At 34.1% G+C, this 72089-nt stretch overlaps 2 protein-coding genes and 1 non-coding gene across 4 annotated transcripts; 2 read left to right on the top strand and 1 right to left on the bottom strand.

Annotated features, from left to right (window-relative positions):
- Nucleotides 1-40794: 40794 nt before the first annotated feature.
- Trnaq-cug lies at nt 40795-40866 on the bottom strand. The gene has a single exon. It is a non-coding gene; the product is annotated as a tRNA-Gln (tRNA).
- A 2401-nt stretch (nt 40867-43267) lies between these two features.
- Nucleotides 43268-49556, top strand: LOC115446863 (juvenile hormone esterase). Of its 2 annotated transcripts, XM_037443440.1 has the most exons (4): nt 43268-43713; nt 43752-43975; nt 46730-48003; nt 49365-49556. In XM_037443440.1, the coding sequence occupies exons 2-4, from the start codon at nt 43796-43798 to the stop codon at nt 49549-49551; spliced, it is 1641 nt and encodes a 546-aa protein (XP_037299337.1). In that variant the 5' UTR covers nt 43268-43713; nt 43752-43795; the 3' UTR covers nt 49552-49556. The 2 variants fall into 2 exon arrangements, with proteins under 2 accessions (XP_037299337.1, XP_030029533.1); XM_030173673.2 differs by having other exon boundaries at nt 43268-43975.
- Nucleotides 49557-50192: 636 nt separating this feature from the next.
- Nucleotides 50193-57725, top strand: LOC115446864 (esterase FE4). Its single transcript, XM_030173675.2, has 3 exons — nt 50193-50464; nt 51853-53126; nt 54052-57725. Exons 1-3 carry the CDS (start codon nt 50294-50296, stop codon nt 54233-54235), a joined length of 1629 nt encoding a protein of 542 aa, XP_030029535.1. The 5' UTR covers nt 50193-50293; the 3' UTR covers nt 54236-57725.
- Nucleotides 57726-72089: the final 14364 nt, after the last annotated feature.

The raw sequence follows: 72089 nt of genomic DNA, 5'->3' as shown, positions 1-72089 counted from the left end.
AAATCTCTATTATGTGGCAAAAAAAAATACGAAATTTCTCCAGGCATACTCTGATCGCACTTATATCCAACCGGAGCTTTAAAACGTCGTGTCCAGAGCTCTAGATTAACGGAGCTTTTGTGTGATTTTCAAAGTAATTTAGGTCTTTTTAGAAGTCTGTGTGACATTAGCCTCGGACTAGTTCTACGTGACTCGTCTAAAAGCTTAAACACATTGCCAGTAGATGTCGTTATTCCTTTAATTTTGTGAAAGTACATACATACATAGTATCACGTCCCTATCCCATAGAGGTAGGCAGAGAGTATAGACTGCCACTTTGCACGATTCTAGCATACTTCTCTCGCTTCCTTCACCTTCATCAATCTTTCTATGCATTCCCGCTGGTTCAGGATACTTTTGACCTGGCCTTTACTAAAAATGTCAGGTATCCGACATTCGAAGGTTCGCTGCGGTCGATCCTTATCGCCAATTGCCATCCACATTCGCCAATGAAACTATAGTGGTAGTTAATTATAAGTACCTTGACGGGTAATTCGTTATTAATATGGTATTTAGGCTTTAAATAGTTCCTATAAAAAAACGTTCGCCTTAGGTCAAAAATAATATAACCGAACATTATGAGACAATGTCGAATGCAGTGCTTTGGAATTCCTGTTCGAGTGACGTAATAATTTATGAATGGTCTTCATGTGTTATTAAAAGATGAGCAAATTTCTTAACTTCAATGAATGAAAAGTGCAAAAGATTAATGTTAAGAAATGCAATAAGTGTTTAACAAAGGTGGTGATTACGTACCTCCAAACGATTTACTAAGTTATAGTTATATTACGTTCCGTAACTAACGTTCGTTTAAAAGTTTATTTATAATTTTTCAATTTCTACAACCAACAAAAAGCTCAATAACGACTTGTACAATGAGACTGAAATGCAAGGAAAATAAAAGGCTGTTTGAACCAATTTCTATGTAGCTCTAACAAGTTTTGAAAGTTCGCAAAAGCGCTCCAGTTAATAAAATGCAAGTTTACATAAGTTTGTGTTGAAACATCTTCTAAAATAAGAAATGAAAACTATTTGTAAATTGTGCTTTAAACAAGTTATTTATATTTTATGAGTAATGATTTTTTATATTTAGGCACAATTTAGACAATGAAATGAAACTTACGGATCCAATACATATATATGTACATCATTCCGTCACATGACCATGAATGCTGCAAAGTCTTCGAAACGTCGGGAGAAAACTAAAATATGAAAACCGCGATAAAATCCGAAAATAATTTTATTTCAATGTCCAAAATTTGCGTAAATATGAGAAATCATTATGCAATACTTTTATTCCAGACATGATTACACTATTGCCGCTATTTGTTAGGCGTTATCTTTGAAGTGCGACTATTTGTGTACATTAGTATTGGTATAATGTAGAGCCGGCTCAGCCCGGTTCGGATTAGCGAGCCGAAGGTTCCGTATTGCGACATACTGATTTAAACTCTTGTCACATTTAAATTGGGTTAAATATTTGTTATTTTACTAGTTTACGGTGCATTATATATTTTTTGAGATGGAACAAATATAAAACTATAATATCTACAATATCTAGGCCTTAAATCGCTTTTCACTCTTTTACAGGTTTGGGATTTGAAACCATAACCTCATAATTAACAATCCTGATGGGTCGTTACGAGGTAATAGTAGATTATTAATATCCGTTTCACATTATTTTAGTATGGAACCCTAAAAAGAGCAGTGTGCTTTTGTGTTTGATGTACCGCTCTGTGTGTTTAGGACTTCAATCACCGCCATATCGAAGTATTTTGAAGTTATGCCGCATGCAAATAAAATGTGACAGAAATTCGATACCCCAAAAATTTTTAACGCCTGAATGTTTGCGATCTGAAATGAATTAAATTCAAACATTATTTATGGAAAAAGAACGAAACGCCATCTGTTTGCGGCTGAGACAACTCAGCTTAAAACTAGAGTTTCCACACAATGCAACCTCTTCAGATCGTTTGATTAAATTAATTTTTTACTATAATATTCATCTTGGGCATCAAAATGGGCTCATGACTTTTGAAGGTTTAGCAGATATAAAATAAGTGTTTGCCGATATTATTTTACTCCAAAACTTGATAAAATACGAACACATCAGTCAAAAGAACGAAACTACAATTTTGGTATTTATTTTACACTAAAATTCAATTTATTTAACACTGCCATCTATCAGCTATTTTCCGGACTTAGAATCCAAACTCACATGTAATAAAGGCTTACTTCTGTATGTCGTCAACCCATATAGCATCGGAATGTTTGCCGGCAAACATGACAGCTACATGACATTACGGTGTGTCACGGGAATATAACCTTATATACTACATAATAAGGTTATTTGTTTTGATGATGTTTTTAGCACTGTCTATACAAACTTATCCACCACCATAACTATCAGGCTCCTAAGAATTAACTTTAGACCTTAGAAAACTTTAATCCCAAATACAAACTTTAAATTTAGAAAAGTTAAAAATCTTTTAAAACACTGCCATCTTTTGATGATGTTCTTAACTAAATAACAGGGTAGCTACCATCAACGCTTTTTCGGCTTAAATCCTCAATAGTACTGCTTTCTTTCCTTTAGATGTCCTGATTTTTATAAAAAAGCTAGTAATTTTTATAAACGAAATATTAATGATTCACCTGATGGTTAGGGATTATCATTAGCAATGAACAGGACAGAATAATGTCTTAAAATAAAGAATTTAGGCAACACAATGACTGTAACTGAGGCATAGGTACATATTGTTAGAAGTAAATTTTTAAAATTATAGGCTTTGCTCGCAACTCCGCCCAAGTGAAGGCCCTTTCTCGTAATACTAATAAATCTTCTCAAACCATCGCAATCAAAGTAAGATTAAAAAATATTTGTTTAAATAAATTATCTCCATAATAATTTGCAATCAGTGACTACATACCTTCCGGCAGCCCAATAATTCTATAACTATTAAAAACTGAGGCTTCAATTTTTTTTAATACCGACTTGAAGGACAAATCCTTGGCACATTTAAGGTATTTTCACAGATCAAAGCCTATTCGTCACGTTGCGCTATCACGTTGCAAACTCCTTTGTCATAAAATCCCGCGTAAACACGTAATACGGACAAATAAATCTTTTTCTTTGACGCACGTTCGCGTGTTTGATTCTCTGTAAAGATGGCGAAGATAACGATATATTTTGAGTATGCGTAAAGTAGTAATGCTAATTTATTTGGGTATTGCGGAACTGCTGAACAGATTTCAATGCCAGTTTTACTGTTTCAAGAGAAATTTAGTAAACTTGTATCTCACTAATATGATAAGAGAATATGTTTGTAATAAACTCAGGATATTTTATGTTTGCTAGAGATAAACGCAAAAATCACGGATCGGATTTAAATATAATTTGGCACACGGATAGACCATATTCACAATTTATTCAATACAGGCTTGCGTAGTAATGAAATAGAAGAAAATACCTCGCAAATACATTATGATTAGCAAAAACTTTGTTCTACTTTTTTAAGGTTTAATTTTTATTATTTATTTATATATCCTGAATTAACATGTAGAGTACTTTTCATCCTGCTAATTCACTGCCAGGGGATATACTTGAACACTGAACTGTAGTACTGAACTTTTTTAAGTAGATGGCGTTAGCATCGTATACATGACGCTATGGATCGTTCCAGTGATTTAGAGATTTTTGTAGCGGGAAAGGGTTTTTACACCGAAACCGCGGCAAGACCTTATAGGATATACAATATACAGAGCATTATTATTATATTAATACTCGTACTAAAGTATCCGGTGGATTAAAATGTTTTCAATGAAATAAAGTGTAATGAAAATATGTCGGCAATGCAAACAATGACAGTTAAAGAAAAAACAACACCAAATTTAGTCTATTGGAAGTAACAAAGATCTCTTTCTATTTCTATATATACATAGCCACTACCCAATGAAACTCCTAAATGTAACTACCTCAATCAAAAATCTATAAAATGTACTTTCCAAAAACACTATTCAATATATTATTAAATCCCTTTAAATATTTTTCATTTTCGAAAGTACAATGTTCAAAGTAATGAACATAACATTCTTTCATCCATTTGACATGCGAAGAATAAATCAGCAGCACGCGGATCACGTTTCAGCCTCCAGGGGAGAGGGTGTTTGGCCGTTTGAATTAAATTTTCACATGGCTTTAGAAAATGCAGAGATGTAAGCGTGTTGAGAAGGCGTCGCGTGTCCGCATTCTAGTAGTCTTGGCTTACTCGGTATTTGTAGAGAATATAGCAAATAAGTTATGAAGGATAACAGTGGTGGAGTAGGTATTCAATTGCAATACTGTTTAAAAAAAATTGAAGACGCGAGAATGTTATAACCGCCTTTATTTTGTAACCAATATGGCTCGTATTGTTGTATCAGATTTTTTTAACGAACGTTCCTGCCTCACTTCAAACCAGTGTATTCAATCCTGCGAATCGAACTCGATGCTTACCAGTCTACCTATATAGGCTACTACCAGACCAAGGAAGCGACACACAGGGGAAAGTCCTATCACCTGGTATATATAATTTTATTAAATTATTGAATTTTCTGATAAAAAAGTTCCCCTACAGCTGAATTACCTAATTAATACCAATACACAAGTACCAGTTACAATAACGTGCAACCCTCAGCATATATAACCTAGGGGCCAGGGGAACGTTGGAATAATATTCCCTCTATTATAAAGCACCACTTGGTGTGCTTGAGTGACTTTCGACTCATACGTTTAGTGGGAAAATAAAAATCTTGGTGGGATGTCGAGTTCGGGAGCTTTGATTACTTTTGAATGTGAAGTTTATTTCTTTGATGTGTTTTTGTGTTTTGGTTTGATTTTTTAAGGTTTCGTGGTGTTATGATGAGTCGATTGAGTTGTAAAACCGATTCCCATTTCGAAATAAATATTTCAATATCTTACAATGACAATTTTGCGGCGTCACAAACCAATGCGACTAATTAGTTAATCATTTTTTTACTCTACTTATTTTATACTAGGCGTTGCTTGGGGCTTCATCCGTGTTTAAAGTCTGTCGCATTACAACAATGCCTAAATCTTTATAACGATCTATACTATTATCTGTGCGTAGTACGAGCCTAGTGTCATACATTAGAAAATGAGATTTAAAAATTACTTACTTCCTATGGAAAAACAATTCAAGATAAACAAGTTGAATCCCGAAAATGAGTTATTCATGTCCCAAATTTCATATAAACCCATTCAGCTGTTTCTGAATTTACTTGCAACGAACATCCAATCCTTTATACATTAACATTTACAATATTAGTTAAACGTGAGATAAGTCTAGCTTTAAATGGAATTCCTTGTGAAATGCCTTCGCAAGAGACCTGTCTGGGATTTTGGTTAAAATAAATTAAAAAAACTAGTACAATGAATATGTTTTAGCAAAAATAATTTAAAACTCACTTCCACGGCTCGGTAACTTGGCGAAAGTTTTAGATTTATGAGAGCCATTTGCTAAATTTGTTGCTTGTAGCTTTGATTGTTTACGCGGCTAGATGGACAGTTGTGAGTGAAGAAGCAAAATAGAGTGGATAACAGTTAGCAGCTAATAAGTTAACCATGTTTAAAAACGTTCCATAGCATTCTAATTACCAATTTTCGCTTTTGATTATTGATAGAGATGTGATGTGTGATGTGAATGTAACAAGTATTTGTCAAACTATTTAAATTCGGATTTAACGAGCGAACTTATTGCTTTAAGGAGTACTATTTCTGACTTCTCGCAATCATCAGTGTAATTACTGGGTAACGTTAGGCATCTAATCTCACAGACGAGAGCGATAGGTCAGTATTTCAAAGTTGGTACTGCTACTGCTTATAACTAAGTATGAAGTGTGTAACTTTATTGCCGCTACAAACAAAAAAGCGGTATCTAGACGCGATACAAAAGTTTGCAGATTTCAATTCTTGAACGTCGAGCGGTAATGAAGATGAGCGAAGTTCGTGTCAAACAATATTTCATAAGTAAATTCAGCGAACTATCTTTCACATGAAATGAATTTTACACACTAAACTAGGTCGTAGATAATTTATTCAGAGTGTAAGTACTGCTTTGTATGTTATGCAGGAGTATGAATGTAGACTGCACCCCAAGTACCAATAATAAAGAATTGCTCCAAGTTTTCGTATCGGGTAAGTTAACGTCAAATTTTTTCCTTGTACTGGTTTGACAATACTATGTGTCAAAAACAGATCCGCACTGCCATTTCCCACACATTTTGAGATTATTTTTTCAATTTTCACGATGTCGTATTTTAGTTCCAAATACGCTCACGGGACGTTGTTCAACCTTCTACACAAAAATTCGCTTAAACGAAACCATAACGTAATAATTCGTGCTAAGGGTACTGTTCAATCATTATCATCATCATCTCCCACATAAAGTCCACTGCTGAAAATAGGCCTCCTGTTAAGACACCCAGGTATATTGTTTATAATATTACAAAGCTCCGGCTTTTTATTATTGTACGACGTGGCAATGACCACTGTATGGGTAACCCAGTGACTTCGATTTGTGGAAAAAATATTCCACAAGTAATATCCCAACTAAAATAAATAGAAAAAAAACTCTTTTTTCGACTTTCAATCCTATACAAATAGAGCCGGTCGAAATCGTTTGAATAATTAAATTTGAATGTGTACTCAAGAAAAATTGATAGCGATCCGACCAATCCGAATATTGGACACGTGAACCGAATGTTAAACGAGAATCAGTATTATATTTTACTATCGTATACTGTTCATATTTATTTGAGTGTGTATTGATTTATGGGAGATTGGTATGTGTGTATCCACGCTGAAGTTTTGCAATTTATGTCGGTGTGTTACAAAATAACATCCAAACCAAAGTTCTCACTAGTTTCAGAAACAACACACATTACTCTCATAATTTTTTTTTCATGCTTTTTAAATTTATAGCTTGTCAATTAGATATAATAAAACATAGTTTATTATCATGGAGTTATTGGAATTACATTACTATTAAGCGAATTACTATTTATATGATGTCTAATTTAATAGAAAAGAAATAGCCGTATAATCATGAAGCTACAAATCGTGTAGAAGTTGTAATTATGTCCTTTATTAGGGTCAAACTAAATTTAAGGGTCAAAAGTGGGCAGAAATGTTTGTTTACAGTTCTCGAAGACGCTAGTAGAATTCACTATACCATTTTATCTAATATATTATACAGTCAACAGTTGATATCAATATGGCCACGTAATATCCCTTGTGTAGATTTTTTATTACCTTACGATATTCATAGTTATGTACGACTACCCCATAAAAAGTACATAAAGATACAAATAAAATATATATACGGGCGTCGCGTAAACAGCTGGAAATATGGCGCGAATAACAAGGAGTTTACGAGGCTGTTTATGTTAGTCTTCCTCGCTGATAAACGATTCAAAGTCATTGACATAATTTTTTACAAAAGAAACAGCTTCGTCACCTCTGCGTGATCACTGCCTAACAGCGCGAATACCACGGGAAATAGATATACTAAAACAAACACAATTATTAAAATACAGAAGATATAAAAGATCCGGTAGAAGAGTTGTTTATACTATTTTCAAACAAACACAGATCATACGTCCATCAACTAACCTTTGAAACTGAAAAGGTTAAACAAACATTGCACGTTTAATTCAGTTCGAAATCACAATCGAATTAAATGGAAGTCTGGAGCGAACGTTAACCGGTGGGGTTGAGAGAGCCCTTCAGCTGGAGTGGTGGGACGCGCCTGCCCCACTCCCGTTTTAAATTTCGCATGTACATTTTTTTTAATTAACGGTAGAAAATTCAAGTGTCATGAGGCAAAGGTATGAAAGGTATGCTGCTGATATGTTGTGGCTGACAACCGTAAATGTGGTAAATAGGCTGGAGTTTTATGTACGACGAGTCTGATGTCTGGTATACGTCCAGTGTGAGAAGCATAATTATAACGACAAAGAACAGAAGGTCTTCATTGATTTTGAACCACACTACATAACTACAGTAATCCATTCTAAAAGAAATTGAGCGGAAAACAATACAACTTAAAAGGTTGATATTTTTAGATGATAATATTGGTAAACCAATGCTTCGGCATGACGATCATGGTGCAATTCCACGCAATGCTTTTCAATTCAGAGTTCAGACGTTGTTCTATTTTATATGGGCGATTTTGATGCTAACTACCAGGAGGGCAGCTTGCTCGACTCGTTATTGTCATAAATTGTCTCATTAAACATACACGTATGCATGCTAAGTATTTTGCATTACGAGTGTGCGAAGCATTTCCAAACTTCTCTTATCTAGAAGCTATACAGTCTGGTCACGTAAAAACAGTTAGAAACAGCACAACTTCGGAAGTCGCCGAGCGCAACAACTACGGGCATTAGTTTTGCTTTGAATATTAAAATGTCTGCCGAAGTCTCGCCACGCTTTGACGTTCAAAATGTTTCGCTTGATTGGACTTTACCGAGTTATTTTCGGGTTTATTTGTGATTGATTTTTTTGATCCTTTCATTATGATAATATGTTTATCGGAAATTGTGAGATAGAGGGCTGTCGCATCTTTAGTGTTACTGTAGTATATTATGATCTATGGACTGGTGAATCCTGGAGTTGGATAGTTAAGGCAGCATTATATGTATCGTGATTTGTCAGGAACGGAATGCCTCACAATGGATGACACTAATGTGCATCAATACAGGTCATAATCATACAAGGCGCAGGCCGTAAAACTATGCCAAATATTTTCTACTAATGTGTCCTCTGGCGACCCCACTTTGGAGGGGAATAACCTGACTGGTGGAAAAAGATAAAACAGCATGCCCTGCATTTGGAAATTCAACAAAACCCAAATCAAAATCACAGCAATTACTCCGTCTAAACGTATCACAGTCGTTGGCAATAAATTCATTAAAACCACTGTTACGATATTAGCCCAGTAAAGTTTCACAAAGCTGCGCTATTTGCAGCGGCGAGCAAAATGTAAAGTTCGGAGGCACAGTGTCACACGGCGAAATTTATTCGGGTCGTTAGCACCGGTTAATGTATGTTGTTGCCTTCGGGATTACCGATTTATGATTAGTGAAAAATGGATGTGCTAGAAAAACGCACTATTTCGAACGAACGAGCGGAATTTTTGGAAAAATGGTGGAGTAACAGCTGTACATATTACTTAATCTTAAAGGTTTGGGTCTGTAAAGTTAGTACCAACTTAAATTACACATTTTGAAAATTTCCCATAAACAAAACTTTGGATTGTCAGTGAAATATTTAACAAAAATACAAATGGTAACGAAATATTAGAGGGAACGTCTGCCGTCTCAGATCTAGCGCTGTAACAATAAAAACTTTCCTCACTCCTCACCCACTCAATTTAGAAGCATCCTTTGCGGTACTTTCGTGATTTTTTGCTGTTTTGTAAGATATTTAAACCTATTACTTAGAATGGTTTTTAAAGAAGCCAGCATTACTAGAGTGGTATCTCTAACTGAAAACCGCCACGAGTTCTTAAATTATAATTAGCTGATGCATTTTAAATAGAGTTATAGAAAGCCTTAATTCTCATCCCCAATTTCTTTCATTATCTTTAAATATCGACAATGCGCTCTTCCTTCTCATGTGTTGTAGTCATAATATATTCCAAACCATACACTGGTCCTCACATTAAATTGCTAACAAAAACAAGCCTAGATATACAAACAGATTCGCAAACAAGAAACTTTACTAGTAAAAGAAGTACAAACACAGCAAATTGTTTTGATTATTATTATGAAAATTCGAAAACACGGCGAATAATTGACGCGGGCGTACATTGAAATGAGAGTTGAAACGAGATAAAACCTTACGTTTTCAGAATCGCACCAAACAGCGGGGGCCGAGATAACTTCTGCCCTGTTAAATAAAGAAGACAGTTATATTGAAAGTGGGGCCGTTTGCCTTCTGTAATTTTCTCGGGATACCCTTAAATTGTGGTGCTAGAGACAAAAAATAGCGATTGTAATCAATTATGGGAGAGGAGACCTACCCTTCTTTGAAGGGACATGCTGAATAACTACAGTATTTTATAGATACTTTTCTAATTTAGTATAGGTCGCATGATATGTGATTAATTGGCTCAGTAATCGGTATTGTTTTGTTTTTTTTTGGTGCAATATGCTGCGTCCCAATAATATAAATCAGCAAGCTTTTGGTTATTTGTTTGGTGTCCGATGACGCTGAAACAGTAAAAACGTACAAATTCAGTATCAAGATAAATTTGGGCGCCGGCCAATGCATACTTTTATTCTGCCATTAGTTTTAAACGTTACGAACGGATATGTAATTCTTGCGTAGTATTTTTTTTAACATGTTTGGTCATGTTTGTTAGCCTGGCAAAGGCCGGCTTATAAAAACACACCAGACTTTCTGTGAGCGCTTTAGATGCTCATCATCATCATCATCATCATCATCAGCCCTGTATTATATACTGTCCCACTGTTGGGCACGGGCCTCCTCTACTACTGAGAGGGATTAGGCCTTAGTCCACCACGCTGGCCTAGAGTGGATTAATAGACTTCACACACCTTTGAAATTCCTAAAGAAAAATTCTCACGTATGCCAGGTTTCCTCACGATGTTTTCCTTCACCGTTAAAGCGAGCGATAGATAATTCACAAAGAAGATACACATATTTTTTTAGAAAAGTCAGAGGTGTGTGCCCTTGGGATTTGAACCTGCGGACATTCGTCTCGGCAGTTCGTTCCACAACCAATTTCCAACTAGGCTATCGCCGCTTTTTAGGCTATCGCTTTTGAGACGCTCGCCACCCTTGAAAATTAGGTGACCAGACTGAGGGCAACCCATTAATGGATAACGAACCTTGGCTCAGGACGGTCACTGGAAGAGTATGAGACATCAATGATTATGGATGCGCGTAGTCGTAGCGAACTAACATTCTAACCATTACCGAACGACGTAGTATTGCAATACGATTTAAGCATGGCCAACTGTGAAACACGATTCAAACTACAAAAGGATGCAAGTATGATATATTTAGTAAGAGCCATAGTTCCCTGATTAAGAATTATATAAAACATATCAATATATTGTTACATTAGTTTAGATATTTTGATAGAGTTAGAATTACCTCCTACGAAGGTGACTGTGGTAATAACGGTAAAAAAATCACTCTAGATATTTTTTGTAACATATTATTGAAATATTGAAAATATAAACATTTCAAATTCACACAACATAAATGCTATTTTATGAATAATAGCGTGTTCCAAGCAACGGCAAAGGAACAACACCGCCATTGCTTGTGTCTTAAGTCGTTGTCCAAAGGAGATAGAGACATTTTTCGCTTCGCCACAAAGTTAAAAACTCGTTATTTGCGCGCGAAAAAGTTAAGGAAGCCGCCATTGTGTCTCGCGTCGAATTTATCGCGGCCATCTCGCCGTCACCACAAAGCTTTGTGATTATTTCTTCACAATAGAGAGATATTTTTAATTAGAAAGTGTATTTTGTGTCGAAAAATATGTTACGGGAATAATATTACGGCTTTGAAAATAATCTTTGCTGTTGATTTGGTTTTATGAAGATTTATACTATTGATGGAAGATATATAGAAATACGACTTGTCTACAATATTTGATCCTGTATAAGGAATATGAAGAAGCAATTATTAGTCATGCTTCAGCCTCGGCGGTGACCATACGCAATTTTGTAATCTGAACTGTCTACGAATAAGAATTTATTTTCAAAGAACAGTCACACCAGTGCGACTCGCTTCACAAAATACCGCCGGATATGAGAACAATAAAAAAATCTTGTTAGTAATGTACATAAAAAAACGAAAAAAATAAACTAGAAACCCCGATATGAGTCACTTTATTCCCTGAAATAAAACACAGAGAAACATATGCGAGGAACTAAGGCGTGGAAGGAATAGCACACGCTGAAAAATCTTAACCGAACTTTACACATCAATATTGTGTATCTCGCTCTCGCGTATGTAATAAGAGAAGGAGGGATATTAGTTTTTGAACGGTGAGCTCACGTGACGACGGAATCCGATAAAACGAAAGGGTTGAGCCAGATACGGATATTTTGGTAGTCAATGTTTTCTATTCTATTGAATAACAAGATATCCTAAGTGCTTGTCTAAACATAAACGCATTCTAATAAACAATATTTACACCAAATATCTATGTTAAGTATGAATAACAATAATTGACGGTATAAATAAAAGCAAAACGATAAAAAAAATATATACACTACGTCGTTTAGCGATACACCGAAAACAAGCTGTATTTTTATAACAAATACGCTAAATAAAGTGACCCATATTCGATAACAAAAATGTTTGTAGTTTTTAGTCGTGTATTTTCGCGACAGGCATTAGCATAGCAATTAGTCAGCTATTTAGCAACAGAACATAATGTAAGGTCCACCAAGATTACCGTTTTCAGTTCAACAATATTGTAATAAGGTGATATTCGTTATAATATTATTTGGTTCAAATTCTGGCCCGCCTAGTATTGAACATAAGACTTAATCGAGGTCATAAACTAATTATGTTGTCACTAGCATAACAAGATTAGGCAACACGCATTGAAATAAATGATCCAAAAGATTTAATACATTATCAAATAATTTTCCCCCAAATCCACCCAATATCCGCCAATTATCGGATATCCAACGCCATCCCTATTCGGCATTTGAACCCCTAGATTTATTTTATGGAGAGTGCGCAACGTTCTTTTTGCAATAGACGCCAGAAGGTGCGTTCCAACCCTTCATATTTACGATTAAGTCGTGATCAGAAATATAAAACACCTATGCCTGTTTTTTTCGTTTGCACGATACTGTTACGCCGAGTAGACATGTTACGTGCTGGCTGATTTTAAATGTTTCTACCATTTTACTGTATTGGGTATATTTTTGACTTTATATGAATTTGTAATCGTTTTTCTTGCTTGCAATATTTTAAAGGTGAATGATGAGTGTGATATTTAAGATTTGATGACTCGTGGCTGATGCAGCATCAAGTTCTTTTTAATTTAAATTTCTATTGTTACTATAGTCTGGGATCGGATACAAATCTGATATCTTTTTATAAACATTATTGTCCAATATCATTGGAAGCTAACTAACTTCTCCAGCATTCAACCTTCGGGCTTATCCAAACTACCCTAACTAAACGAATTTATTATATTATCTATCTAAAATTTGTGAGTATATTATGTTTGTCTAAATTAGGTAAAGTACTGCACTGTACATTGGACATGCTAAAGACCCAGATGCGTGAGATGAATCATATTATTTGTTTTACTTATTTTCATTCTTTAATGTATATAATATTTCCCAAAATTAAATAGTATTTCATTTTACCTCTACTCTTCCGAATACTCGATTACATTTCCACTTTATTCCAATTAATACGTCGAATTCTTTCAAATGATGCCAATTTTGCAAACATATTTTATCCGTGTCCATTTAAAATGTAGAAATAACCGATGTGCTTTCAGATCACGATCCGATGTGAAATGTGGGGCGAACGGTATGATTTCGCCTCGCCACTGTTGCATGGACTTTGTGGAAATATTGATGAGCTTCATTTGATTTAGCATATAAATTTGGCGAAATAACATTGAATATTTAAGGTTTAAAATTGGATACTTTTTAGGAGTTAATTAGTCTCTCGTCTGTTTGAAAGAATCGATTAAAGATTCCTGTATTTAAGAAGGAATGGTGTGAATTGGTTAAAGGATCTATGAGTTTTACGACAAATTAATCAAATTATAATAAATATTTTTAATTGCTACAAATATTTCATTTTGAAGGTGCCGGGCGAAGTGCATTGCAGTGACATCATTCAAATTCGCCTTATGCTATAAAAACGAGTCGTTGAATACGCGTAAATTAAGATCCTGAAGACTCTATTAGACGCGGCAAAAGAAATACACTCAATACCAAAACATAATCTAGAGAAGTAAACAAGAAAAGTTAATATTTAACTTGGAATGCAGCAATAACAGCACATCGTATTTATTTCTTTAAACTCAAATGTTCAAAAATTTTCTACCATTTTTCTAACTTTTGCAGGTAGTGTTTAACTTTGTTCATCTGCCTTAATGCAAATGAACGGTAATGTGAAGAATACAACTGTATGTACAAACAGACAATGTAATAGCTAATTTAAAAGAGCTCGCTGCTTATTCTGTTAATACACGAATATATTATCTATTCAGCAGAGTTTTTTTTAGGAAATCCTGCTGCTGATGAAGGGAGTTTGATAGGATTAATACCACTGCAATTAACCAGGTTAGAGTACTTCAACTGCCTCGTAGAAAACTGATGTGGAATGGTACCTTTCCAGGACTATAGGTTTTAAATTTTGATTAAACCTAACACCAAATTGTTTTCCACCATTTGGCACTAGAATTGGACGCGCTGTTGATTTTGAATATTCTCATGTAATACTATAAATTGTATAGCTTTTTGAGCACTACCTACCGTTAGTAAACAGAAAATTGTGTGAAGTGGCATAATAGTAATCGTATTTGCTACTAAGTTTTATACAGCCTACGTCTAACATCAAAGTTCCAACAAATTTACAGCATTCACTTTCAAAAGTCATGAGTTAAAGATTTTAACATTACCTCGTACATAAACAAAAATTATGATCTAAGAAGCATGGACCATAGAAAAGAATAAACGTCAAAGAGCAAGAGATAACAATACCGAAATACTAGTGAGGAACTCTCCACACAAGCCCCACGAGGATACAAATAACGCAATAACCGGTGAACAAACCTGTGCGGCAATTAGCCGAGTGTTACGCCCAATTAAGTGGCTGTTACAAATTAAGAAATGCGAGAACGGCAGTTCGCTGCTAACGGATTTTGTAAACAGGGGTAACGAAGTGACTTGGCCGGTGGATAGTCTGCGAAACGTTTGGATACGGTAGATGTTTTTGTGTGATATTCGGATTATTGGATTAGGTACTAATCTTATAAGATTTTATAAATCTTCAATTTATTTTATAGTAAAAGGTCAGGGAAGTAGGAATGCGGAAATTTGATGATAAATTCTTGAAATTAAATAATGTTAAGGTAGTTGTAAGTTATGGCCTAAGTTTGAAGAGGATAAATGAGAACTAGACTAGGTAAAGTAGTCCGATTTTTGCTACTGCAAAAAATTCAATGTAATGTTATTTCATTATAGCTCTTGAGAGACAGTGGTACGGATTCAGCTGGAGTAATGCTGCTATGGTATCAAAACAAATAATATTAATTTCCCAAATAATATAAAATTACCGTCTCCAAGCCAATAAACTTCCATCATGGTTGATGTACGTCGCGTCCCTGATTACTGCGACACCTGACGAACTGCATCCGAATGTTCGTCCGGATTGTTGCCGAATATTACATCGCTGCTGAAAACTTACTACAGTCAGACTGAAAGGTATAGGTGTTTGTTTACTGTATACTTGTAATGTTTTTTATCCATGTTGTATTTTTGTGGTAGCAAAATAAGCATCAAAATTCCATTAATTACTTATAACTTCTAAAATGACATTCCGATGGTTGAATATCGCTTGATATAAATTAACCCGAATGCATAGCTAACACCGGTGAAAGAAAACGAACGTGGTAAAAAACCTACCATAGTAGCTAGTTCTAACAATCACATTGTTAAATTGCCTGAAAAATATCTAGTAAACATTTGCATAATTCTATCATAGCGTTTGCCAACTTGTGTTTTAATTCAAGAGAACATACTATGAAAAGCAATATCAGTGCTGTGAAAGAGCTACAAAATATTTCAACGTTTAAAACAAATGAAGTTATACAAACAGTAACACGAACAATTTCGCAAACAGAAACATCAACGTGTTAATTTTTAACTTTAGAATATTCCTTACAATTGAACAGCATTAGGAATGCCGACATTTCTTCGTTTCTGAGAGCAGCGGGTTTTATTTCACGTGCCCCTACATTCTGAATATTTTAGTCAGTACGTGCGCCTCGAACGACTGCGACTTTGCGAATTTACCGCGCACCTCCTAATAAATGGAGAGCGGGGCCGCGTGAATATCTGAGTGAGCTTGTAAAAATGCTTGCTTTAATTCCAGTTTTGAGGATTGAAAAGACACGTGATGCGCATGAGTTGACTGCAAGTAATGTGATAGACTCGTACGGGTTGTAAAAAGATGATTTTGGAAACGTATTATATTTGATTTCAGAAGTTAATAAGAAACAACTTCCGATGTTTGCAACGAGAAACAAAGATATTTAGCGTGAAAATATAATTCAGATTTTATAATTTTTAATTTAAACTATTAATACATTTTGTAATTAATACGCCTTTTATTTCAAACACGCTTTTTATAATACAGTTGAAACACAAGTGGACGGAGGCACTGTATGTAAGTACCACACTACAAATAATAGCAACCACCTAGAACTTGGAATTACGATTGTTTATGTTTTAAATTTTGTCGGAACTGTAGCGTTTCTTGAGCAAAATGGATTCTCTTTGTATGATTTCTGTGCAGGATATGCATATATTACCTCTACTCGAGAAGTAACTGCTTAGGGATAAGTCTTATAATCTGGTAACACATACAATGCTAAATCTTTCTGAGTGTGACCCACTTTCTGATATTTTTAGTTAAATTAAATCTATTGGTGGGTAGGTTAACTCTTACAATTTACTAGTATAATGCGTCTACATGCTGAGAATGTTGTGTGCAACATGAATATGTTAGCTCGACCGAACTAATTTTATCAGTAAGATACAGCTTCTTTTTAATCCATGTTGTCCACACGAATATTAATAAGATATAGCTTATTTGTTCTTGTATGAGCTGCTTTACAAGAGAAAATATTTTAAATTAAAAAGAATTACAACATAAAACTACACCAATTGCAGTAACATACTAGGTTATGGATTATTTCATAGTAGGTTTCCCACGGCTTTACTATAAAATAAATAAAATAAAATACTTTATTTATCACGTAGGCGAACAAAGTTGCACTTATGATACGTCAAAACAAAGAATAAGAATAATTATTATTTCTAAACAACTATTAAAATCACTTATATAACTATGGAGATTTTAAATTAGGGATAAAGTTTATACAAAAGACTAGGTACAAACCGAAGTAACCAGCTCGGGCTGGCAAGTAGGGGAAATAGAAGGGTAACGCGTCGCGATCCTCACCGGTGAGGACATGAGCCCTAGCCTAGCTAACCTACCAGCCTTTCACTAGCTACCTAAGTGATGACTACCCGAAGAAGAAAGGCAGAAAGAAACTCCGGGCTTTCTTTTTGTCATCAATTGTTCAGTACTTCTTTTGTATTTTTTTCCAAGTCTTTCTTGTACATAGTCACAATAGTTATATAAGCTAATGCACGCACATCACCGTTAACATGGGATAAGATGAAATCCAATCGACTAAACCTGGAGCGGCATAAAATAAAATTAGCGATAGCAAATAAAAGAGAACATAGATTCATACTTAAATAACGGCGTACAGCGTGCATTCGCCTACATTTACAATCATAGTTTTCAATCATGAGAAAAGAAAAAAAAATAGTGATATTGAACAGGCAAACACAACATGATCGGGTGGTCGTCTTTCAAAAATTACATTTCATTAAGATATGATATGATTATGTCAAATTAGAACTATAGAAATGTCATTATTATAAAAAAAAATCATGTGAGACATGTAACAAAGACATTTTAGGCAGTTAATTAATTACTAATGTGTGCTAACATGGTGGGTCATTGTGTGCAGGACAAACTTTCCAAACCGTCTTATCATTAAGGTAATCAGATACAGTATAGTATCCTTTACACATTAATTCACGCTTAACATAACACTTGAATTTTTGTTCGGTCAAATTGGTAACTTCGAAGGGAAGTTTATTATAGAACTTAATGCTATTAACTAAGAAAGATTTATTGGTTTTACAGAGCCTATGATTAGGGACAACCAATTTATTTTTATTTCTGGTATTTAGACTATGCAAGTCACTGTTTTTAATAAAAGTACTAAGGTTTTACGTACGTACATTATATTCTGAAAAATATATTCGGCCGGCAAAGTCAGTATATTCACCTCCTTAAACATTTGCCTAAGGGAATCATGAGAGCGAAGGTTGTAAATAGCTCTAATCGCTCGTTTCTGCAAGATAAAAATGGTCTGCAGATCTGCAGCAGAGCCCCACAGAAGAATACAATAGGACATAATGCTGTGGAAGTATGCAAAATACACTAGCCTTGCCGTAGCCACGTCAGTTAATTGTCTAATCTTCCTAATGGCAAACACGGCAGAGCTCAGTTTACTAGAAATTTTTGAATATGGGGGCCCCATTGCAATTTACTATCGATTGAAACCCCGAGGAAGACCGTTGAGGGAACTAATTCTAATTTATCCCCATCTAAATCAATATTTAGTTCCTTTTTTATTCAGTAACGAAAATCTGACACATTTCGTTTTTGCGGCATTTAAAAGTAAATTATTAGAAGAGAACCAGTCAGAAATCAAACTAAGTACTTTATGTGGCTCACCGAGATTCTCATCCCTTCTATTTAACTTAAAAATAATCGAAGTGTCGTCAGCGAACAATACTACATCTGCCATATTATCAACCATGTAAGGCAGGTCATTTATGTAAACTAAGAATAGGAATGGACCCAATATGGAACCCTGGGGAACCCCAATTCTAACTGCGGACCCGGCAGAGGAGACGTTGTCGATAAATACTTTTGATTTCGACCTGATAAATATGAAGATATTAGTTTAAGTCCAATTCCTCTAATACCATAATAATGAAGCTTTAAAATGAGGGTTTTGTGATCGACGCAATCGAATGCCTTGGAAAGATCACAAAAGACCCCCAGTGCATCCTGGGATCCCTCCCAAGCATCTAACACAGCTTTGACTAAAGCACGTCCAGCATCTTGCGTGGATCTGCCTTTTGTAAAGCCGAATTGTCTATTATGTAAGATCCCATTTTTATTAAAAACACCAGCATTTGGTTAAGCATTAGTTTTCAAATACCTTACTTAAGGCTGGTAAAATAGAAATAGGTCTGAAATTAGAGGGGGTGTTAGAACAACCTGCTTTAAAATTGGTACTACTTTGCTAACCTTCATAAGATCAGGAAATATGCCGTCTCTGACGCAGCAGTTAAAGATTTCCGCAAGAATTGGGGCAATGTTGTCTATTACTGACTGCAACGCTTTAACAGATAAACCCCATAGGTCTTCAGTGCTTTTTATGTTTAAGCTCTTAAATACTTTTATTATATCAGAGTGCGTGACAAACTCAAATTCGAAATTTGGAATCGACAGATCAACATTTTGTTTTAAGAACGACTCAGCTGCCCCTGGTGAGGATGGCAGACATTTTGTCGTTTCAAAAGGTATGTTAGTAAAAAATGTTCAAAGTAATTAGCTATTCTATATTTATCTGAAACTAGCTCGTCATTAATGTTCAATAAAATCTTGTCATTAGTTTTATTTTTGCCAGTTTCAGTATTAATAATTTTCCAAGTAGTTTTAATTCTATTATCTGAGTTTTTAATATGACTACTGATATAGGCAGCTTTAGCATACCTACATACACGTTTAAAAATTTGAGAGTATGTTCTCACATAATTATTAAATTCGACATTGGGTGTAAAGGACCTTCTGTCATATAATTCATAGAGAACATCTCTACTACGTCTAATACCGTTTGTTGCCCAAGCACTGAATGATATTTTATTTTTAGTGGCACTGATTTTACACTACATGTTTTATTAAATATGTTTGTAATACCATTTAATAATGTTTTAAACATATTATTTGGGTTGTCTGAACCGCAAGTCAGCATAGGCAACACCAAATTAAGCCTAGCACTAAATTTCTGTAGATTATATTGGGTTAGGGGTCTAAATTGTACTATGTTCTTACTTCTATTGCTTTCACAATTCAGTTTGACCATTTGACATGTGTGGTCTGAGCGAACGCCAGCTAATAATTCTTTAGAGTTAATTTTAAAATTTGAAATAACATTATCAATACAGGTAGCTGAAGTTGTAGTTAATCTAGTCGGCTCGAGAAATTGACAGTTTAGATTAAAATGATTGAAGTAAATTCAAAAAGTCTTTTATCTGTGGAATCCACTAGCAAATCTATATTAAAGTCCCCACAGACTAAAACGTTATTATTCATTTTAAGTTTTTAAGAATATCCTCCATTTTAGAAATAAATGCCAATATACTTGATGAAGGAGGCCTATATACACACAATATAATAAAACCACTGGTCTCTGCACACGCGACCTCACACACTCGTTCTACAGAAAGTTTTACAATATCCTGCCTATCCTTGTGAGAGACACCATCCTTGATGAGGATCATGGTGCCTCCACCTTCTGCTGATATCCTAAAGAACGAGCTGGCGACTCTGTAGCCACTAACACTAAATGCCATTTTATCTGCTTTTAACCATGTCTCCATAAAACATAAAATATCAATATTATATTTTTCTGCTAATAATTCTATGTCAAGTATTTTGCCAGAGAAACGATTTATATTTTGATGAGTTAATATTAAGTCACTTTTCTCTGTTGTCATAACTAATTGTTTAAATTATTTACTACACTTATATTAGTAATACTACTAAAACATGTAGTAATGGAGGACTTCGTCATAGTACTTATGACTGAGTTAATATTAAATGCTAACAATGTAGCAATCTTAACTTTAACTAATTTTGACAGATACATAGTATCTCTAGTCAATGAAAATCTACAATTGTCTGTAAATTTATTTATGTCAAAAAATAACAGTTTATCACTATAGTGACTTACTAAAAATTGCATATGATTGTTTAACATGTGAATGTGCTTATTTAACCTGTCTGGTACATTGGCCAGAAAGGGAAATGCACATAATATTACTTTTTACAATTTAATTTGGTCATAGAGGCAATGCTTTCTGTAATATCCCTTTTACATAAGTTCTCACTATTGCCCACTAAAAGAGCAATACAAGACTGAGAACTATATTTTTACTTATTAAACATTTAACAATATCCTTATAGTGCATTCCTGACAGGCAGTTATTAGTAACAGAGTGCTCGAGACTGTTACTTAGCAATGTACCAAAACCTTTCCCTATGTTATCTGAAAATACCACCGTAGAAAATCCCGCACATGAAAAGTATCTCCCGCTACATAAATCTATAAAATATAAAGACGTCAACGCCATCTGTTAAAAAAAAGTCAAAAAATATATCGACGCTTGAATCATATAATCAAACATATCTAAGCGACAAACATACTGAAAATTAATTATATAAATATTTTGGATCACCATTTTTTCTGTGTCATTTAATCTAGGTTTTGTAGGTCTAGGATAATTTTAATAACATTAGACTATATCTTTAAACAATAAAAAGTTGAATTGTTATGAATTTTTATATTAAAATCGAAACTTTAAAGCACTCTACTCAAAAAATTTCTGATTGTCGCTTAGATATGGTTGCCTTTCAAACGTCGATATTATTTCTCATAGGAGCAAATTACCGGGATATAAAGTAGCCTATGTGTTAATCCAAGACATGGTCTACATGTGTGTCAAATTTCATCCAAAACCGTTCAGTTGTTTCTACGTTTACATTTAACTAACATCTCAACATTCGCAGAAGACAAGCTTTCACACCTTTTTATTTACCTTTTAGTAAAAAGTAAAATAAGATAAGAAGTAACATTAACATCAATTACAGAAATAGATATTCCAAATTCTTTATTCCAATGCTAATACTTTAATCGTTATATGTTTAAGTTATCTTATTTACTTGACCCAGCAAATTTCATACGTATAACATTACAGAAACCAACAGAATGATTTCACCGGCAGATAACAAATTTCAAGTAGAACTCTTACCACGTAACCCCATAACTCGCGGCGAGACCGCACCTTAAATATTAACACTGGATTCAAAGCCGTACTTTGATCAAAACTCCGGCTCTAATCTTCCCCGCTCCAGCCTTTGGGAATTGGATACTTTGCAACTTTCTTAACGCCACACAGTTAATGTTTATTTGTTTAATTAGACGTAAACATATCGCTTCAAATGAATATTTCATAATGGGAACCATTGGTATAAGATTGAGAATATAATACCTAAAACTAAATATCATGTAGGGGAGATGAAAATATGATAACAATGAGCATTGTCTTTATTTTTAATAGAACCTTAATTGGGTGTGGAATAAGGAATGGTGACAGTAAGTAAGCTATCTTTCACATTTTGGAAAAAGTAAACCCGTGAAATGTGACATGAAATGTATGCCATTTCGTTTAAATTATCACAAATACGTAATTATTATAGTATTTTATGTTTTAATTAAATCAGTTAATAAATCTTAGTATCAATAACACTCATTTATTACAAAATCTTAAAATGAGTTTGGAATTTTGGAAATCCGATTTTTAGACTCTGTAGGCGTCTGTTAAGAAAATATATCTTTAAAAGGTGAAATGTGGGTAGAAGAGGTATATGTAAACGAGCTTTTACTCTCGACTTTGCCCGCGTGAAAAGAATTTCAGGGATCAATCTCCATCATCAAAATCCGATTGGACGTATCACGTTTAGACAGCCAGACAGGCGGACGTGACGGGGGAATTTGTATTATATTATCTAAGGATTAAATAATATAAAATAAAAAATAATCAAAATCAGCAAATGGTTTTTAAAACTGAAAAAAAAATTATAGAAGATGTAATGTACAAAATTTATATAGAACATCCAGAGTACAGTTCTGAGATAGAACTTAATAAACTCGGTTAAAAATAGAAATACCGAAGACTCTATTGGTTAGTAACCCAAATTTAATCACTTCGAAAATTCGCTATTAATTATCAAATGACTGAAATAGCTTTGTTGGCAGAGCTTTGGAGTTTAAACTCCTACGGTTCCCGGTTAAAATTCGGGTTTCAGCTATGGAGTACGACAAATTAAAACCAATTTCTATTGTATTTTTCTTTTTATCAATGGTTAAAAATTAAAACAGAGCATTATAAAGTAACTAGTGTTTCAACTTAAACACCATCTTAGCTAGCAAACCAATCTAATTTTAGGATCTATACAAACATCCTAACAAATGAGACATTCTGTAATACATAATATTTGTGTATTATTGAACAATGCATAATAGGTTAATAAGGATGCCTCTATCTAGTGAAGTTTTAAAGCAATCAAATTGACAAGGTTCTAAGTTTGATTCCTAGGTGAAACAACAAAATTTTGAGATATTTTCCAAGCCCAAATATACCAAACTATCCAAAAATCTGGGTTCACCCTTACAATATTATTAGTGTAGATTGGAAAGTATGTGTTGCTCAAGTATTAAAATTGATCGCATCTAAGATTGAATATTCAGCGCGAATATTTTCATACATTATTAATTCGTAATACTGGCAGGCATGGTGTTGCATCAATCTTTCTTTAATATAATTTATTGTGATGTATGAGGTGTATAAAGTCTTCCGACGTTTTTAAAAGCCAAATATTTATCAAGTGTTAGGTTCTCTTATTTCTTTTGTATTTATTTACATTTCTAAAGAGTGAAACAATAACATTTTAATAAATTAGAAGTATGTATATCATTACCATATTAGCGTCGTTAAATATATTGTTATTTTAAAATTGATTTCTTTTATGCCTGCTACTAAGTTACCTTGTTGGGTTCCAGCTGTCAGGGTATTGTAGTTAATGTCATACCTAGATATAAAGATACTTAAAATGACACATTTAAGATAGAGTTAACAGCCATGCTATACTTTGAGTTTCAGTTTTTATGTCATTATTTATGAGAAGACGCTTACTAATAGTTGAGTAGCTTGTAAGAGTCATCGACATAAAAAATAATTTGTAAATGTACTTTAAAATGAGGAATTGCATCAGTAAAGTTTAGTTTAAACTTACAAACTAAATAACTAAGTAGAAACTTAGCGTATCAGTCCAGAGCCACACGTTTACGAACTGAACATTTATCTCAACTGAACTGTTGAAATGGGAATCGTCGAAGAATCCACTCCCCCTCCAATTACTCAGTTATCTCCACCACATAACTGAATAAAACTCGGCAACGTTTCATCATTTTCACGGGACAAACTTTTAGTTAGTTTTTGCACGAACTTCTGATTTATGAGCAAGGGCGGGACTCGCGGGCGCAGCTCTAATAAAGGACTGCGAAAAAGGTCACGAAAATTATTTTTTCTTGATGAAAATTTTAAGGTGTGACGGTGGCGTGTAATAATTCATAAGGTAAATAGTTTTCGCCTGCTCGATTAAAGCTCGAAGCGTCCTGAGTGGTTTATTAAATGTGCCCGGTTGATTTAAGTTGACGCTTTCAATATAGACAAGTACGAAGGTGTTTAACTTAGAAATTCTCCTATAATTTTAGGATCATGAATGATACGGAAGTAACAGTATTCCCGTTTCGGTTTTTGCGTTAAAATTAGTAGAAGCTATTTATTAAACTGTTGGTGCATTGGATCTCAGGGCTAATTAACGTACAACTTTTTATAATTTTGAAATACCTATAATAGTTTCTTAAAAAGTTTTCATACCAATTAACATTCAATAAACAATTTGCGCATTAGAATAAAATCATTTTGCATATAAAGAATTTTCGATAAAACTCTTATAAATATCTCAAACCAGCCTATTCGCGATAAAAAAGAATTCTCAGCTTTAAGATATAAAGGCAATAAATAATGTACGTGTCCACACAAGTGCCAAAGCAAGCGAAAAGCGTCCAATTGGGTTCTTTATCGTACATCACGCGCAGGCATTAACTGCTGCCTTGTAAAACGAAACGTCGATGCTCTTTACAGTAAATTATTACTCTAATTATAATATACAGTAAAATTTATTTTATATTAAAATAAAATCCATATATTAGGGCTTATTACATACGACAACTATAAATTATATTAATGTACGTTACATCCCGGCATATATAGCTTTATATTATTAAAATTTTACACACACAGCAGATAAGAAAATGTACTTTTTCTTTCCTTTCATTCCATTGGTATGTATTTCGATTGACGCATTTTCCAGCTAAAAATATCCAGTAATAACTGTACATTTTCGTATCGCTCTGTTTTTTAAGACATAAAATTTTATTATATCTGCTGTGTGATGCGCTTCAAAGCTTTGCGATTATATTGCATTTAAAAACATGGTAGAGTTCGTCTAGCGGTAGTAATTTATGTTACAATTAAAAATGACTACACTATCATTATCTGGCCTCAGCTCACTTATCTAACCTTTTGAAACATGATCGCAGGATAATACTAACCAGTACAGTCTATTTAAAGTTTAAGCGTTACCGCTTATAAACAGTAAAGGCTTTTATCTACTCTACCCATCATGGCACCCTTATAATAAATAAAAAATGGGAAATTTATCAAGTAAAATTAAATTTAAATAAAAGTTAAATTTACCACTCTTTGATTTCTACATTTTACTTGGTACAATGTCTTTTCACGTGGTATTTTTAAGCGATTTCTGAATGTATTGAATAATTTTATTCATCAAATAAGTCTAGGCAATGAGATAGCAGGTCTGGTTGATTCTGAAGCTCATAGGTAGAGACGGTACTGTGTTGACAATGGATCCCACAATGCGGCATCGATTGGCTTAATCAGGCTTGAGATCTGTGCCTTGATATAATCACTAAATTGTATTGCTCAGCGATATTAAACATTGTTTGATTTGCAAATTATTATTCAAATAGAAGGAGCATTATACAGTATTATAAACAAGAAAACACACAACTACAAATAAAAAAAGGACAAAAAAATAAAAAGATAAAGTCCAAAGCAGTAGGCAGTGTGAATCTATAAAAAAATATTTGCTTTTTGTGTGTTATAAGTATTTTTATCTTCTAACAGTCTCATCAAAATCAGTTTAGCTGTTGTTAATAATAACCTGAACAAAGTAATAAAATTAAAATATATGGTTTTGCTATACAATAACCAAGTAAGATTAGTAAAATTCAATATTTCAGTCGTTATGGTAAAAAATATTTATTTATTTATTAATATGGGACAGCCAGTAGTTGTTATAATATTAGGTATATTATAAAGAGTTCCAAAAACATATGTAAAAGCAACACCTGTTTATGGTAATTATATTCTTTCCCATTTACAAATAACTGCATTAAAATTAATAAATATTCAATGTTTTTACGTTGTACGATAAATTCGATGACCACATCGGGACATGTTCGAACGGCGCGGTAATATCGCCACCTGCGACACTAGCGCCACGGTTTACGAGCGACCCGTGGCGGGAATCGCAACTAACGGTGGAAACACAATGGCCCTTATTGCACCCCCGCTCGTTACCTTCATTGCTATGAATCGAAATTTTATTTCTTTATATGCAAATGCGTACGTGACTATTTTATTTAAGTGTTGAAGTAATGTGTTCGAGATTTTTTCTTGTGAGAAAAGGATCCACTTTATGTACTGATATGAAACTATTTATATGCTAGTAAAGCAAATAAACAGGCAGGCCACTTGGTGATCACAAAATGAAAAATAAATAATAGCTTCTCTATATATTATATTAATATCTAAACTATGTTTTAACATTATAGCCAATGCGTATACTAAACATTATACAATTGGTACATACTTATCTTAAGTCCTACAACGAGTTTCTTCATGAAATGCAACAGCAAATGAAACTGTTAAAGTAAACTTATAAGAGTCGTCACAATATATTTTAGACAAACATAAAAACAGATGTTATTATCAATGAAGAAACATTCACGAATTTTTTAGATTTTTCTTCTTGATTGGACTTATTAAATTCACATTTTCTTCACTATTTGCCCTTTTACAAATGTTCCTACTGCCTCTCACATAAGTATTCAAAATGTTATCATCATTTTTTTTCATAGAATGAAATATTGAACTGTAAATTCCACCAAAAGCGTCCCTGTTTCGAAGCTCAGCCCCAGCCGAGCCGTGGTTGGACAAACGAAAAAGTTTCGTTGTTAGCCATTTGGTGATTGTTTACAATCATTTCGTGTCGCGCTAACACGACTAACCGATAAAATATGTGAAGTGTTCCTTCCTCGTGCGACAAAGTTTTTGTATTAACAGCAGCTTGTTCTGGGAATGGAGTTACATTGCCTATTGCTTCGATAGTTGATTTTATAAGTTACTTTTAGACGTACGGTGTCTTTATATTCTTATGGATTTGCTTGGTAACTGACTTTTAAATGAAAAACCGTTTATGGGATCACTTTTTGATATTTATAGTATATATAGATATTTACTCCTACTATATTTAGAAAATCATATATTTGCACAAAAGGTATAATATCGCTTAGGTAGACACCTAAACGAAAACATAGAGAATGCTAAATAAATGAGATGGCAATTTGCTCCTGTTTGAAGAATATTGCATGTATAATTGTAGGGTTTAATGAGATCTAACATGTGCAGCAGGGTGCCTACCGCAGTCCTGTGCCTTCACTGCTTTATTATTCAGCTATGAATAGCTTTGTTTCTTCTTATAAATGTGCTTAACCATGTCCAGTAATTTCACAGATTTCAATCTCTTCACAATAACTCAACAGTTACTCTTGCTACTGCTTCCCCATGTCATGTCACCGTAATCAATCCAGTTACAAAATCCATAAAGGTGAATTGTCATACTGCAGCAACTTCCAAACTAAGCTCCAGGAGCGAGGCCTTACTAGTGTCTAATTAATACGGTCCACCAGCCTTTGTGCCTCTTTGCGGATTCTCTGACTTGTGGACTTATCTGTTCTGAATGGGACGTATGAGCGACGAGTGCAGTTGCTTTATTGCTGACTTTTGTAGGCACTAAAGTCGATATTGCATTGGTAGGGATATATTTTTTTAGAATGCTTTTAAGTTTTCTTAATTCAATATTCAAACTGCTTCTGACAGATCAGTCTGGTAGATGATGATTATTTATCTTTCGATTTTTTATTTTTATTTATTCCATCTAATTTTAAATTGAATGAGATGATAATATGTAGTAAAATCTTTATCTTTTTCAAATTGCTTCACATTCTTCACAATGTGAAAGGCTCGCCCAGTCACATCATAGGACAGAATACACTCGGCGGAAAATCGATGTACCAGTTGGGCCTCTGCATACCCTTTCGGGGCTAAAAGGCGTGTTTATATTATTTTTATTTCGAATTTAAATTGAACAGTAAATTATAGCCACTTTTAGGCTTAATATCCCACTAGAGATTCATTAACATAATTTGACAACCTGTATATTTCTATTCAAATATTTGCTAATAGTAAATGTATATTCCGGTAGTATTTACAATGAAGCTAATACTTCGTCCGTGACGTCAGAAGCTTCATTATTTATCGAGCTCCGCGTGCAGGTGAAATTGACTAGTTGATTAATACCCGGTATTTTATGGCGAGGTAATTAAGGGAATTCAATTATCACGTAATTATATTTATGTGTGTGAAATTTTAATACTTTAGACAAATAAATATCTATATTTACCAAAAATGGAGGTTATTTTCAGAGAAAGACTTATTTGCAATCATATAGTATAATAATATGTATTTAAAATGTTCTATAAAAGTTCAGATAACTATGTAAGCATTCTATTCAATTATTCTTAATAAATAATGCAGTTTACCAAAAAGTGTATAAAGGAAGTGAACACCATATTTGAAGACAACATATTAACCGATAGAGGCAAGTTAGTTATTAAACTCCAGTGCAAAATTATTTTGTGTGTACAGATCATTATTTCCAATTTGGGTGTGTACTCTGTTGCATATTAAAGTTTAAATTGAACGAACGTTGCGGCGCGGTGTAAGTCTGCATTAGGACTCTCCAGGGAAGATGGAAATAAGGTAGCGGGCTGAGATCGGATGAAGAACTTTAATGAGAAAATAATCAAGGTTTTTAACGCGGTTTAGTTTATTGAAGAATGGTTGACAGGTATATGGTTCCCGTGAAGGTATTTACTGGCTTTTTTTTCTACCCTGTACTACTGTAATGGGAAAGTTGCCGCTGAAGAAACGAGTCAACGTGCTTGTAATTTCTATAATCCGCCATAATGAATGAAAATGTCTTGCTACATATATTCTTTAAGTAAGACTTCATTTACCATATATACAGCGCAATGTATACATAAACTTGTTCTATTTTTTCCATGTACTACTGGAAGAGTCGATGAGCTTGCCGCCTGTCATGGAACAGAATGCACATGGCGTAAAGTGGGTGCATTAGTTACGTAACTACCTACCCCTCGGGGATAAAAGTCGTGATTGGATCAGAGTCAGCCATAATATGGTCTTTGTTTCTCATAGCCCGCTCCGCTCAACACCAATCCCTGAGCCCGGACATTCTCGAGAGCCAAGAACAAAGTATCGTTGCAGTTGTGTGCATAATTCACTTTATTGCAGCTATGCCGGGCGAAGGCGGGCTCTAGACGGTTGTCATAACTCTTCATAGCGGCTCTTCGTAAAAACTGGCAATATCGTGCTTAAGTCCATTTGGTAGCGCTTGTGGTTAATTTACTTGATAATTTGCTTATGTTTTGCTATTGTTTTAATGGAATAGGTAGACCCCAGCGGTTTGCCAGTTAAGAATACTGCAAAACTGAATTTGCTTGTAGATTGCTGTTGGGTTGTGTAGAGAGTTGCATTGTTGGATATATTTTCGGTTTAACGCAACACTAGAGTCAAACGAATTATCATTTCTATAGTTTCTTTACTTATAACATCAATATAAACCCGTGTCGAATTGAGTTGTGAGTAAAAATAGAAATCTAATTATTATTTTGAAAAACTCAAGCGGGTTATTTTAAAAGCCAAATATGAAAAAGTGCTCAAGTGATTTAAAAATGAAATAGAATTTATTACAAATATTGACATGAATATATTTCAATACTTATTAGTTGCAGTGATTTTAAAAGCTTAAGTCTTTTATCACCACAAAGTATTATATTAAGTATTTATATTTTTTAGTCGATTTATGTATGTACACACACTCTCACGCCATTTAACCCCTAAAGTAGGTGGGGGCGCAACTAATGCACCCTTTTTCCGCCGTGTGTATTCCGTCCCATGGTGTGATAGGGAGGCGAGCTTATCGTCACATTATAATAATAATAATAATATCAGCCCTGTATTATATACTTGCCCACTGCTGAGCACGGGCCTCCTCTACTACTGAGAGGGATTAGGCCTTAGTCCACCACGCTGGCCTAGTGCGGATTGGTAGACTTCACACACCTTCGAAATTCCTATATAGAACTTCTCAGATGTGCAGGTTTCCTCACGATGTTTTCCTTCACCGTTAAAGCGAACGATAAGTTCACAAAGAATACACACCTGATTTTAGAAAAGTCAGAGGTGTGTGCCCTTGGGATTTGAACCTGCGGACATTCGTCTCGGCAGTCCGTTCCACACCCAACTAGGCTATCGCTGCGTGTGCTCTATTTACATATTTTACATAAAATATTTTTTTATAAAAAATAATTACAAATAATAAACCTCTTCACAGGGTTTGCATTTAAAAACATTTAGTTAATTTTACGATGACATTTTCTTTGACCTAACCGAATAAAAATACACTCAACATTTCGTCTCCATAAAATATCTATAAAGATTATTCGTATCAATGCTTGCACTCGAGGAACTATAAAAGTGTTCGCTCGTAACACCATAGAATTTGCGCGTTTGGTCTGATAACACTCTGCGTTGATAACAGTGTTACAGACTCCATAAAAATGTACGAAATAACATGAACGGCACAGGAATAACGTAATTTCTTGAAGTTTTTTATAAAAAGAAAGAAGTTTATTGTTGGAACAGAAATTAAAGACAAAATCATACATAGCCAATTGTTGCACTAACAATGGGCCTCCTATTTAGGTATATACTGCAATGCCACCTATGTAATACTGCAGCGCTGGTTTTCGTTTATCGAAAGAACCAACAAAATATTCTACTAAATACTTTCGAATCCTAGGACTCTAGAGTAGGTACTAATATAATGATTTCTTATGTTTACGCGAATGTTAGACGTGGTCCCCCCCGTGACCATGCAGGCTGCTGTCTTCGAAACGTTGGGAGAAAACTAAAATATTAAAACCGCGATAAAATCCGAAAAATAGTTTTAATTTAAGGTACTAATATGTTTTATTTGTACGGCAAACTGCCCTGCACCTGATGGTAAGTGGAGTGGGGTCCAGTAGAATGTCGACTGATTACCCCTCGGCAGTCGACACAATTATGCCGGCCTGTTGGAACCGGATATACAAAAGCTGATCCCGGAACTATGGCGAGTTTTAACACCTTGAGTGCGGTAATTATCTGGGCAGATATAAAATATATCCTACCACACGCAAATAATATTTAAGTATATCAGTAAAAATACTCGAACGTATTATAAATAATTTAAGTAATAAGAATTTTCACTTTTTCTGGAATACTTTCTCGACCCTTGTTGCTGTTTAAAATAAAATGGTATATATTATATTTCCATAGATCCTCCAAATATGGCTATTGAAACTTTATGTGCTTACGTCACGCGACACTGTAATTTCCACCTGGATTTATCACTACTATTTCATTATACTCAATAACAGGTTATGTCTTCAAAATGGTTGATAAGTAACTTGCTTTAGCCAAGCCGGCTTTTGCGTACTACTAAAGTTAATTTCAAAAATATAGTACAATATTAAGCACATGATTAATGTTCTGATCAATTAAAACAAGCTCCAGAATTTTTAATTAATAAACAAAAATTAAAAAATACCTTTTACAGTAACAACATATTTGACCAACATAATGTAGTTCTGCTAATAAAAATGATAAATAATAAACAGTAAAAATGATTGAACTATTCTCACAGCACATACTATTAATCGTTCCGTTCCGCAGCGAGCAGACAATGGCGGAGCTGGTGACTGGAAGCATTGTGCTTACGACACGTGGTGCCCCGGTGATTCCGCTACAATCACTCGACTACACTAATTGTAGATATAGTATAAAGTTCATCTAGGGATGTTAAGCCTTAAATACTCTTAGAGAGTGTAATATGCCAGTGATATGCAGTATTTTGTATAATAGCCGGAAAACAACGAGTGTAGGGTTTTTTGTACGTACGTACGTAAGTGCTATAATTCGGGTTAACGACACTATTTATAGATAGCTTATCATCAGGGATTGCTTTTTTCGACTCAGATATGGGAACAACTCTCGCTAAGGAAAGTAAAGTACGTAAATAACATATGCAACATATATTGCTTCAGTTAGAGCTAAAATCAATAATTATTATGAATAAAAAAGACTATAATACGAACATAAAATATTGATGAAATAAATACGTCTAACTCCTAACGGTGCTGCCAAAGTTCAGGATATGCCAATTTACGCTCTAAAGTGGCGCGGAATAGAATACCGAACCACTAGTATTCGTCCATAAATGTACAAAAAGAGGTAGCAATCAGAAATCCAAAAGCAAAATTCATAATCCATTTTTCAATTTAATTTTCAGGAGCAAGTTTCAAAGCTGAAACATTCGTAACGGCAAAGCATCGGTGCATAGCAGTGTTATAATATCTTGTGACTTGTCATGCGAATGTAGATCTTAATTGCCACACTTTAAGGGCCCTAGTCGCGGTTTTTTGCTGAATTTCCCGGTGGCAACATTCAGGAGTGCGGCGTGCTCGACAGCTGATGGTGGGGCAAGTGTTTGGAGACAGTGGTAGCGGGTTGATGCCTATTGGGTTATACGGTACATTTGCATTAGACACAAGAATAATAATAATAGGACCATTTGTAAAGACACACTTTGAAAGCCAGTACAGCTGGATCAGTTTTATTGATGTAGAAGTAGTAGCTGATGAGAAGCAGTTCGGTTGGTTAATCGTGAGTGCTATATCTGCCTCAAACAGTAACACTCTATGAACTATTAAGTTCAAAGTACAGTATGGCTTGCCTTACTCGCCATGAAATTTTTTATCATAGGTTTCGGCTTCAATAATTTCACTGCTTTACACGATACATTGTATGTTGATTGGATACAAAAACAAATAAATCGTTATCCCCTATCCAAGCTCTCAGTTAGGAGTCAATTTATGAATAAAAAAAATATTAAAAATAATTGTTTATCCAGCATTTTATAACTTGCCCCACGTCCCAAGGTGAAAAGTAAGGTTTCCTTGAGATGGCTCCGTGGAAAATTTAAAGCTGCATTTATGTTAGTTTATTTTTCAAGTGTCGGGTAATTTTGCAAGATTTTTTTATTCACATGCATAATTCTGACACACGAAGAGACGTGTTTTTACACGTCTTTAATTTTGTAGTGATGTACGTAATTACCTCGCTGACATTAGCTTTGTGCTGACATTTAGGTTAATTGGAGTATGGGTCAATGTTTCAAAAATTTCAATCAATTTATTTTTATTCTTATTATTAGAATCAACTTCCGCTCCGGTTCTTATTACTAATTTGGGTCATCATAAGTCACTTGTCGGTGATTGGAATTTTGTGTCCGTCTGTATAGTGAACACAAGGTACAAAACTAGGCATTGTGGCCCACGTAAGCGTGTCGCGTTCCGGGATCAGCCTGTATATTATATACCTATGGTTTCAAAAAGGCCGGCATAATTGTATCTACTGGCGAGGGTGATCATCTCCATCAGTCCACACTCTGCCTAGACCCGACTCCACTTACCACCACGTGGAATGGGACCATTTTGCAGTGCCCGTACAAAAAAGAAAATTTGCCGTTCCAGCTCCTACGCGTTCTAATCCAGCACATGGTTCACGGCTTAACGTCCTCAGTAGTAGAGGAAGCTCAAGGATAGCATACAAGGATTGTATTATTAACTTATTTATTACCCTAGAGTATAGAGTCTGATGAAGCCAAACACGAGCAACGATTAATTTACCATTGTCCACAAGCTTACACAAAGCCGTCGGATGTGTCGGGCCGATTTATATATCTGCCATGGATCGGATCGGTCCAATGCACCGTGCATTACTCGACCCATTGTGAGGGAACAATGGCTTGACGCCCTTTATACACGCATCTTGCAAAAACAGTTTGTCTTGGTTGCGTAAGTGGATTAGGATATGTTATGTAAACATTAATAATGTTACTCTTACTTTGAAATAAAACTGTTTACGGATTTGTCGCGGTTATTTAGATCATTATAAATGCGGACTGATAGTCCGCCCCGTAACAATGAAGGCAAAATCTTCAAAACGTCGGGAGAAAATAATAATATTAGTAACCACGATAAAATCCCTAAATAGTTTTATTTGAATGTCTAACATTCGCGTAAACATAAGATATAATATGACTCTTACTTGTTAAGTACTAGTAGATTTAAAATGTAAATTAAAAGTGCTGAGTGGATTTAGATGAGATTTTGCATGAAATTATTAATATTGGTAGGCCATTTTTATCTGTGGCAAAGTCTTTCACGTGGGCGAAGCCGCGAACAATGCATAGTGTTGTATAATTCAGACATAGGTGTATATTATTTTAGAACACTAAAATGAATACTGCTAAGTAACTTTTGTTGGTAAGGCAAAATACCATAGTAATAGACTGACCCATTATTTCTCAACAAAATTACCGAAAATTGTAAAGGCAAATCTGTAGGAATTTGGTATCCCGCGGCATTCAATTTGGCAACTTCAAAAAGTCATGTACGGCGAGCAGTGGTCACATGTCCACGTTCAAAATCCGCCTTAAAACTGTTATTTCAGGTTCGTTAACATACTGCCGCTTTAGTCTGGGTGGTGAGACCGTACGCTGTCAGGAATGATATCTCGAGTACTTTAACTGTGATCAACCATTAATAGATATTTTAGTGGTCTATAATTAACAATGTAAAATTATTATATCGTACAACAAAGAATCACTTTTACTACAACCGGGATAAGAAGACATTCTGACTTTGAACTTACTCCACGGATTACTAAAATATTTGTGAGGTCGACGTCGTAATTACGGTTCCATCACTGCTCTGCCCCTGCACGTCCCGTATTAAAAGCTTTATGCAGTCACTCAATAGAACGGTTTCAACTCAAAGCGACGCATCGGATGAGGCGTTTTACATATCAAATGTGGATCTGATAGATTTTTCATTGATTCCAGTAGCTGTCAAATCGACTGTGTTGAGTAGACAGTTAAGAGCTGAATTGGAGGTGCTGAATGCTCAGTCTCTGATGGGTGAAAAATCTTTGATAAAGATAGGTTCTTTTTGGATTGATCTGTTTTACCTGTCACCTGGAGTGAGTACTACAAAAGAAAGGCGCGTACAACAAACCTCTTAGCATGTATTGAACATGATGTAAATAAGCATAGACTATAAGGGTTTTTTTATGAACGGGCAGAACGCAAAAGCGACATAAGCATCGCGTCATTTGGTTGTTAATATAATAATAATAGTACAGTAAGTAGAATTTCACCGCTCTTCACATTGTGAGATAGAATTTGAACCTTTTACTGGCAAAATACATCGTATACCACCGTAAGGTATTTATCCTCACGCTGTTGCTTGAACAAAAATAAAACTAAAAATCTTTTCAAGAACCGATTTTTCAGCAAAATTCTCACCTCTTAACTCCCAAAATCCTGCAGTCCAACCACAGCAATAGAAACATCGCTGGGTTCAAATGAATGCAGTGGGGTGGCGCGGTTCGCAAGTAAATCTTTTTGTTAGCAACGTTGATCTTTTCATATGCAGCCGAAGCGAAAGCGACCTGAATGCAACCCCTTCTGAAATAGAAATAATGATGCGAGGATTTCTTGCACAAAAAACTCGTGGAATTTAATTATGAATACGGTTTCCGTTAATGTTTTAAGTGCCTGGTTTGTTTAATGAGAGGAGCGAATGCATGGTCAGTGCTAGGAATACCCACAGTACCTTTATAATGTGACTAAGTAAGGCATGGTAGTAAACTGATCATCCTGGCACATTTTAGTCTTATGATATCCCCTAATTATAAAACAAAGACACATCACACCTTAACTCCCGATGAGGTAGATATGTGATAGGGTTCCGTAATTACCCTAAATTTAATTTTCTTTAAATCTGAACATAACAATATTAATTCAGTGCTGCTTTATAATAGAAAAGCAAGTACTTAGTACCTACTCAGATGTTTTATTTGCACGGTGAGAGAGATGTATAAAAGATGAAAATAAAACTTACGACCATTCACAACTGTGAACCAACGTTACAACAAATTAAGAAAAAGTAAATAAAGAGAAAGTATTTAAACATGAACAAACAGTAATATAGACAGACTCTATACATTTGATTGCCGACCAAAATCAGGCATAAATAATAGGCATTCCCACCGTCTTACTAACAGAATTGGACAGCTACTCAGACTCACATAGAGATTGAGACATATTTCTAGAATTTTCAGATTACTATGAAACGCCAGTGTTTGGATATTCACTGAATTTATACTAGGACTCCCCGAGGCAGTGGCCGCTTTGGCGATCCGTCAACGTCGTTTGTGCAAGATAAAACGGCATTTTGTAATATCGGTTTAGATTTATGATCGCGTGCGGTTTTCTCAACAACAGTAGATTACAGACGCTTTGTTCGCGGCGGATTGTGTTTAAAACGATGTTTGATGTTGTCTAAAGAAGAGTTTCAATTTGTTCGGTAGATTTTTGATAGCAGAAGGTAGAGAATTCTGGCGGTAATGTGTGGGCTTGGACGATGCAAGATTAATTTAGAATGTATTTGGCGGTGGAGATAGGGTAAGTAGAAGAAATACGCTGGGTCGCTGACAAATAATCTCATGAAAATTAATGACTTAACACGTCACCTCGTTTGGGCGTCAATAGTATAATTTCAACTCGATGATATCATTTAGGTGTTAAACAATCTTTCAATATATGCCAAATCAGTTCTGCAATACATTTGATAATTGTGTTGCACTGACCCTACATTGGAACAGGATAAGGACAAAATATGTCTCCGGCAGTGGCTCCATAACATACGTTGTTATGAGCCAAACCTTCCTTTGCAAATGTTAAAGTGTTAAGAAGTAAATATTTCAATATTTAAAGCCCCACCAAAAATAATTAATGAAGAGCAAGAAAAATACATGTATTTAATTCCCGAGAACAAGGGAATGCTCAAGACTAGGCCGGGATGATCCATCAACGTCATAACGTGATAAAATGACGTCGCCGCTATTAGATTTATTATTGTCTTAGGTTAACTGGAGTGGCATGCGTTCTTAAGCTTTTGAGCTGTTGATTTATTGTTCTTCTTTGTATCAAGTTCCCCTAATAAAGGGGGAGGTTTTCAATGTTTTGAGTCACTTTACACTCACATAGGCTCACGTCCTTAATCTTGGAAGGGTTAAGCAGAGAAGTAACCTATCCACCATTGCGGGCCTTATAACCGTTCCATGATGTGCAAGAGCGAAGCCAAGTCAGCTACAAATTACAATTTTTGACCTAGGCCCTTATTTTCTAATAGAAACCCTCACATCAATTTTAGCCTGGGAATCTAACGCACTATCTCATGGCTTATAGCGCTGGATGCTATTAAATCAATGAGTTGATAATCAATAACCACATCACTCAGAACTGTAAATTCAACGTATAAGACATTGCGCTTCGCCTATTATCCGTCACTCTATGTCATTGCAATGTGTTTTATTTAATAAGATCTAGCAATTTCACAAGCTACGATAAATTAAATAAAAATATATATAACTGCATTATTATGGAACCGGTGATAAGTTTTCAAACGAACTACCTCATTGGGATACCTAAGTCAGCAATGATTTCTTTCAAAAGCTTAATATATGAAAATTTAAATATCATCCTTAGATCCCCGAAAATCCAACTGCATTCGTCCAACATTTAAAACACAATATTAAAGTTGGTGGCAGGTTTTAATTGCACAAATATTTCCACTTGAAGCGCGGAGTTCGGCTAACATACGCTCTGTGTACACGAGAACAGGGGAATTGTTTTTTTGTATGACTGGAATTAAGGTTAAATGTGCCGTTCGTAATGTAGCGATATGGGGAGTTATTCGATGCGGGGTCGTTGAACTTGTACAATATAACAAGATCTTTATTGTTTCAAAAGGGGTTGTTTTTCTGGATACCATATCACTTTCAAAAGGGGTTTTAGATATTCAAGAAAGTAGCGTATGTCTAGCGTTACTGACATCATCCAAGATTAATATTCCCTCATTGGGTCTTAGAGATAGTATGATATTAGAGGTATTATCGATCGTGATGTTGTGTTTATCTGGTTGAAAATTTACGTCATCAATTATTTATAGTTTGATTATTCATTTCACAAACAAAGGAACATCCTCTACAATGATTATAATCTTTAATACTATATTCTCTATAATAAGACGTCTCGACTACCCATAAATCTTTACTATACAAATAAACAAAAATGTACTCAGACATTATTATCATAAACAAAAGATCTTTATTTTTCTCTTACCATTTATCTCTGAGTGCATTTATTTTATGTAGAAGGATGGAATTAAGTTTAAATAAATTACTTTTATCTTAATTAATCTTATTTTTTACCCAATATATTCTTTAGTAAATATTCAAGGATAAATACGTTTTTAATTCGTTAGTCTTTATGATTTTATTTCGTTATTATTGTATTATTGCACCTTTTTAAACCACACTGTTGTAATAAATGTGAATTTTTATGTATTTTACTTTATGAATGTTATTTGTAGTTAAATTATAAAATCCATTTTTTATTATTTATGAAAATAGCTGAAAATATATTTAGAGAAAAGCTATTTTGGTAAACTGAAAAGTCTATTATAGTATTAATTAGTGACGTATGTCACTTCGTACCAGCGTTTATACGTTTAATAAGGTTACAAATTTTAAGAATTATTTCTACTTTATAGAGCACCCAAGTTTTTTAAACTTTAAAACATGAAAATGCTTCTGATCAACAACCATATTTACTTCTGCCAAGAATTACAAACATTATTGTTTAAAGGCATTTTTCTTCTTTTATATTATGGCTGCCACCGTTTATTTATCGGTGATTTTAATGTCGAGTAATAATAGCATCTATACAAAACACGATTGTTGATTCATCGAAAAATCATGAATAACCTCAGTTGTTTAAAGGCATTAAAACCAATAATACTAGGGTTGGTATGACACTTCATCTGAAATTTCAAAGTGACGAGCGTAGTATATGATATGCAACAATATTATGGATGGCATTGGTTGCAACTGTGAGCAATAAGCCTAATAACATCATCAAAAGTTCTGTTCGTCAATAAAAACATGAATACAAAATTTCACACGAATGCATCGGTAACGCGTCTAAAATTTAAATAAAACAGGATTTTTTGGTTAGCGCATTGGCATCGCAGCCTTACACCGCATCGTAACAAACGCGTATTTCGGCGGGTCTGAGCTGCAGTCTGTGCACTGGGATTGACTTTTCAACATTGAAATTTATAACTTGTATCTATATTAAATCTATATGCTCTTACTCCTAAATATAGGTACGTTGCATTCATTTTTAAAAGAAAAACTTACACATAGTTTAGATATCGGCATGAGATCTATTAATACCAGAAAGTTGTACATTGTTTCGGTACATTCATTAGTGTATTTGTAAAACTTAACTAACACTATCATCAAAAATAAAAATGTATAGTAAGAATACAAATGACAACGAAAAGGATTGCTCTTAATAATATATTTATTATTTTTTAACGACTTTCATTTTTTTTGTAAGTTTTTTATACAAATTATTGACGAAGCGAAAAAGGGCTATACTTATAGATACATATAATATAGGTACTAATATAATAATAATAGTGGCGCTAACAAGAACGATAAATTAATACATAGACATTTATCCTAAACATAGAGCTGAGTAAATAATGTCAACCATTCCTTTTATAATAATATTATCGTCGGGAATCGTAGAACAGGTAGACTCATTTTTACATTAATATTCATAATTCCACATGCCGGTTTGATTCGAAAGGTCAATATAGATTAGAGCTCTAGATCCAAGGAGACCTAGCCGGGATCGAGGTAAATCCCGGCTGACATGCCGTTATAAATGCCCCTGTAAGACCCTTGACTAAAGCATTAGAAGATTATGTGGTGACAGGCCGCTCTTCATTACAACAATTTATTGGTATTGTAACTTGTAAATATTGTTGCGTTTCATATACTGGAAATATATCGTTTAAGGAATCCAATTCACATATATTTAAACTTGTTGAATAATTGTTGCGGACGTTGTCAACTGTTGCTCTAAACACGACACTAATGGCGGCAACAATACAACATTTTGTTTTCATACAATTATTATGAACTTGACAGTTGATTGAATTAAGTAGTTTAGCAAGTTAGTTGAAGTATGATTGCAGTTTTGTCAACTAATAACCTGTTGATTAGTTTACGGACACATACAGTTTCATAGTTAATAACTGATTTAAATGTTTATTAGAAATACCGATATCATTTACTAACATTTAAAAATAAACAAGTATTATATATCTTTAGAAACTACACAATCCCCGATAAGATGTTATAAATATAATTGAGCACTCTACAATAACATTTCTGCAATATAAAAATAAAAACAGGTCCCACCGAGATTTGAACTCGGATCGTTGGATTCAGAGTCCAAAGTGCTAACCATTACACCATGGGACCGTGCTGGCAATACAGCCAAAGAGCTGGTCTGTAGAGCAGTTAAAATAAGATTATAGCTTTCACCCAAGTGTTTTTTTTTGGTTCGCAAAACCACATACACGTGACCACATTGTAAAATGAGTTAAAACTTAATATCAACCGGTGATAAACTTTTTTTATTTTCAATGTTACCAGAAATATCCAGGTCTGTCGAACTGGGTGGACACCGGTTAAACCCGAAACGAACCATTACGGCGAGTTCTTCATCGAGCGTACAAACGCAGTTATTCTATCGAATATAAATAGTATCTGTATCCTCTCGCCAGCAATGAAGATAGTTCTAATATTGTGCATGTTTACTAATGATAATGAGCACTTTCTATCAGGTCGTTTTATTTGTCACCGGCTGTGTGTTGTACAAATTTTTTAGAACATGCATTACTGGCGAGATATCATAAATAACAATATAGTATTACGAGTATTATCATTTAAGGTAATACGAATAATGGACATATGAAAAGAATGGTTACAAAAACTCCATTAATAAAATTTTGAAACGTTCGGCAATTATCAAGGTGATTACAATTTAGATAAACCATCTGCCAAATAATTACAAGATCTGCCTCATCCCTACCATTTTAAATCAAAACTAATACACAAAATCAATTCAATTTCAAAAAATCTTAAGAATTCTTCTCTAACCAGAAATAATTTTATTACTATATAAAATCCTCACCCAGCAGCCAGTCTTTATCGTCCAAGGAGCACTTCAATCTGAAGATTAGTTTTTGAGTTGGCAGTAATAGCTGAGTCGCCTGCATCGTCTCTCATGCAAATCACCCGCGAATCAATTCAAGGGTCCGCAGATAGTTCACTCTACCCCTTTTGAATATAAAGATCGAAAACTTTAATGTTCACTGATGAGTTCTAGTAAGATCCATCTTTGTTGATGTAAAATGATTAGAGATTTACTGAATACATTAATGGAGTTGGTTTGTCGACTTTATTGTTAAGCTGTTTGTGTTGTTGTTTATATTAGTACAAGCACCTTTTACTTGAATATATTTCATTAGGAAGTAAGTGAAGGAAAACATTTTGACGTCTCGCTTATCATCTGTGAAGTGAGAGTTCTTAAAAAAATCAATTCGTATTAGGGCAGCATGTTAGATGAAATTCAGAATCCTCTCATAAGTATCATGTCTATCAAATGGACAGAATAATGCAATAGAAAGTTAATAACATAATTTTGTTGTAATTCATGATACCGCGAAACTATTTTTATTTTTACTGAACCGAAGATCAATGAACAAACTATTTTAAAAGTTAACAAGGCAAGTTTACATCTTAGTACATTTATCTTTTCTTTTAGATAAATATTTATCTTAAAAGAGAGAAGAAAGGCCATTTATAATTCAGCGCGGGTCCACGGCGGGCGCCGGCGGTCAGTCACGCACAGATAGGGTTAAAATTCACGAGTTTTCTCGTGTTTTGCGTAATTTATTCAAATTTGGACATGCGACGGAGGACTGGCTCACAATGTTAAGTGCGACAGCCTTAATGGTCAGTCATTAGGTACTAATTAATATAAAAAACAAAAAGGAATGTAACGAGCTCCAATTGAATTATGCTAACTCGATAAAGGTCGGGTAACATTAAATGCTAAACGGATTTTATTTTATGTTATGTTGTGTTGGCGGGAAGTGAAATAAATTAGGCATTTTGCGTGCAAGAGTCTACTGCTAGTGTAACATAGTATTGTTTATTCTTGCTGCCAAGCATTAGTGTGCAAGGATCGATGTGTTCTAAATTATGGGCAAATGTAGCCAGCACAGTTACTGCACATTATCAGAATTCATATTTTATACAACAAGCTCAGGGTGACAGGTTTCAAGACACTGTGAGCGCATTTTGCGTAAATCAGATCGGCAACAGGTAATATTTAAAAATAAAAACCGCAATAATATCCGAAAAAGAGTTTTATTTCCAATAAATGTACTTAAAAAATATTTTAGAGATTGGTAAACCAGCGTACTGTAAATAGTAACTTCTAATTTTTCCACAAAGTTTACAATAAAAAAAAAAATTAAGTTAATAAATTGGTCTGTCATTTTATTGCGTCTTAAGTCAGTGACCAAGTTTAGAGAGAGTCACTTGTAATTTGAAACTTTATATACTTCCCGCTTGAGAACGACAGAGGTGACAGATTCCATTGGATGTTATACTCACTATATTTTCCGTGTTTTTCGTCGCTATGATTTCCATAGTTTAATTACATAAACTTTATAAATTAAATAAAATTATAACAAAATTGTGATAATATAAAACATATTTTTGTCATTACATTTTTTCCTAACGGCAACTCCACATACATATACCGCTATCTCTCTCCCACAATCACCGTTGTATTACGTCCGTCATAATCAATCCCAGTACAAGGCCAGCGCTCGCCGCCGCACGCGCTTGCGTCATGCGAACAATTTTAAAATAACCTACAAATTACGTATTGTTGTTTATACAACTACTTTCGGATTTCGAAGTGTTATCGAATCTGATTGGTCAGATATTATGTCATTTTATAGATTATGGAGTTGTGGATTTTGAACTTATCTTTACGGAAACCGGCTTCGAAGTATGTTTAACAAGGAGTATAAGCGAAATTAAAAGAGATATGGTAGTAATGCTCGATTTACCGGTGCGTGAGACATAGTGCGCGTTGTTTGCCCTCGAAATGAAGAAAAATAGTAGTGTCAAAATTTATAATTCGTGTGTTGTGAGTGGCACTTGACTTCCTAACATAAAAAACTACAATTTATTTATTAATATTTCATTTAGAACAATAACATAGAGTACAATATGTGATACAGATTTAAGAAACTGAGGACAAATCTACTATCACTTGACAATTAAATAAAATAATTCTATTTAAAAATTAACAAGTACTATATACAAGATGAAGTTCGGCAAGAGAATAGTGTTGTTTAACCTCTTTGTGATGAATTTGGTGGACCAGCCGGCACCAGAAGTGGAGATTGAACAAGGAGTTCTGAGTGGAAAAATTAGTCCAGATGGAAGTTTCTACGAGTATCTTGGAATACCGTATGCAACCACCAACAGCTCCACCAGATTTAAGGTTCGTTTGTTTTATATGTTGCTAAATAAAGGAGAGAACTATGTTTTTTTTTTAATTATAGCAAAACTACACTGTAACTGGTTCTTGAAAGAAACAAATAGGTGGCGACCACTTGATCTTAGAGGCATCTGGTAACCCTATCTCATATGAACAAAACAAAAGATTCTAAAACTACATATCTAGCAGAAATTTAGGAACATACACTTCTCTCAGTATTAGCATTGAATTCGTGTACTCTTAATTCTCAGTCAGGTGACCTAATAATGTTGTAATTGAAAAAATAAAAAGGCGTCTTGCATAGAAAAGTTAACGTCTTCGGCTTTTAAAAAATAGGTACAACATAAAAATTTAATAATCGATTTTATGAACAGTCTCAATCGAAATGGATATTGTAATATTTTACTACTTTGTCGCGTATATTGTTTTATATTTTAATTAAAAATAAAATCGCTTTCTAACATGTCTGTCATTTGGATGTCTAGCAGCGGTGTTTTGTATTTTATTAGTCAATGTCACTATAATTATCTTGCTATCTATTGTATTACTAAAGTTTGTGACATGTTAAATTAGTTTTTTTGACGATTAATGCTGTAAGTTCATTCATATTTTCAATATTGACGAAAGGTCTAATAATTGACTTTATTTATAAAATATGGAATACTAATGTAGGTATAAAATACTAAGTAACCCAAAACACAGACTGATAATAGATAAAATAATATTATAATAACAGCAATTAAACAATATTAACTTCTAATTAGATAAGTGATAAGGACGCTTCGTTTTATTACTAATGCTAAAGCCAGACTGGATGTGTGACTGTGTCTAGATTTGGAGCGTTTGGAGAATTCCACCACGGTATCCCCTGCCTGTCATAAGAGGCGACTAATAGGGACCATCAGAGAGATCGCGGGCGAGCAGCAGGGGGCTATTAGCTGTTAATCCAATATTTCTCATGCCTATCCATTTTCTTGGTCTATAACATACCGACAAAAATATTAAAGTACTTAAAAACTCGTTCGCCGGTCTACAAAAAAAAACATACAATTTTACTTACAACCTTGGCGTCCAAGGTTCACGGTCATTGCTAAGTAATTTGCTACATGTCATATGATTATAATTAAGTTTACTCACATATTTATAACATATAAAGTTATTTTAAATATAATTATCGTAATCTGAGTACGTGGGATTTTTTAATTCCATTATGAACTTATTAAGTATACATTTTAAAATGTCGCTTGTCTATAATGTTCATATATAGACGTAAATATTGGGAATACCAAGTAATGTTTTGAACTACAAATTAACCATTAAGGCTGAAGGAAGGAAGATATGAAAATCGCTTTTTAATTCACTTTACGGGCATATCATGTTAAACTTAGGACCGAAAGAATTAAACTATACTACCTTCTTTAAAACCCCTAATGATAAAGTAACTATAGATGAATTGCGAACATCTAAAGAGAGAGGAAAATTTGGGATGCTAGGGTCCTAAAGGAATCTCACGAGCCAAATGTTGTAAGACCGTAGAGACAGAATCAGAAGAACCGGATTAAACATGGCTGGTATCAATTTGTTACATTGTACTAACAGTAAAATTCATCTTATAATAAAATATTAAACGCGTGTAACTAATTAACGGTTAATTAATCAATATCACCAGCTGTTTGATATACTAATTACTCTTTGGTATGATAACGATGACAGATGATTTTAAACATTAAATCATCTGTCAATGATGTTTCTATAAGTGGTCGAATGCCATGATATGAAGAATAATAGGTTTTCCACCAACTAAAATGCATCGGTCCACGATTATTTTACATTTTTCAAAGTTACATAAATTGTTGCTAATGCTAGAACATATAACAATATAATAATATCATCCCTGTATTATATACTGTCCCACTGTAGGGCATGGGCGTCTTCTACTACTGAGAGGAATAAGGCCTTAGTCCACCACGCTGACCTAGTGCGGATTGGTGGACTTCACACATCTTCGAAAAATCCTATAGAGAATTTCTCAGGTATGCAGGTTTCCTCACGATATTTTTCTTCACCGTTAAAGCAAGCGATAATTCACAAAGAATACACACATATTTTTTTTAAAAGTCAGAGGTGTGTGCCCTTGGGATTTGAATCTGGGGACTTTCGTGTCCGTTCCACAACCAATTAGGCTACCGCCGCTTTGAATGTTAGAACATGTTGTTTGTAAATTAAATCAAGAATTACTTAATGCCAATACTGACTAGAAATTATTTTAAATAAACCGTTCTTACAATGTTTCTAATATGTCTTATTAATTGTTGTAATGTGAAGATAAGTGATAATCCTTGACCCTAACGTCACAATGTCTAGGGTTACCAGACGTGTATTGTCTATAAACTAGTTATATAATGCTGTATCCTATCATATAACAGGTTAGGATGGAAATTAATATAGCTGGTCTTATATCGTTGTATATAACAAGTCTCGCGCATTCCTTCAAATTTTAAACAATTGCTATAACACTGATGATTAAGAACCTAATACTTGATACGCTAAATTAACGACTTTAATTTCGTATTTAATAATTTCTTTTTTCAGATTTTAGTTTTTAGTACATTCTGTAATTTTTGCAATAAAATATATGTATATTATGCGACAAACAAGCGACAAAAAATTGCTTGATTATTAACGACGATAAGATAGATATGTCTACAAAGAATAGGGATCTATTTATATGACATTAAGAATATATTTTATTTTCAGGCACCACTACCTCCTCCTTCATGGAAAGGAGTATTCAAAGCAATCGACGAGGTAGACCTCTGCCCACAAAACTCAGTATTCGGTATTATTGGTACTGAAGACTGCTTGAAGATAAATGTTTACGTCCCTGTTTACGGTAAAAGACCTCTCCCAGTCATGGTCTATGTTCACGGAGGAGCGTTTATCCTAGGGAGCGGCGGAAAGCTCTTGTACGCACCAGATTACCTTATAAAACATGATGTTATTGTCATAACATTTAATTACAGACTTGGAGCTCTTGGTTTTCTTTGTTTAGGAACTAAGGATGCTCCGGGTAATGCTGGATTAAAAGACCAGATTGCTGCTTTAAGATGGGTTAGGAAGAATGTTGCAGCATTTGGCGGAGATCCCGATAATATAACAATATTTGGACAAAGCGCGGGTGGAACTTCAGTTTCGCTATTATTAGCTAGTGAAGCCACTACTGGGTTGTATAAAAGAGCTATAGTTCAGTCTGGGTCCTCTCTGTCTAGTTGGGCGCTAAACAGACAGCCTAAATGGGTGGCGAGTCTTATAGTTAAAGAATTAGGACACGACACAAACGATCCAGAAGAAATATATGAAATACTGTCCAAAACTTCATTTAAAGATTTAGTTAGAACAAAACCCGCAAGACCTCTAGACAAATATTTAGATACACAACTACTACATCTGCCCTGTGTGGAAAAATACATTCCTGGGGTGGAACCAGCTATAACTGATTTGCCAATTAATTTGCTAACAAACAAACCTAAGACGAATGTATCAGTTATGTACGGAACTACAAGTAAAGAAGGTTTATTCGTTATATCGAAAGATGATGACAAAACAGTGAAAGAAAGAGATGAAAAATATATTTTCGCTTCTGATTTAGAGTTTCCATCTGAAAAACAAGCAGAAATAGAAGATAATAAGGTTAGACAGTTTTATTTTGGTGACGAAAGAATGAGTATGAAAAATATATTGAATATATCAGATATGTTCACCCATTTGTATTTCGAAGTACCGTCGATTTTGGAGTCAGAGATATTGATGGAAAATTCAAATATGCCTGTTTATAATTATTATTTTAACTACGCTGGTGGACGGAATTTTTTGAAATACATTACTGGATTTAAACATGAATCAGGAGCGTGTCATGCCGATGAACTGTTATATATATTTCGGGGAAATCTTTGGCCGTTTCCTATAAGAAATAAAGACCAGCAAATGATTAACTGGATGACAAAATTATGGACCAACTTTGCTAAAAATGGGTAAGTTTTCATAATTGAATTTGTCTTGACTGCGTACACAGTCCTTCAAAATAGTTTATAAATTAATCCTGGACTCGGATAATCTGTATGTCCAATTTCATCCCTTTTTTATTGCTTTGAATGACGAAACGAGCTTGCTGTTCGCCTGATGGTAAGCGATACGACCGCTAATAAACAGTAGAGACACCATCCAACATCTTGAATTACAATGTATTGTTTGGTATTCCACTAATCTCGACATCCCGAGGCATGAGGTGTTAAGTCTTATTATGTCCAGTAGTTACAATGACTAAAATCTTTTTCAAACCGGAACACAACAGAGACTACATACTGTTGGTTAGTGGCAGAAATAGACATTTAATTGGTACCTACCCAGGCGGACTCTCATATGAGAGACTACCACCTTAATCTGTTCAGCGGTCAGTACGTTTAAATCTAACAAGCACCTAAACATATTTACATTATTTCTAAGCTTACATATTATAATGATATTTTAACACGCCGATGCCCATACATTGTAGATATAGAAGACAAACCAATATGGGAGGGTCTTTATTAGAACAACAGAAACGAAACAAAAGTTTTAGAATTTTTGTCTGTTTATCTGTTTGTACGTTTTTACACGCATCATACAAAAACTACAGAATTGAATTCATTTCAGTTTTGTCCAATGTTTTTGTACAGGTCTAGCTTAAAATATAAACTTCATCTTATTCCTGGAAAATATAAAGCGGAGCTTTTATCACTGAAAAACTCTATCACGCGGGCGGAGCCGCGAGCAAAAACTAGTAGTAGCATACATACGGAGTTATGACTGTAATTATCGCGTTGTACCACGTATGATAATACAAGTAAGATACTGTGAGAAGGGCAAATCATAAATACCTTCATTCGAATGGCACAATTTTGCGAAACTCTAAATAAACTTATATTATCTAAACTATACTCGGTTTCGCGAAAATCCAACGCAATTTTGTCTTTTATTATTTTCTAGAAACGAAGCTTTTCTACAAAACGTAGCTCGTATTGTAAGTTAACGTTTTCATTGTCTGACGGTTGGAAGACGAAATTAAAGTAACGTAACATATTGTAATCAAAATATATTGTGCGAAAGTTCTAACGTTAATATGAAGATAGTCTCCGCGAGCCTTATTACGTATCTTCTTCTATCAACCTTCTTTACTCTAATATAGAATGTAGAATGTCAACGCAACATATCCTAGAACATGTAAATCAGATTTGATTTAGTTTTTATTAAGCCAACACCATCTTGCTATGTATAGGATGCCTTGGTTATGCCCCCGATATCCCCCGTGTACGAGTCTTCATGTATAACATATATTAATATTATTATTTTTTAGTGATCCTACACCGCCACACGACTCGCAAGAACTTCCTGTTAGATGGAGCCCCAGCAAGAAAGAAGATGTCAAGTTTCTACACATCGAAGACGAGTTAACAATGGGTAGAACACCAAACCCAAGCGCATATCGTTTATGGAAAGACTTGTATAATAAATATAGGAAAAAATATGTGGATATATATTAGATAGAGAGTTTGTTTTATTTTTTAATAACCCCGAAAAGTTCTTACTCGACACAAGGTAAAATCTTGTGTAAATTTTATTTTATAGTTTCATAAAAATGGAAATAGAATAAAAAAAATAATTTCCTGAAATCATATACTTAAATCTGAAAAGGGTTTTTTTTCTTATTTGAGTCGTCTTTTCAATACCATTTGTTATCACGCCCAATATTATAACCTAACTGGATAGAAAAAAAATATAGGTCATAGGAACCTGTGACAGTGATAATGATGAATAGAGAAAAACACTGTTCTAGTGGGCCACGTCTAAACGCTAGAGGCCATAATATGCTGTCTAGTTAGTTAAGCAGGCTGACAAAATACTGATAAACGTTAAGGGATAAAGTATGGTTCAATTGCCAACATTATAATATCGAATTACAATAGACAGTAAGGCAATTTTAATCTTCATAAGGTTGTTAGTGTAGTTAATTTGCCGAACACGATACCAAATGAATGATTGTTAGTAAAAATATTTTAAAAGATTATATTCTTAAATAACTAGAAGATTCGCCTAACTCATTTATGAGTTAGAATGGACTTAAGTCAAATACACAATTACTCACTACCTTGACCAGATAAACAGCTTCATGATAAATATTGATAAGATATTTATACTAGGCTTATCATCAGATGTTTAACATTATATATTAGCAATATTTTATAATATACCTATATACTACTGGACATCAGCGAAGTACAAAAAATGAAGAAAACAAAGTATTTAGTGTTGTTTTCGTTGTTCGCTATGAACCTTGTGGAGCAGCCGGCGCCGGAGGTGGAGATAGACTCGGGAGTGCTGAGCGGCAGGATCAGTGCTGACGGTGACATTCTCGAGTATGTGGGCATTCCGTATGCGACAGCAGAAAGATTTCAAGTAAGTTACAAAATATTAGAAATGATTAAATATTTTCCACATGTTAGGTTTACTAAGTGTGTTTATATATAAACTGTAACCTTGTAGAGATAACTCGCCAGAACAATCACCGTCAAAAATGTTTGAAACTCAAGATAACTTATGGTGCGTCCAGACATTGTAGACGTTCGCTAAAATGCCCGAGCATGTATAGCAACACTTATATGTGTGTATTTGTTTATATGTAGTGCTACGAAGTGATCCATCGCAAATTCTCATAGAAACGGTCAAACATTCAGTTAGGTTACGAGGTACATACGATACGCCTCATGTGGATGGTGATATCTGTTCGGCTCGTCGGAATGATACGCGTAATGAGTCGATCCATTTAAAATAAAAAAAAAAAACAATCATTTTCGATTACGTTCCATGTTTGGAGGACGTTTAATTTTGCAACTATATGTATGTGTGTTCATGAATGATGCGGCGTATCGAATATCTAAACCACGCATATTTGGGCCACTTGTACTAAGATGTAAAGGCCTTTTTAAAATAAAATGTTTAAACCTAACAACATAGCGACCAACAAGAGGTATTAGTCTACGTATATAATATTATGTATGTGCGTTTAGTCTGACTCGTATTATTGATATAATAATATAGTGGGCATTATTGATGTTGAATAATTAAATAAAAACTAATTTGTTTAACTGCGTTGGTGACGTAGATGTATTTCGTTCGCGGTAGGACCATCCTTTTGGGTATTTAGGGTTCAGGGTTGAAAGAGTCTTGTAATTTAGAACATAAGCGTACCAATGGTTATTTATGTTCTAATTCGTTTTCTTCAAATAGTTGAGTCGCAGGAGAGTTAGCGAAGGCAGGCCTCCCACAAGGTGGACCAACGATCTGGTGAGGGTCGCCGGAATCCAATGGATGAGGCTCAGAACCGGTCCCTATGGCGCTCAATGGGGGGGGGGGGGCTCTATGTCCAACAGTGGACAATTCCCGGCTGAAATAATGATGACATAGTTGAGTGTGTGACTGAAACTTTGAATTTATCGAGTTCGTGTTCCGGTATATTGCACTCGTTGTCTCCGTCCACACTGATTTTGGGTTTGGCTCGGCTCGCAGACTACAATATCTGGACGTGGCATTACATAGCTAAGGCTGCCATTCTAACAGGTATCATTACCACATTTAAAAAAAAACAATCATTCACAAAATACATGTGGTTCAACAATTTTTAATTAATATATGAAAGCAATTAATTCTAAGTCCAAAAAATTACATTAGCAAATACTCTGAAACTTTGATCAATTTATATACATACATTATCACAGGAAACAACAGATTTTCTTAATTAATCCGTGTGATTGATAAGTAATGAAAAAAATAATCAATTTTTATAGGCACCGAAGCCGCCACCTAAATGGAAAGGAGAATTCAAAGCTATAGATGGCTCATCTCAGTGCCCTCAGCCAACGCCACTAGGCGTTGCTGGCACTGAAGACTGTTTGAAAATAAACGTATACGTACCAGCTAAAGCCAGAAGACCTCTTCCCGTTATGTTTTACGTACATGGTGGAGCCTTCCTTTTAGGAAGTGGCGGAAAAATGTTACTAGGACCAGATCTGTTATTAAAACATGACGTAATATTAGTCACATTTAATTATAGACTCGGCGCTCTAGGGTTCCTTTGTTTAGGCATTGAAGAAGTGCCAGGCAATGCTGGCTTGAAAGATCAGATAGCTGCCTTAAAATGGGTACAAAGAAACATAGCCGTATTTGGTGGAGATCCCGACAACGTCACAATATTTGGACACAGCGCTGGCGGAGCATCAGTGGCTTTACTTTTGGCCAGTGAAGCGACTAATGGGCTATTCAAAAAAGTTATTGTGCAGAGTGGATCGTCTTTAGCAAACTGGGCTATTAATCCTAAACCAGTGGAGATCGCAAAGTCCATAGCAAAACAATTACTAAGTTTAGATACTGATGATCCTCTTGAGTTATATGAGTTTTACAAAAATGTTCCCTACAATGACCTAATAGAAAGTACCGCTAATATACCTATCGGTAAATTACTGGCGTTAAATTTACTACATTTACCCTGTGTAGAAAAGGAGTTTCGAGGCATAGAACCAGCAATAACTGACTCGCCGTATAATTTGTTGAATAAAAATCCTAAAAATATTTCAGTCATTTATGGATCGACTGACAAGGAGGGTTTATTTTTTATATCGGAAGAAACAGAAGATTCTTTAAAGAATGCCAATGAGAAACATCTTTTTGGTAATGATTTACTGTTTAAGAATGAAGATGAAGCAAATCGTGTATCTCAGAAAGTGAAACAATTTTATTTCGGCATGGAAGATATAAGCTTCAAAACTAAAATGAATTTGTCGGATATATTCTCGCATTTATATTTTGAAGTACCAGCGATTTTAGAATCAAACATTCTGAAAAGTAGAGTTGAAGCTCCAATTTTTAACTACTATTTTACGTATTCAGGAGGTAGAAATATGGTAAAAGAACGGACTGGGTTTGGAAATGTTACTGGTGCTTGTCATGGCGATGATATATTATATCTTTTTCATGCACTGATTTGGCCATATAGGATAAAACAAAAAGATCACATTATGATTAATTGGCTGACTAAAATGTGGACTAATTTTGCCAAATTTGGGTATGTGAATCAATTAATAATATATCATTGTTTTTAAACCATCGTATATTTATTATTTTTGAAGAAGTATTCAAACTAATAATTATAATTGTGTTTGACTAGCAATTATGTTTACTTACGGTCGTTTTTAATAGATGATTCCAATCTCAATCTTCAATCCGATTTCGAGTCTGAACCAATGGAAATAAGTAATTTGTGAACATGTAAAAAACACTTTTTTTGATTGGACTATTTTCTCGACAGCTTAAAACAAGGGATTGGAATTCTTTATTGAAAATAGCGTCTATTTAAACACCATGTAAACAAAAAGAAAGATAGGTTACCAGATGGTAAGTGATCTTGGAAGTGGATGTGTGGAAACTAATATTTGAGGATGATCTATTAAAATTCCGACATAGGATTAGATTTTGTGTCTTCTGTAAGTAGAATAATTGTCTACATAAAGATGTCACACAAAATTTGTGTAGTTACATATATCTTTCATTTAATTCCATTCTATGTAAAGAGTAAAACAGTTTTTTGTTAGATAGATAATTATTCAATTTAAAGCATTCTGTCGTAACTTATCCGTAGAGGTAGTTGATATATGAGTCCTTTCTGGCCGAATATCGGCCACAGCGGCCAAACTCTGCGGAGATCAGCCAGGTACGCAGGATATATTATAGTGCACACGTGTGTGCGCAAATACACAGGTGCACTCTCTGTTCCTTTACTTTCCTTGTCTGAGACTGAGTACTTTTTAAGATGGAAAAATCCAGCCATAATTATTATTTGGCCTAACCCGGGATTTGAACCCAGAACCTCAGCGCGTTAGTTGTACTCATACCGTGTACAATTACAACTACGCCAGTCAAAAAATATAAATATTCAATAAATAATATGCTACCGATAAATCAACACTTTATCCAAACTTTTAATGTTACAGGAATCCTACACCACATCAAGATAACGATCTTCCAGTAAAATGGGAACCAAGCACCAGAAATAAATGGAATTTCTTGCATATCGGCGATGAATTGAAAATGGGACCTCTACCAAATCCAGATTCGTACAATCTTTGGAAAGATATATATGAGGAATATCGGAATATAAATTTCACGAAAGTGTGATATAAGTTTATTTTTATTTATATGTTGTATTGCATACAAAAAGTCGTAACGTCTTTTAATGAATACCAAGCACTAAAACTAAAAGTTTTCTTAAATGATCCGCATATTGTGATAATTCTGAGCTAACAGCAGCCTAATTATGATAATATTTAACAATTATGCAACTAAATCCAATATATTATATCGCCTGAGATTAAATTACGTAAAATGACCTTTACAATTGCTCATTTAAATACGAATAGCCATGAATAAAATTATTCAACGTTATATGAGTAAATTTTTATTACATATATAATAAACAGTGATAGGAGTACAAATGGAACATTGTGGTGAGTAACTTTAAATACTTGACCAGGAAAGTGCCGCTATTTCACTTTAAAAAATGCTAGAAACTCAAAGAATTTCCTCTAGCACATATCCCCTTTTTAGAAATCTTCAGTAGAACCTCTTTCTACTCTTCTGGTTTTATTCTACTTAAGGATAGTTGTACACATTAAAATAAAACACGTGCATGTTTATTGTGATCTTCTATTTATACATCTATACTTAGTATTATATAAAGCTGAAGGGTTTTTTTTAACGCGCTAATATCAGTTACTTCTGGTTCGGATTAGAAAAATCTTTTGGTGTTGGATAGCCCAATTATCGAAAAAAGTTATAGGGTATATATGTAACATTACGCTATGACCAAAAAAAGCAGAGATGAAAAAAGTTAAAAAAATAGAGAAATTTATTTGTTTTGAGAGCTGCTATTGCTTGCACTGCGTAAATGGTTAATGTTACACAACATAAATGTATGACGGAATTGTTCCTCTTAAAAAGTTTCAAAACGTATATTTTAAAACAAATCCCCCGCCGCATGTATCTGTCTGTTTGAACGCGATAAACTCAATAATTACCCACCGGATTTCTATTATCAATTCGCCTGTCCCTATTAACAATGTCGGATATGACATTTTACGGATTTTGGTTTTATTGCACTAATTACCCTAAAAAGGTATTTTCTTTCAGTAGATTTAAGAAAAAGTTAAATTTTCTTCATAGTTTCTGATATAGCCACGTTAACAAAGTCGTATAGGGCACGGCTGTCGATTAACAATGCTGGATGTGTAACTACTGACATTTTTAGCGGGATGCGAGGGAAGGAGGCGCGCGCGGTTGTGCCAGTACGCACTATGTTTCAGGGGCGTATACACATCACGTGTTAGTTTTGTGTTAATTCGTATTATTTAGAGTTTTTTAATTTAATATCAACCAAAATGATAAGCAGCTCAGCCCGTTGGATAAACCTTGCGACTGAACAAATTGAAGAGCAATTTAGAGCTAGTCAGAAGGTTATGGATAAAATTATTGTCATCTAATTTAGATGAATAAGAAGAAACTGGTAAATTATTTATTATAGATATTTATAAACTTGCCTTATCCAATAAATAGTAAAAAAATATTGTGATATCATAATAATATTATAGCATGTTAATTAGTAAATGAAATATATTTAACTGTCCAATTAAAATTGTATGTTGTACCATATATGACATTGTTCACTAGCATTTGTAATACGAATTATGTCAGTAGTACCATATCCGACTTTTTTGTAAGTCTAAATATTTGTCCAATTTGTAGGATATTGCACTTCCCACATTGTTAACCGTCATTTGTTATATAAATAATGACGGTAGTACGATATACGACTTTCTTGTTAGTTTTAATATAAATACAACTTGTCATATGAGGTACTTTCTACATTGTTAATAATATATATCGTAAAACTGTTAGTGGCATATGGTCCATATTGCTTTGTTAAACGATAGATGATATATTTTATGTGTCGGTTGTGGGACTAAAAAAAATATTTGTTAATATTGCTATAATAAAATACAATTGTGGGATTATTTTTTGCCTGCACTGCTTTTTTTTCTTGGGCTGTGTTAAAATTACATTATTTTTACGCTGGTGTGCCTACTAAAAAAAATTACAAAAAGAGTTATATTACTTATCTTATTTATAACTTCTAGTCTTAATTATTGCTTCTTTTTCAGCTAATCGAAAATTCCCGGTACCAAATAGTAATGATTTAATTCAGTTGTAGGAAATGCTTGGAGATGTAATTAGTGAGAATTACATCTTTAATCAGGAAAATAATAACTACATCTACTAATTTTGTTACGCTATCAGATAATCTTTGCTTATGAATATAATATTTTAGATAAGACTCCTATACTAGCGCCACATTTACATCAAACCTGCAATGACATTTTCTGCGTAACGTCCAATGAAGATAAATATAATCGCAATCTTGACTAGCCATGCTTGTATGGCAACCTATCTACACCTTCTGTAACTTCCATTATAAGTGCTGATACACCCATCTTCGCTAAAAGTGTTCAAACTCGCCAGTCTAGTTTTAAAGATGATAAAGGTAAGAAAAGACTACAGTATACAAAGAATTAGATATTAATGAGAGAAAGAATCAAGGATATGGCTTTACTAAGTTTTGAGGAAAAAAAGTTTAAGGACAGAAGTTCAAAGAAGCATATAAAGTAAAATGTCGTTAGTGTAACTACTGGACATAATAAGACTTAACATCTCATGTCTCAGGATAGCGAGCGCAGCGGAATACCAAACAATACTTTGTAATTTAAGTTTTTATATGGTGTTTTTACTTATTATGGGCGGTCATATCGTTTACCAGGCGAAAGGCAAGCTCATCTCGTCATTTAAAGCAATAAAAAGAAAATGTTCCAGAAAATTTAATAAAAGACAGATCATTAATGTTTTTAATCATTTTTGGAAAATCGCCACACACCTGAGAGGTCTTTAAACACGATCGGCAAAATACATTCCACTATTTTCTTCCCAATAAGAACAAAAGCTTTACATAGTGGAATAAAGTCATTAGGTTTTGGGTCTAATAACTGCACTCGGCAGAACAGAAATCGTATAGTTTTTGTTCATCTTCTTACTGCGAAAGAATTTGGGGTGACAATTACCCATAGATTTATGGAGGAGGGTCATACTCAGAACGAGGGAGATAGTGTTTATTCCACTATTGAGCGTGCTAGCGAGCAAAAGCTCATTTATGTACCAGAAGAATGGTATTGTCTCGTTCGTTGGACTAAAGTACAAGGTAAACCTTATGTAGTGAAACAGATGACAACTCCCGATATATTTCATTTTAAGTCTTTGTTGGCTAATAAAAATTAAAATTGAAAAAATACAAAAGACTCAAATAAGAGAGGTAACAAACAGTACATGCACAGCTCTATGATAGGATTGAATATAAATATAACTTGGAAGATGGATTGAAAACTACAATTGTATTGAGATCTGGTACCCGAAACACAGATAGACTGTCTCGTGAATTTCAAATCAAGCAAGCTTATGATGGGAATCTTCTCATAATTCATGATAAATATAAAGATTTGATGAATCCATGCCAGAGTAGAATAATCCCGGAAAAGTACCACAGCTTTCATGAAAACTTAAAATTTGATAACAATGCTCAAGAGGTACGTGACACTATTTCAGAAGAGGGGGGATAATCAATGATAAGACTCTCTATGTTTTTAATTTTAATAATTCATTGCCATTATTACGGTCATATTAGGTTTAAGGTTGTTTGTATTGCCATTTTGTTCTTAACTTATTTTAATAGACTTTGTTGAAAACGTTGTGATTATTTTTTGACAGTTTATTTTGTAAGTTTTTTTGTTTATAGGTTAAGGTCGTTTTTTATTTTTATTCTACAAGAATTATTTTATAATATTTTGGAAAACCTCTATTTTTCTACAATAAATATTAAAAATAAAATAATGTTCCGCTATTAAGACTGATTCTCTAATGTGAGGCCTGAAATGTGGTAATATACTTAGATTTTATAATTAGTACATACATAGATATAATATTGATTTCGTTTTCTTACCAAATTGTAATAATACAATACTTGTGACTTTAATAAGGTTAATTCAGTTTAACATTCGTGATTTTATTATGTATTTAAGCCTATAAAAGTAAGGTAATTTTTATTTGTATTCTTTTAGAGTATTTCTTTAATATTAGTCATATTTGAAAAAAATATATATGAACAAATTATTATAAAATTGTCTTCTATTAAAAAATATATTAAAATACGACATATACTTGTCTGGGTTTTATAATTAACAAAGATGTATGCGGCACTTACAACGAATAATAAATTAGTTTGTCCAAGTAACTTTGTAGGATATGACGGATCCGACAAATTACAATGAATCCTGATCCGTTATGAAAGTCATTTGTGAATTTTCACATATTAAGAAAAGAGAAAATAATATTGAATTGCCATGTACATACGCTATTCAACGTATATTAATGTATTATACAGTTTTATAAACCTAGCTCGTATACTTAAAAAAATATAAGCAATTTAAACTTTGACGCGCTCTCCTGTAAAATTGCTAATTTGCAGTTCCGACTCTGTTAATAGGGACAGGCGAATTATTCTTCAAACAATAAAGCAGACAAGTCAGGTAAATGCGATGCATCTATGGAATGATTACTCTTTCTAAAACCAATGTACCTGAAACTTTCGGCTAAATACATGGAAAACATTGAAGTGTTAATATAAAGAGATCATAACACTAAATATTATTATTTTTTTCCCTTTTTACCATCCGTATAGATATGACTAATATGATATCGCCAAGTTTGTGTCACAGAAGGAAGCCGCCCAATATCTTTAAGCAAAGTTGGAAACTACTAAGTTACAAAGACAATATGATAGCGGTACGGGCTATGGACCTCATTACTATTTTTGTTACAGTTATTATGATGCTGGCATTTGTTTTAGTTACATTTCGTGATTAATCGACGCTAGATTAGTTAATAGTTTCTTTAAATCAAATAATTGGTTTAGAAATTAGTATGAAGCAATAATAATAATAATAATTCCAGCTTATTTAACTTGGAAAATTGTTAAAATCTTTGATTAAACGAAACGTAGTAGTCTATTTCATAAATTATTTAATAACGATGCCTGTTCGACAGGAAAACATAAGTTATTTATAATATCATAGATGTTATTTGAATAAAGATAATAGTTGTCAAGTAATCAAATATATGTAAGCAAATATAATTATAACTCCTTATTCGAAATGTTTAAGTCACCATGAGAAGCACGTTTTTGTATACACGATTACTAAGCATAATATTACGATAAGATATGAAGACTTGATTGAACTTTGCTTTATAATGTAATTAGTTTTAATTATCTTTCCATGATGATGAAGTAAATAGAACTATTGTAATTATAAAATTCAAATTGACAAAATTATTATAAAACAATGAAAAGAACAAAGTATTTAATGTTGTTTTCGTTGTTAAAGTGACTTACTTCCATCGAGGTAAAAAAATAAAATTGTTAAAATGGCGCGATTGTTTTATTTCCAATGCGTTATGGTGGTATTGTCTTATTATACCAAAAAATAAATAGTATAATACTTCTGCAGAAACAGGTTTTATAGCCATTTTTTTAAGGGGTATGTCATACCCCGCCACATACTCCTTGTTACATTTTTTCACCACACTCTCGCCGAGTTAAATGGATGACAAAAATGTGGACTAATTTTGATAAATTTGAGTAAGTGTTAAATGACTATTTCATCTATAATTAATTAGGATGCCCATTTCGTAATATTCTTCTTTTCTTTTATTTTTAAAGCAGTTAAATTTTTGTCAAAGATTCTGCTCCTATTTTTACTTTGGTACGACAAAGAATCATTTTTCGATATATTACGTACGCATGTTGTAGATGAAGTTAGTCAATTCTGTGACAGACGAGCACGTCATATTGAATTCAATTTTTTTTATGTCGGCACGCACTGCTGCTAAGAGAATATATTTAATCCTTAAAATTGATGGACATTATGGACAAGAGTTGCAACCAACACATCCTCCTCTTATCATTCAGTTATAGAATTAAAAAAAAAATTCACGTCGAATTGATAACCTCCTCCTTTTTTTTGAAGTCGGTTAAAAGATGTATAAATTTTCATCAAGTTTATTATTTTCCAGGAATCCCACTCTATATGCTGACAAAAAACTGCCGATAAAATGGGAACCGAGGAGCAAAAGCCAGGCGAAATTTATGTAGTACATTGGCGATGAACTGAAAATGGGTTCGCTACCCAATCCAGAATCCTTCAAATTCTGGAAAGAAATATAGGTATCAGAAACACCGAAATCTTGGACTTAAATGAAGTAAATAAATTATCGTTATGTTTTGATTTATTACTTTACTTACAATGTTGTGTATCTATTTTCTTTTTTAAATTGGTATAATTGATTACAATGATTTCCTATACATGCTTTTATAAGTTTTTATCTCTGAACAGATGATCAGGAATTAACTAATATGCCAACGATTCAGCCAGCCCATTCCCATGCAACGATGTGATAGGGTATAAGCCTATCACAAGATCAGGCTTGAATTCAAATCCCAGCCAAATTACGTGTTTTTTGAATCGAAAAACTCAAAGAGCCAATTTGTGTGTGGATCGAAATCAAATCGTAACTGATTCCATAGCGCACTTACATGCTGTCCCTAAATTTTATGTAATAACATGGAATTCTGCTAAACCAATGTTTATTTATTTTATTTTATTTCATCCTTACATAAAACTTTAGTCTTAGACGAAACCTTAATAATGTAAGGTTATTTATCATTGAGGCCAGGGAACGAGCAAGTAGATCAATCAGGGACTGCATACCTACCATATAGGGTAACTGTAGGAATTAGGGAAGGAAGAAACTTTGATAAAATTTACTATACAAAATTATAATAATAAGCTGCAGCTGCATTTTGGAGTTTAAAACAGGAATGTTGCCCCAGGTAAGTAGGCCACGTTGTTGAAAAAACATATACAATGTCTCTCTATTACTTTAAAATATATTTCTGATATTCATTTCATTCCATTAAATATACATTCCAATGCACCTACCTTCTATAAGTGATTTCGAAAATTAAACGAGTTATCCACAACTGTCTAAAATGTTGCAAGTGTCAATCTTGTTGCCAATTTTGTATGATTGATACGATTGTTATTAGATAGGTGGTTGTTGCTCTTGTTCCCCTGGCATTTTAGCGTTAAATGTTTGATTGTTTTATCACTGTTTAGACACAGAGGGATATAATATTTATATCTATTTTTAACTTTAGGATGTTTTTTGAACATCATTATTTTTATTAAAGTCATTAAATATATAGATGATCTCTCTAATATCAGTTTTAATTCATTTAACTTACTGCCTCTGTGGCGTAGTCATACTGCTGGTACGGTACGGCAGAGCTCTGAGGTTCAGGTTTGGAATCCTGGGCCGGGAAAAATGATATTTGGGTTTTTCTGCTAAGTATCAGTCAGGAGACTAGAATTTGTGCCCGGTATGGTGATAGGCTCGCCAACTATCACATCATGGGACGGAACACACTTGACGAAAAGTGGTTGCCTGGTTACGTCCGTGCATGCCCCTTCCCCGTGATGTATGTGTGTGTGTGCAATTTCTTTAAATATTAAAATTATTAAACAATATCTTAAATTCATTCCTCACTTATTCCACAGATCTCGTACCGCGAATATAAACTACAACGGAGTAAAAATATCCAATCCATAACGTCAACATGTGGTACAAATTATTGTGGAAGACACAAATTGACACTGATATAAACCTGCGCATTTCACTCATTGCAATCACAAAGACGTGTTTGTAGTAACTTCCCTTTCTCCTCCTTTATTTTACGTTATACGTATAATGTCTTCCCAACGAAGAACATTTCAAGTAACTTAAGTTTAAAATGTTAATTTCTCAGTATCGCATGTCCCACTTGAAATATAACTAGTAAAATATTCAGTGCTCAAATTGTGCCAAAACTTTGAATTTTTATAAAATTTGATATATTGTACACACGGGCAGAAAGTTAATTCGTAGTATGGCGCATGTTAAAAGCGATTACGGTTTTTTATTTAAACGTGACAAAGTGTCCATGGACTTGAAATTATGCAGTGAGTCCATATAATAAATGTTAATCAATTAGAAATGTTGTGTATTTTATATTTATTATTATTTCTATTCATTTAATTTATGTTTAGGTACCTCTATCGGTGAGTTTTAAATGTTATACAGTTTTTAACCTGCCTTTGATTTAACCTTGTGTATATCCCACCATCATTTTAAGGTGGACTGGTGGTGGACAAAGGCTTAAGTGTATACATTTGTATATTATAGACGAAGTGCTAAAAAAGTAAATAAATTATGTGCCATTCAACGTTCCTAGTATTAAATTACTCTTGTCTTATATATACTGACTCTTGAGGTGAGACTTTCCCGCCCTCACACCCACCACTACAACTCCTGTAAGCCAGGATTTGTAGTGGTGGTGGTGAGGGCGGTGACTCTTGAGGTGAGTCACTATTGACTTATTGTGCAATATAATATGATTACAATAGTAGTAAACGCTACTTGAGAATTAGCAACATCCCGCGTCAACCAGCCGGTAACTGAAAAAATCATCTATAAGTTTCACTGCCATCGCAAAAGTAATTTTTGTGCACTTAGTTTCCATAAAAAATGGACGCCCCCGTCGTATAAGACTTTAGCACAAGTCAAAATATATATCTTAGTGTTGTGACAACTTGGTAGCATCCATATATTAATACCTTAACGGGCCAGAGAACGTTTTAATTATTTTACTTATTTCCTCCTCTCACAGGCTATTGCAGTTCATACTTCGAGTATCTAAGATATTATAACAATTTTATTTTCGAAAAAATAAATCTCCATCCGCCTCTACTTTGGGTAGTCAAACCCAGCCTTTCCAAGTTCCGAACTACATTGTCTCTAGTTATGAATATTGTATAGAGGGCACCACGTCCGCGCCACTTCCAGCTCCAACGACCCCTCCTCGCCCACATTTTACTCTTTGTTAACATCAGTTTAACATGATAAGGAAATAGAGAAGACGCTATACGAGATCTTAGTGCTTAGAGCGGGATTATGATTACAAAATATGAATTTTAGTGTTATGTGATGTCAAAGAAGCTGAGGATTATTTTACAAACTTATAACAGCTTTGGCTTTGTGATTATTCTTAGCAAACACGTTATGGTTATTAGGCACCTTCTGATAAGTCGCGGTCGATATGAACTTTAGCTATGACAAGGACCTACCCAAACTATCTATCACAAAATATTTTTTGACAACCGTACCATTTGAAACGACACAATAACATAAGCAGTTTCATTACAAAGGACATTAACTGAAAACACCTTATCTGCTAAGCTGAATTTTGTCCAAAAGAAACACAGATAAAAAATGACTCCCAAAACGCACACGGCAGGAATTTTAACAAGCCATTGCCAGTTTTATCTCCACGAATGTTTTCATTACTCCCCCGTCCCCCGCGGGGTGCAATTGCTAAATTTTATAAGTACTAAGCAATAAAATAAAATTTACGGCGGTGGCCCTCTTAAGAGTACCGTGGCAGATAACTTGGGACGTCGTTATTTATTACCAACTTGGCACTCCCCATGAATGGGAAGGTTATTAAAATTGTGGCGGGTTTGTGAGGATGATCGCGAAGTTAGCGATTTAGGTCTTTTTGAGCTGCTCATGGTTTTCTTGTTAAGAATATTAGGTGTTATATTGTGGCTTTACGAAGATCTGGATTATACTTATGTAGCAGTATAGATATGCTTAGTTTTTAGCCAGAACGTTCTAGCCAAAATTGTTACCGGCTATCACAGGGTGTATGTGAATGAATATCTGATGTCCCTAATAAATGAAATATCATGGCTTCCGTGCTTCCCAAAGTTGCTATCGTTAAAGATAGTAGCTCAGTCCAACCGGCAAGTAACTCGCCTTCTCAAACAATACGACCTAAATATTGCCTCTATTCTCTGGCAAAGGCATAATCGCATCTTATCTTAGCGGCAAAATTCATGTTTGTATCTCATAAAACCTCCTTTGATGTAGCTGTTTTACAATTTTATTTTGTCTTCAGCAACGCAAAGTTGCATGCTCGGCCATTGATGTTGTTAAGGCTATCAAATACAAAAACTGTTGTTTATGACTCCTGAAACAGTGGGAAACAACCACTACAGAATATGGGTTCAATCTTTGTATAAATAGGAATGTTTGTTTGACCTGCAAATGTATGGAATATTGGTGTCTAAAGTCGCTCTAGGTCTTGATACTAACAGATATAGAATAGAATTGAGATAACAGTATATGTGTCGTGTTGTGCTTTGTATTTCGAGCCGGGTTGTGTTGCTTATGACCAAATATCTTATACGATCAAGTGAATGGTTTGCTTGACTTATCACTTAGGTGCAAAAATAATAACCTATAATAATATAAATAAAACAATATCTGGATTAACGATTTTTATATACAAATAGCAGCCACCGATTTAATAATATGCAAAAAAAAATCGCACGTAATTTTACTTATTATATCAAAAATCCAATCGAGATCGGACCATCGATATTGTCTCATTGATCGATATCTCCAATGCAAAATAATTTTCGATGCATTTGCCATTCATTGAGCTTTCGATAAAGTGCTCGGACATTTTTATTTTTCCATATAAAATGTCTCTGCATAGATTTATTAACAAAAGAATATCAACTTTAACTGAACACTGTAGAGTGCGTATTTGTATGTAACTGAATGAAAATTTCAAGACTATTTCTCGATTTTGAACAAGCTGCGAGCAAACACACGATTCTGTAAATATTTTATTGGCTTTCCATTGTGATAGTGTGAATTATATCATATATCCTTTATTTAGCATATCTTCCGTGGTTTATTGGTGTCCTATATGGACGAAGGATTAGGCATCTTGGATTTTAAGCTGCCTTATTAAATTCTGTAATATCAATCTAAACTATCTTGGACCTTATTAATTAATCTGTGATCCAGCTAATAAGTATATTCACTTTCAAATGATCTGTACCTAATATAAATAAGCTTTTAGTAAGGGAGGATTGCTAAACGACTTCCTAAGTAATTTATAACATATTTCTCTTTGTTTATTCTCACAGACTCCAGATACAATTATTTCTTTAGTATCTATATCCAAAAATATACATTCAACATCCAACTTAACACCCCATAACTATTTCTCAATAATCTAACACTTTCAACAATGCTAATTTCACATCAAGAATTCAAATCCTTATTTCCAAATAAAACGGTTACATTGGCGTTCGTTTATGCAAATACACCAGCGTTAAGTCCCTCGATTGTGTTAGACATTCTTCGTGGAGTGGAGCGGGCTTACCATCGTAACACCCCTAAACAACAGCGGGCAATATTGCCGCGGTAATTTGAATTACTGGCATAATTGGCCAGTCAACTTGGCAATTTGAATTTGTGGCGTAAAGGGGAGGTTGGAAATTGTCATGTTTGCTGGTTAATAAAAGTTTATTTGCAGTTGAAATTTTAATGTCCATAGCTTATTTACGGATTGCAGCAGTTCACACCTTTATTCATTAAGGGCTTGGTTGCGACAACTTTCTAGTTGTCACCCGTACGTGATTTAACGTTAATAAGTTTATTACTGTTATAATGTTAGTCAATTTCAGCGTTTTCATTTATATTCTTATTATATTTCATTTTCCATAAATCATTTTTGGGACTTTAGATTTAAAACTCAACTACGTTACTTGCAAAGCCATACAGTATTGAATATCATTTGCACTCGGTTTCGTGTAGAACCATTCATTTGTTCGCCTAAATAAATGACGAGAGAAACCCAACATCTGTCGCGAAAAATAATTCAAAAACGTATTCAGCATCAATCAGAGGGAGACAGTTGTAAGCCCCACTAAGTATTTCATTAGCGAAACGCATATTTTCCCTTCGCCACTCAGGTGTTCCGTAATCGCGATGAGAAATGGCCTGAATATCTCCAACATAATTCGATCGGAGATTGCTTCAGCTGTTTGTCATTAGATTTACTTGAAATCGGTTTGGATTCAAGGACTGTTACCGATCTCAAGTTCTTTATTGAAGCAAGCTGATGTCTAACAGAAGTGAAGGATCAAGTGAGCCTGGTTGCTAATGAAACGATATGTGGAGACGCAAGTCCGTCCGTACAAAAGACAACTAACTAAGACACACACCTGTGAAGATACGAAGTTATGTGTGTGTTGTTTAATTATAGCTTACAGTGAAAAAATACATCGTGATGAAACCAATATACTTGAGAATTTTCCACAAAAAATAACTTTTTACGTCATCATCAGCTGTAATGTCATGATATCTACAGATTTTAAATTTTTATAGTAGAAGTTAAGTAAAAATGCAACTAAACCTTATGGTAAGGAAATACCAACAGCTATGAAAATCACTTGTAGAATTACGTGTGTGTTGTGTTTTTAGCGTTTGCTTCCTTCTTTCCAACGAAATTCCGCATGATTCATATTTATTAGGAAGATAAGATAGTACGTAATTAGAAGGATTATTTATATGTAAAGAAACATGCCTTACATATAAATCAGACATGTAAATTTACGATACAACTTGTAGGTAACATGGCTTGTAAAGCAATTCATGCGTGAAATCTAAATCAAACCAAAAGCGAAAATCTCAGGCTTAAAAACTAACATCCTTGAACAAAGTTAACCTAAACAAGCATTTCAAATGCAATGAATTCTACAAATAATCCACGAAATTACGTATAAGTCTGCGAGCGCCAGTCTTATGAGTCGTGTCTGCGGTAAGTCGAGGCTTATGTAAATTATGACGTCATCTCCAAGCATTAGCGTGACGTGTGTAGGAGCGCTGAGCAGAACGAAGCACGGCTGATGTCTCTCCTCTTTAAATGCAAGGAGTTTATGTAGCGCGTAGTGTTGCAGATGATGGGCAGAATTATAATGCTATTAAACAAAAATGTCAGCACTAAGAATTTTTCAAAATGTAGTGATAAAGTGATTTATAGAATATATTTGAAAATAAATGTCACGATATTACCATATTTGCTATAATAGAAGTTACGTATTAACCTTAGAGTGACCGTAGTATAATTCTAAGTTTTATACAGCTTTAACTAGACTAATGGGGCGATACAGCCCGTTTAACTTAAATATCATCTAAACCCGCTAAGAAATGCGGCCACGGGCGTCCATAAATTTCACTATATTATGAGGTCTAGAGACTGGGCGAAGATACACTCAAATTTACACCAACTTTGAATGTAACGTTAACGTTACTTAACCTTCTTGGCATTTAAGAATACTAATTTGCTGGTCCCAGATGGTATTCTTAGACAATGTATTAATTATGATAAAACTTAATGGATAAATGAAAGACTAATGAATAGAGTTTTTATGTGTCTAGAGGCGAGACTAGCTAATCTATTAAAATTTCTAATGGGCATAGCTAAGTGACCCTACTTCATCAGACAGCGAAGTGAGGTCCGGATAGTGTCGACATACGAGAGATGATCACCCCTCGGCAGTCGACGTAATTATGCCGGCCTGTTGGAACCGGATGTACACAGGTTGATTCCCGAAAGTGACACACTTACGGAGGCCACTATGGCGGGTTGATTATCCGATCATTTCTTGCCAGTCGTTACTATTATGACGGCATGTTTGAAACCGAATATACACGAGCTATACCACGAACGTGACACACACGTGGGTCACTGGCAGTCATTATCCAGAAGATACAAATATCCTACCACCAGCATACAATGTTTATCCGTAGAAATTTTAATTACAAAGTGCTGACACTTTGTTACGCTTCCTTTTACATCCAAATAAGTGTATTATCAGAATATCAATAAATCTAAACATCTCAAAAACCTGTTCCAACTCTAATAGAAAACCAGCCAACATAACGTGATTGCTGTTGCATTGATTCCGTCTCCCTTCCCTTTGAACTAAACTAATGTTTCGTTATATTATTCTCATGTAAGAAACTTTCTTTGTCTATATGAGAATAAAAATTATTAAACCGTAATACGTATTTGTTTATTTTAAAACTAACAACGCATTGTCGATTCTTTTGGTGTTGTGAGTCTTTTGTAACCAATGGATTATTATATAAAATTTTTGTTCTGGTTAGATTTTAGCACACGAAGAAATCACACCTCATAACTCTATAATTTAAACCTTCTATCCAATGCCGACATAAACACAAACTAAATGAGCTGCCACCCAAACAGGACTTAAACAATAAGTCTAACTTATCTTATGTTAGCACTTGGCTTAAATGGAACTCAAATATCGCTTAACAACGCAATTGTGCGCTCGTTTACGCACAATCCCGTATAATCCAACATAATCCTGGATGCGTGCATTTGGTTTAACTTCCTAACGTGCAGTCAATATTTTATTTAGTTGAGTATATTTTTAAGGTAGATTAAGGAGCGATGGAGTTATTACAGTTTGAATTGAAAAAATAACCATTCGCCCAATTCTCATTTCTTTCTTTAAATGTCGATTGGTGACTAAATATGAAAACTGAATAAGATGAAGTTATTGAATATTTCATCAATAAATTTAACTAGAGAAACTGATAAGCTAATATGAAGACTGCCGAATAATTGATTCTATACAAACTTCTGAGTTCCTAGAACAAGTTTATTAACTGTGTTAAAGCTGGCACCACCGAACTCCTGTGTTCTTGACCCGCTTATGAAGTCAAATGTTATTCAAGAGCCTTATGAATGATTGTCAATTTGAACCTTATTGCTTTTTAGCATTTCCAGTAAAAGTAATAATAGTAAGTAATAGTTAATAATATAGTATCATAAGTTTATTAATTTTATAGGCTACATTGGGAATATGGCAACACTGAACGGACGGTTGGACTTTATAATGCGATAGCGGACACATAAGTGCCGGCGTAAATAAAAAGTAAGTGTATCAGTTGTATATTATTACCTTATATTATTGATTAAAATTTATAGTTGTTGTTACAATATTATATTATTTTTTCGACTGAAGATATCTTTTATCACTTTTATTTCTTTAAATGTAAGTTTCCTTTTTTATTGCCTTAGTAGGCAAACGAGCGAGCGCTCCGCCTAATGGTAAGCCGCATCTACCGACCATGGACTAAAACAATACCAGAGGTACAGCCAAGCTCTCGCCTACCGTATATAGCTTTAATGCTTTGTTAAAGTTAACACTAATAATACCGTAGACCTAAACCTCACTACAATATTGATTACTGCTTAATCACTGAGAATGAAGATAACCCGACATACGCAATATTAACCCAACTATGGAAACTACCAGGTATACGAAAGCGAAATTAGAATATAACCCCGGTACTGCAGACCGATCTAATTAGTAAGCACCCGGTAACAAGGAGTCGGAAACATCTTCGCGTGCAGAAGGGTTACTATGTACATGGCTTGAGTATGTTGTACAATATGAACATAAATAATAATAAAACTTACGTATATACAGATACCTTAAATCATAATAAGATAATATTAATATAATTTAGTATTATGTTAAGATGTTTAAAGACTGTAAGATTTGCAGTTTGACTAAGTCTACACACAAATAAATTATCAGATCACATAGAGCACATCCGTGTTTACTTTCGTTCATATCTATGTATGTATTTATTTTTACAATCGTTATTGAGTCTGTCTAAGTTTTACCGTTTTATTTATTCCTGCTTAGCATTCATTAGCAAACACTAGTCTACTTAAATCAAGAACAATCAGTGTTATTACTGAGCATTATCAAACTTTGCGTCTGATGTCAAATGCTATGCAAGTTATGGAAAGTATTGCTGATACTATTTATTGCACTCAACGTCGGTTTTGCTTGTTGTAGAACACCCTTCTCACCTCGTTTTTGTAACATAGCCCGTGAATTATGAAAAGCCCAGCTAGAAAACGGGGGGCAGTCGACTGTGAAACATCTAAAGGCAGGCAATAAAGCACACCGCAGACACGTGGTTGCGGCCTTACCTCACTTTTTTGTGCTCCAGATTTTAGAGAAGTGGAATGCTCTGTTTCTGGATTATTGCAACGCATCCACGGGTTAATGCTGGTGAAGGTTTGTTTGAATTATTTTGAGCGTTAAAATTTGGAATGCTTTGGTGCATTATGGGTGATTAGGAATAATTTTAGTGAAGGATTAACCAAGTATATTGTTAAAATAACTTGCTAGGAAGTCAGTTATGATATTTTAGTTATAGGTGAATGTTTATTAGTAAGAATACAATCTACTGATGAGATAAAAAAAAGAATCGTAACATAATTTTTATTTTATTAAATCAAAACTCCGAACACTAAGGTTTACAGACCGCTTAAAAGACCGTTCAAATGAAAGCGTTAGATGCGCGTTAACAGCTATATGTATTTTAATTTAAATATATACATTAATTATATCTGGTCTCAAGGGACATAATTGTGTCGACCGCTAAGGGGTAATCATCTGTCAATCGAAATTCTACTGGACCCCACTCCACTTATCAGTGCGTTGGGTCACTTTGACGTACACTATTAAAAATACAAAATAAATGTAGTTGTTAACGCTCTTCTAACGCGTGTCACCTGAACGGACTGGTTAATAGCCTTACTATAAGTCTCACCATTTTACGAAATGGTACTGTAAGTGTAAGGGTCGGCGCATATATGGCGGAGCGCGGCGCACATTTTTTTATTGTCAAACTATTATCGACATTGTCTTTATTCCAATAATATTAAAATCAATTAACACAGCATTTTTTAATAGCTTTAAAAATGTAATGACTTGAACCGGATAGAAATTTATTAATTGATCACCATAGTTGGATGAAACAAGTGAGGTTTACATTTCCAGAACAGAAAACCAATTATGAAAAGAAGAAATAAAGGGGACCCCACCCCACCCCTGGGTCAGTAAATCCAATATTACCTCTAAATATAAATAATTATGCAGTAACTGGACGTTAAACTACCACGCCAGCGTCATTCCGGGACCCTATCTCATTGAGTATTCATTGCAGCCCCGATATCCAAATACAAGGGTATAATCCAATCATAAAATGTGAGACAGCGTTAACCGTTGTATTGTTGTGGCACTTTTTATTCTCTAGGAGATTGAGATTGTATTGGTGTGATGTGAAATGTAGCCACTAGGTTACTGAGTAATAGGAACAGAATCTTTGAGGAGAGTAAAATCATAATGATTTTCGATTCTCTAAGTACCTAGAATTCATGTAAGGTTAGAAATTAAGCCCCTTATAAAGATAAACTTATCAAATAATATTAATATAAATTTTCGAATGCCTAAAATGTGAAAAGCAGGGTGATGGGTCCTATAAATCAGAGCCATTTTCCCAAAAAATAATAGAACGATTTAGCGTTTTTGACCGTTTATGAATACCATTTTTTAACAAGGCTCCAACAACGGCGATTTAAAGCTTCGATCTTTCATTATGAATAAGACAGTAAGTATATAACTGTAATATTCTGTAGTTTACTTTTTATTTTTAGGCATAATGTCCTCTTTATTTGCATGAAGTGGTTTATATTTCGTACTTAGTTAAATAACTGCCAATACATTTTTCATTTTGATTTAGTGTAACAATTGTTTTTGGGCCCATTAAAATAATAATAAAATTACATCTTAAAGTAATAGTAAGTTTTACGAACCATTCACATATAATTTACCATACTGTTTTAAATTTTAAAAAAATAGACACATTTCAGTGATAAGTAAATATGCTTAACTTAATTCAAATACCAAATATTTAAAGACCCCACCCCTGATGGAGGGTTAATCCATTAAAGAACCGCAAGTCGTCAGGTCCCAAGTGCCAATACAAGGTGGTAATGGCACTAATCGTTAACCCTGTGACGTAT

Source organism: Manduca sexta, chromosome 26 (genome assembly GCF_014839805.1).
Source record: "Manduca sexta isolate Smith_Timp_Sample1 chromosome 26, JHU_Msex_v1.0, whole genome shotgun sequence".
NCBI lineage: Eukaryota > Metazoa > Arthropoda > Insecta > Lepidoptera > Sphingidae > Manduca > Manduca sexta.
Note: the sequence above shows the minus strand (reverse complement) of the source record. Positions and strands in the feature narration are given on the sequence as shown.

What these genes read in the sequence shown, in the direction of transcription:
- LOC115446864 (XM_030173675.2), top strand. Translation starts at nt 50,294, where the DNA reads ATGAAGAAAACAAAGTATTTAGTGTTGTTTTCGTTGTTCGCTATGAAC. An exon ending in CGACAGCAGAAAGATTTCAA is followed by an intron (nt 50,465 to 51,852) that starts GTAAGTTACAAA and finishes CAATTTTTATAG; the next exon opens with GCACCGAAGCCGCCACCTAA. An exon ending in ACTAATTTTGCCAAATTTGG is followed by an intron (nt 53,127 to 54,051) that starts GTATGTGAATCA and finishes TTAATGTTACAG; the next exon opens with GAATCCTACACCACATCAAG.
- LOC115446863 (XM_037443440.1), top strand. Translation starts at nt 43,796, where the DNA reads ATGAAGTTCGGCAAGAGAATAGTGTTGTTTAACCTCTTTGTGATGAAT. An exon ending in ACAGCTCCACCAGATTTAAG is followed by an intron (nt 43,976 to 46,729) that starts GTTCGTTTGTTT and finishes TTTTATTTTCAG; the next exon opens with GCACCACTACCTCCTCCTTC. An exon ending in ACCAACTTTGCTAAAAATGG is followed by an intron (nt 48,004 to 49,364) that starts GTAAGTTTTCAT and finishes ATTATTTTTTAG; the next exon opens with TGATCCTACACCGCCACACG.